Below are 72089 nucleotides of genomic sequence, written 5' to 3'. Positions count from 1 at the left end.
TCTGCAATACTGCCTCCGCTGGCCATTCAGTATAATCTGCAGATGGAAAAGTCCACTGTTAGTCCATTATTAGAACTTGAATATTGCCAAGTTAATGTAACACTATGAAAAAAATGTTTTATCAAGCGATAATAATGCTTTCTATGGCTTGTGTAATATTGTGAAAATCCAAAGCTCACTAAAAATTCAAATCTGAATATTAATCTCAACCTGGCATTCGTCTCCCTATCCTATGCCTCATTTGCTACCGCTCTCTACACAACTCTAGCACCTATAGGAGGACGTAGATAGAAAGATCTGTTTGGCAGCCAAGTGACAGTGCACCCTTCTTACTGGAATTCTTGAGGATTATGGTACACCAATAGCAATTCAGTGGTCAGATAAATTAAGGGAGGAAGGTTTATGCTACAGCTATTGGGAATCATAAAAACTAGCACTAACAGAATCTAACATCTTCATTTTAGCACATCCCTATCAGTAAACCTATGGAGAACTCCAGAATGTTATGATTAACCCCACACCTTCAAACAAATATGTAAGTCTCAAATGTGTGACTTACCATATCAATTGAAAGAGGCTTGCAAAGCTGATGATTGGATTTTCTTTTTTTTCTCAGCAACGCAGAGATATTCTCCTCTGCAATACTGCCTCCGCTGGCCATTCAGTATAATCTGCAGATGGAAAAGTCCACTGTTAGTCCATTATTAGAACTTGAATATTGCCAAGTTAATGCAACACTATGAAGAAAATGTTTTATCAAGCGATAATAATGCTTTCTATGGCTTGTGTAATATTGTGAAAATCCAAAGCTCACTAAAAATTCAAATCTGAATATTAATCTCAACCTGGCATTCGTCTCCCTATCGTATGCCTCATTTGCTACCGCTCTCTACACAACTCTAGCACCTATAGGAGGACGTAGGTAGAAAGATCTGTTTGGCAGCCAAGTGACAGTGCACCCTTCTTACTGGAATTCTTGTGGATTATGGTACACCAATAGCAATTCAGTGGTCAGATAAATTAAGGGAGGAAGGTTTATGCTACAGCTATTGGGAATCATAAAAACTAGCACTAACAGAATCTAACATCTTCATTTTAGCACATCCCTATCAGTAAACCTATGGAGAACTCCAGAATGTTATGATTAACCCCACACCTTCAAACAAATATGTAAGTCTCAAATGTGTGACTTACCATATCAATTGAAAGAGGCTTGCAAAGCTGATGATTGGATTCTTTTTTTTTCCCAGCAATGCAGAGAGTTTCTCCTCTGCAATACTGCCTCCGCTGGCCATTCAGTATAATCTGCAGATGCGAAAGTCCACTGTTAGTCCATTATTAGAACTTGAATATTGCCAAGTTAATGCAACACTATGAGAAAAATGTTTTATCAAGCGATAATAATGCTTTCTATGGCTTGTGTAATATTGTCAAAATCCAAAGCTCACTAAAAATTCAAATCTGAACATTAATCTCAACCTGGCATTCGTCTCCCAATCCTATGCCTCATTTGCTACCGCTCTCTACACAACTCTAGCACCTATAGGAGGACGTAGATAGAAAGATCTGTTTGGCAGCCAAGTGACAGTGCACCCTTCTTACTGGAATTCTTGTGGATTATGGTACACCAATAGCAATTCAGTGGTCAGATAAATTAAGGGAGGAAGGTTTATGCTACAGCTATTGGGAATCATAAAAACTAGGACTAACAGAATCTAACATCTTCATTTTAGCACATCCCTATCAGTTAACCTATGGAGAACTCCAGAATGTTATGATTAACCCCACACCTTCAAACAAATATATAAGTCTCAAATGTGTGACTTACCATATAAATTGAAAGAGGCTTGCAAAGCTGATGATTGGATTTTCTTTTTTTTCTCAGCAACGCAGAGAGATTCTCCTCTGCAATACTGCCTCCGCTGGCCATTCAGTATAATCTGCAGATGGAAAAGTCCACTGTTAGTCCATTATTAGAACTTGAATATTGCCAAGTTAATGTAACACTATGAAAAAAATGTTTTATCAAACGATAATAATGCTTTCTATGGCTTGTGTAATATTGTGAAAATCCAAAGCTCACTAAAAATTCAAATCTGAATATTAATCTCAACCTGGCATTCGTCTCCCTATCCTATGCCTCATTTGCTACCGCTCTCTACACAACTCTAGCACCTATAGGAGGACGTAGATAGAAAGATCTGTTTGGCAGCCAAGTGACAGTGCACCCTTCTTACTGGAATTCTTGAGGATTATGGTACACCAATAGCAATTCAGTGGTCAGATAAATTAAGGGAGGAAGGTTTATGCTACAGCTATTGGGAATCATAAAAACTAGCACTAACAGAAACTAACATCTTCATTTTAGCACATCCCTATCAGTAAACCTATGGAGAACTCCAGAATGTTATGATTAACCCCACACCTTCAAACAAATATGTAAGTCTCAAATGTGTGACTTACCATATCAATTGAAAGAGGCTTGCAAAGCTGATGATTGGATTTTCTTTTTTTTCTCAGCAACGCAGAGATATTCTCCTCTGCAATACTGCCTCCGCTGGCCATTCAGTATAATCTGCAGATGGAAAAGTCCACTGTTAGTCCATTATTAGAACTTGAATATTGCCAAGTTAATGCAACACTATGAAGAAAATGTTTTATCAAGCGATAATAATGCTTTCTATGGCTTGTGTAATATTGTGAAAATCCAAAGCTCACTAAAAATTCAAATCTGAATATTAATCTCAACCTGGCATTCGTCTCCCTATCGTATGCCTCATTTGCTACCGCTCTCTACACAACTCTAGCACCTATAGGAGGACGTAGGTAGAAAGATCTGTTTGGCAGCCAAGTGACAGTGCACCCTTCTTACTGGAATTCTTGTGGATTATGGTACACCAATAGCAATTCAGTGGTCAGATAAATTAAGGGAGGAAGGTTTATGCTACAGCTATTGGGAATCATAAAATCTAGGACTAACAGAATCTAACATCTTCATTTTAGCACATCCCTATCAGTTAACCTATGGAGAACTCCAGAATGTTATGATTAACCCCACACCTTCAAACAAATATATAAGTCTCAAATGTGTGACTTACCATATAAATTGAAAGAGGCTTGCAAAGCTGATGATTGGATTTTCTTTTTTTTCTCAGCAACGCAGAGAGATTCTCCTCTGCAATACTGCCTCCGCTGGCCATTCAGTATAATCTGCAGATGCGAAAGTCCACTGTTAGTCCATTATTAGAACTTGAATATTGCCAAGTTAATGCAACACTATGAGAAAAATGTTTTATCAAGCGATAATAATGCTTTCTATGGCTTGTGTAATATTGTCAAAATCCAAAGCTCACTAAAAATTCAAATCTGAACATTAATCTCAACCTGGCATTCGTCTCCCAATCCTATGCCTCATTTGCTACCGCTCTCTACACAACTCTAGCACCTATAGGAGGACGTAGATAGAAAGATCTGTTTGGCAGCCAAGTGACAGTGCACCCTTCTTACTGGAATTCTTGTGGATTATGGTACACCAATAGCAATTCAGTGGTCAGATAAATTAAGGGAGGAAGGTTTATGCTACATTTATTGGGAATCATAAAAACTAGGACTAACAGATTCTAACATCTTCATTTTAGCACATCACTATCAGTTAACCTATGGAGAACTCCAGAATGTTATGATCAACCCCACACATTCAAACAAATGTATAAGTCTCAAATGTGTGACTTACCATATAAATTGAAAGAGGCTTGCAAAGCTGATGATTGGATTCTTTTTTTTTCCCAGCAATGCAGAGAGTTTCTCCTCTGCAATACTGCCTCCGCTGGCCATTCAGTATAATCTGCAGATGCGAAAGTCCACTGTTAGTCCATTATTAGAACTTGAATATTGCCAAGTTAATGCAACACTATGAGAAAAATGTTTTATCAAGCGATAATAATGCTTTCTATGGCTTGTGTAATATTGTCAAAATCCAAAGCTCACTAAAAATTCAAATCTGAACATTAATCTCAACCTGGCATTCGTCTCCCAATCCTATGCCTCATTTGCTACCGCTCTCTACACAACTCTAGCACCTATAGGAGGACGTAGATAGAAAGATCTGTTTGGCAGCCAAGTGACAGTGCACCCTTCTTACTGGAATTCTTGTGGATTATGGTACACCAATAGCAATTCAGTGGTCAGATAAATTAAGGGAGGAAGGTTTATGCTACAGCTATTGGGAATCATAAAAACTAGGACTAACAGAATCTAACATCTTCATTTTAGCACATCCCTATCAGTTAACCTATGGAGAACTCCAGAATGTTATGATTAACCCCACACCTTCAAACAAATATATAAGTCTCAAATGTGTGACTTACCATATAAATTGAAAGAGGCTTGCAAAGCTGATGATTGGATTTTCTTTTTTTTCTCAGCAACGCAGAGAGATTCTCCTCTGCAATACTGCCTCCGCTGGCCATTCAGTATAATCTGCAGATGGAAAAGTCCACTGTTAGTCCATTATTAGAACTTGAATATTGCCAAGTTAATGTAACACTATGAAAAAAATGTTTTATCAAGCGATAATAATGCTTTCTATGGCTTGTGTAATATTGTGAAAATCCAAAGCTCACTAAAAATTCAAATCTGAATATTAATCTCAACCTGGCATTCGTCTCCCTATCCTATGCCTCATTTGCTACCGCTCTCTACACAACTCTAGCACCTATAGGAGGACGTAGATAGAAAGATCTGTTTGGCAGCCAAGTGACAGTGCACCCTTCTTACTGGAATTCTTGAGGATTATGGTACACCAATAGCAATTCAGTGGTCAGATAAATTAAGGGAGGAAGGTTTATGCTACAGCTATTGGGAATCATAAAAACTAGCACTAACAGAATCTAACATCTTCATTTTAGCACATCCCTATCAGTTAACCTATGGAGAACTCCAGAATGTTATGATTAACCCCACACCTTCAAACAAGTATGTAAGTCTCAAATGTGTGACTTACCATATCAATTGAAAGAGGCTTGCAAAGCTGATGATTGGATTTTCTTTTTTTTCTCAGCAACGCAGAGATATTCTCCTCTGCAATACTGCCTCCGCTGGCCATTCAGTATAATCTACAGATGGGAGAGTCCACTGTTAGTCCATTATTAGAACTTGAATATTGCCAAGTTAATGCAACACTATGAAGAAAATGTTTTATCAAGCGATAATAATGCTTTCTATGGCTTGTGTAATATTGTGAAAATCCAAAGCTCACTAAAAATTCAAATCTGAATATTAATCTCAACCTGGCATTCGTCTCCCTATCGTATTCCTCATTTGCTACCGCTCTCTACACAACTCTAGCACCTATATGAGGACGTAGATAGAAAGATCTGTTTGGCAGCCAAGTGACAGTGCACCCTTCTTACTGGAATTCTTGTGGGTTATGGTACACCAATAGCAATTCAGTGGTCTGATAAATTAAGGGAGGAAGGTTTATGCTACATTTATTGGGAATCATAAAAACTAGGACTAACAGATTCTAACATCTTCATTTTAGCACATCCCTATCAGTTAACCTATGGAGAAGTCCAGAATGTTATGATCAACCCCACACATTCAAACAAATGTATAAGTCTCAAATGTGTGACTTACCATATAAATTGAAAGAGGCTTGCAAAGCTGATGATTGGATTTTCTTTTTTTTCTCAGCAACGCAGAGAGATTCTCCTCTGCAATACTGCCTCCGCTGGCCATTCAGTATAATCTGTAGATGGAAAAGTCCACTGTTAGTCCATTATTAGAACTTGAATATTGCTAAGTTAATGTAACACTATGAAAAAAATGTTTTATCAAGCGATAATAATGCTTTCTATGGCTTGTGTAATATTGTGAAAATCCAAAGCTCACTAAAAATTTAAATCTGAATATTAATCTCAACCTGGCATTCGTCTCCCTATCCTATGCCTCATCTGCTACCGCTCTCTACACAACTCTAGCACCTATATGAGGACGTAGATAGAAAGATCTGTTTGGCAGCCAAGTGACAGTGCACCCTTCTTACTGGAATTCTTGTAGATTATGGTACACCAATAGCAATTCAGTGGTCAGATAAATTAAGGGAGGAAGGTTTATGCTACATTTATTGGGAATCATAAAAACTAGGACTAACAGATTCTAACATCTTCATTTTAGCACATCACTATCAGTTAACCTATGGAGAACTCCAGAATGTTATGATCAACCCCACACATTCAAACAAATGTATAAGTCTCAAATGTGTGACTTACCATATAAATTGAAAGAGGCTTGCAAAGCTGATGATTGGATTCTTTTTTTTTCCCAGCAATGCAGAGAGTTTCTCCTCTGCAATACTGCCTCCGCTGGCCATTCAGTATAATCTGCAGATGCGAAAGTCCACTGTTAGTCCATTATTAGAACTTGAATATTGCCAAGTTAATGCAACACTATGAGAAAAATGTTTTATCAAGCGATAATAATGCTTTCTATGGCTTGTGTAATATTGTCAAAATCCAAAGCTCACTAAAAATTCAAATCTGAACATTAATCTCAACCTGGCATTCGTCTCCCAATCCTATGCCTCATTTGCTACCGCTCTCTACACAACTCTAGCACCTATAGGAGGACGTAGATAGAAAGATCTGTTTGGCAGCCAAGTGACAGTGCACCCTTCTTACTGGAATTCTTGTGGATTATGGTACACCAATAGCAATTCAGTGGTCAGATAAATTAAGGGAGGAAGGTTTATGCTACAGCTATTGGGAATCATAAAAACTAGGACTAACAGAATCTAACATCTTCATTTTAGCACATCCCTATCAGTTAACCTATGGAGAACTCCAGAATGTTATGATTAACCCCACACCTTCAAACAAATATATAAGTCTCAAATGTGTGACTTACCATATAAATTGAAAGAGGCTTGCAAAGCTGATGATTGGATTTTCTTTTTTTTCTCAGCAACGCAGAGAGATTCTCCTCTGCAATACTGCCTCCGCTGGCCATTCAGTATAATCTGCAGATGGAAAAGTCCACTGTTAGTCCATTATTAGAACTTGAATATTGCCAAGTTAATGTAACACTATGAAAAAAATGTTTTATCAAGCGATAATAATGCTTTCTATGGCTTGTGTAATATTGTGAAAATCCAAAGCTCACTAAAAATTCAAATCTGAATATTAATCTCAACCTGGCATTCGTCTCCCTATCCTATGCCTCATTTGCTACCGCTCTCTACACAACTCTAGCACCTATAGGAGGACGTGGATAGAAAGATCTGTTTGGCAGCCAAGTGACAGTGCACCCTTCTTACTGGAATTCTTGAGGATTATGGTACACCAATAGCAATTCAGTGGTCAGATAAATTAAGGGAGGAAGGTTTATGCTACAGCTATTGGGAATCATAAAAACTAGCACTAACAGAATCTAACATCTTCATTTTAGCACATCCCTATCAGTAAACCTATGGAGAACTCCAGAATGTTATGATTAACCCCACACCTTCAAACAAATATGTAAGTCTCAAATGTGTGACTTACCATATCAATTGAAAGAGGCTTGCAAAGCTGATGATTGGATTTTCTTTTTTTTCTCAGCAACGCAGAGATATTCTCCTCTGCAATACTGCCTCCGCTGGCCATTCAGTATAATCTGCAGATGGAAAAGTCCACTGTTAGTCCATTATTAGAACTTGAATATTGCCAAGTTAATGCAACACTATGAAGAAAATGTTTTATCAAGCGATAATAATGCTTTCTATGGCTTGTGTAATATTGTGAAAATCCAAAGCTCACTAAAAATTCAAATCTGAATATTAATCTCAACCTGGCATTCGTCTCCCTATCGTATGCCTCATTTGCTACCGCTCTCTACACAACTCTAGCACCTATAGGAGGACGTAGGTAGAAAGATCTGTTTGGCAGCCAAGTGACAGTGCACCCTTCTTACTGGAATTCTTGTGGATTATGGTACACCAATAGCAATTCAGTGGTCAGATAAATTAAGGGAGGAAGGTTTATGCTACATTTATTGGGAATCATAAAAACTAGGACTAACAGATTCTAACATCTTCATTTTAGCACATCACTATCAGTTAACCTATGGAGAACTCCAGAATGTTATGATCAACCCCACACATTCAAACAAATGTATAAGTCTCAAATGTGTGACTTACCATATAAATTGAAAGAGGCTTGCAAAGCTGATGATTGGATTCTTTTTTTTTCCCAGCAATGCAGAGAGTTTCTCCTCTGCAATACTGCCTCCGCTGGCCATTCAGTATAATCTGCAGATGCGAAAGTCCACTGTTAGTCCATTATTAGAACTTGAATATTGCCAAGTTAATGCAACACTATGAGAAAAATGTTTTATCAAGCGATAATAATGCTTTCTATGGCTTGTGTAATATTGTCAAAATCCAAAGCTCACTAAAAATTCAAATCTGAACATTAATCTCAACCTGGCATTCGTCTCCCAATCCTATGCCTCATTTGCTACCGCTCTCTACACAACTCTAGCACCTATAGGAGGACGTAGATAGAAAGATCTGTTTGGCAGCCAAGTGACAGTGCACCCTTCTTACTGGAATTCTTGTGGATTATGGTACACCAATAGCAATTCAGTGGTCAGATAAATTAAGGGAGGAAGGTTTATGCTACAGCTATTGGGAATCATAAAAACTAGGACTAACAGAATCTAACATCTTCATTTTAGCACATCCCTATCAGTTAACCTATGGAGAACTCCAGAATGTTATGATTAACCCCACACCTTCAAACAAATATATAAGTCTCAAATGTGTGACTTACCATATAAATTGAAAGAGGCTTGCAAAGCTGATGATTGGATTTTCTTTTTTTTCTCAGCAACGCAGAGAGATTCTCCTCTGCAATACTGCCTCCGCTGGCCATTCAGTATAATCTGCAGATGGAAAAGTCCACTGTTAGTCCATTATTAGAACTTGAATATTGCCAAGTTAATGTAACACTATGAAAAAAATGTTTTATCAAGCGATAATAATGCTTTCTATGGCTTGTGTAATATTGTGAAAATCCAAAGCTCACTAAAAATTCAAATCTGAATATTAATCTCAACCTGGCATTCGTCTCCCTATCCTATGCCTCATTTGCTACCGCTCTCTACACAACTCTAGCACCTATAGGAGGACGTGGATAGAAAGATCTGTTTGGCAGCCAAGTGACAGTGCACCCTTCTTACTGGAATTCTTGAGGATTATGGTACACCAATAGCAATTCAGTGGTCAGATAAATTAAGGGAGGAAGGTTTATGCTACAGCTATTGGGAATCATAAAAACTAGCACTAACAGAATCTAACATCTTCATTTTAGCACATCCCTATCAGTAAACCTATGGAGAACTCCAGAATGTTATGATTAACCCCACACCTTCAAACAAATATGTAAGTCTCAAATGTGTGACTTACCATATCAATTGAAAGAGGCTTGCAAAGCTGATGATTGGATTTTCTTTTTTTTCTCAGCAACGCAGAGATATTCTCCTCTGCAATACTGCCTCCGCTGGCCATTCAGTATAATCTGCAGATGGAAAAGTCCACTGTTAGTCCATTATTAGAACTTGAATATTGCCAAGTTAATGCAACACTATGAAGAAAATGTTTTATCAAGCGATAATAATGCTTTCTATGGCTTGTGTAATATTGTGAAAATCCAAAGCTCACTAAAAATTCAAATCTGAATATTAATCTCAACCTGGCATTCGTCTCCCTATCGTATGCCTCATTTGCTACCGCTCTCTACACAACTCTAGCACCTATAGGAGGACGTAGGTAGAAAGATCTGTTTGGCAGCCAAGTGACAGTGCACCCTTCTTACTGGAATTCTTGTGGATTATGGTACACCAATAGCAATTCAGTGGTCAGATAAATTAAGGGAGGAAGGTTTATGCTACAGCTATTGGGAATCATAAAAACTAGCACTAACAGAATCTAACATCTTCATTTTAGCACATCCCTATCAGTAAACCTATGGAGAACTCCAGAATGTTATGATTAACCCCACACCTTCAAACAAATATGTAAGTCTCAAATGTGTGACTTACCATATCAATTGAAAGAGGCTTGCAAAGCTGATGATTGGATTCTTTTTTTTTCCCAGCAATGCAGAGAGTTTCTCCTCTGCAATACTGCCTCCGCTGGCCATTCAGTATAATCTGCAGATGCGAAAGTCCACTGTTAGTCCATTATTAGAACTTGAATATTGCCAAGTTAATGCAACACTATGAGAAAAATGTTTTATCAAGCGATAATAATGCTTTCTATGGCTTGTGTAATATTGTCAAAATCCAAAGCTCACTAAAAATTCAAATCTGAACATTAATCTCAACCTGGCATTCGTCTCCCAATCCTATGCCTCATTTGCTACCGCTCTCTACACAACTCTAGCACCTATAGGAGGACGTAGATAGAAAGATCTGTTTGGCAGCCAAGTGACAGTGCACCCTTCTTACTGGAATTCTTGTGGATTATGGTACACCAATAGCAATTCAGTGGTCAGATAAATTAAGGGAGGAAGGTTTATGCTACAGCTATTGGGAATCATAAAAACTAGGACTAACAGAATCTAACATCTTCATTTTAGCACATCCCTATCAGTTAACCTATGGAGAACTCCAGAATGTTATGATTAACCCCACACCTTCAAACAAATATATAAGTCTCAAATGTGTGACTTACCATATAAATTGAAAGAGGCTTGCAAAGCTGATGATTGGATTTTCTTTTTTTTCTCAGCAACGCAGAGAGATTCTCCTCTGCAATACTGCCTCCGCTGGCCATTCAGTATAATCTGCAGATGGAAAAGTCCACTGTTAGTCCATTATTAGAACTTGAATATTGCCAAGTTAATGTAACACTATGAAAAAAATGTTTTATCAAACGATAATAATGCTTTCTATGGCTTGTGTAATATTGTGAAAATCCAAAGCTCACTAAAAATTCAAATCTGAATATTAATCTCAACCTGGCATTCGTCTCCCTATCCTATGCCTCATTTGCTACCGCTCTCTACACAACTCTAGCACCTATAGGAGGACGTAGATAGAAAGATCTGTTTGGCAGCCAAGTGACAGTGCACCCTTCTTACTGGAATTCTTGAGGATTATGGTACACCAATAGCAATTCAGTGGTCAGATAAATTAAGGGAGGAAGGTTTATGCTACAGCTATTGGGAATCATAAAAACTAGCACTAACAGAAACTAACATCTTCATTTTAGCACATCCCTATCAGTAAACCTATGGAGAACTCCAGAATGTTATGATTAACCCCACACCTTCAAACAAATATGTAAGTCTCAAATGTGTGACTTACCATATCAATTGAAAGAGGCTTGCAAAGCTGATGATTGGATTTTCTTTTTTTTCTCAGCAACGCAGAGATATTCTCCTCTGCAATACTGCCTCCGCTGGCCATTCAGTATAATCTGCAGATGGAAAAGTCCACTGTTAGTCCATTATTAGAACTTGAATATTGCCAAGTTAATGCAACACTATGAAGAAAATGTTTTATCAAGCGATAATAATGCTTTCTATGGCTTGTGTAATATTGTGAAAATCCAAAGCTCACTAAAAATTCAAATCTGAATATTAATCTCAACCTGGCATTCGTCTCCCTATCGTATGCCTCATTTGCTACCGCTCTCTACACAACTCTAGCACCTATAGGAGGACGTAGGTAGAAAGATCTGTTTGGCAGCCAAGTGACAGTGCACCCTTCTTACTGGAATTCTTGTGGATTATGGTACACCAATAGCAATTCAGTGGTCAGATAAATTAAGGGAGGAAGGTTTATGCTACAGCTATTGGGAATCATAAAATCTAGGACTAACAGAATCTAACATCTTCATTTTAGCACATCCCTATCAGTTAACCTATGGAGAACTCCAGAATGTTATGATTAACCCCACACCTTCAAACAAATATATAAGTCTCAAATGTGTGACTTACCATATAAATTGAAAGAGGCTTGCAAAGCTGATGATTGGATTTTCTTTTTTTTCTCAGCAACGCAGAGAGATTCTCCTCTGCAATACTGCCTCCGCTGGCCATTCAGTATAATCTGCAGATGCGAAAGTCCACTGTTAGTCCATTATTAGAACTTGAATATTGCCAAGTTAATGCAACACTATGAGAAAAATGTTTTATCAAGCGATAATAATGCTTTCTATGGCTTGTGTAATATTGTCAAAATCCAAAGCTCACTAAAAATTCAAATCTGAACATTAATCTCAACCTGGCATTCGTCTCCCAATCCTATGCCTCATTTGCTACCGCTCTCTACACAACTCTAGCACCTATAGGAGGACGTAGATAGAAAGATCTGTTTGGCAGCCAAGTGACAGTGCACCCTTCTTACTGGAATTCTTGTGGATTATGGTACACCAATAGCAATTCAGTGGTCAGATAAATTAAGGGAGGAAGGTTTATGCTACAGCTATTGGGAATCATAAAAACTAGCACTAACAGAATCTAACATCTTCATTTTAGCACATCACTATCAGTTAACCTATGGAGAACTCCAGAATGTTATGATCAACCCCACACATTCAAACAAATGTATAAGTCTCAAATGTGTGACTTACCATATAAATTGAAAGAGGCTTGCAAAGCTGATGATTGGATTCTTTTTTTTTCCCAGCAATGCAGAGAGTTTCTCCTCTGCAATACTGCCTCCGCTGGCCATTCAGTATAATCTGCAGATGCGAAAGTCCACTGTTAGTCCATTATTAGAACTTGAATATTGCCAAGTTAATGCAACACTATGAGAAAAATGTTTTATCAAGCGATAATAATGCTTTCTATGGCTTGTGTAATATTGTCAAAATCCAAAACTCACTAAAAATTCACATCTGAACATTAATCTCAACCTGGCATTCGTCTCCCAATCCTATGCCTCATTTGCTACCGCTCTCTACACAACTCTAGCACCTATAGGAGGACGTAGATAGAAAGATCTGTTTGGCAGCCAAGTGACAGTGCACCCTTCTTACTGGAATTCTTGAGGATTATGGTACACCAATAGCAATTCAGTGGTCAGATAAATTAAGGGAGGAAGGTTTATGCTACAGCTATTGGGAATCATAAAAACTAGCACTAACAGAATCTAACATCTTCATTTTAGCACATCCCTATCAGTAAACCTATGGAGAACTCCAGAATGTTATGATTAACCCCACACCTTCAAACAAATATGTAAGTCTCAAATGTGTGACTTACCATATCAATTGAAAGAGGCTTGCAAAGCTGATGATTGGATTTTCTTTTTTTTCTCAGCAACGCAGAGATATTCTCCTCTGCAATACTGCCTCCGCTGGCCATTCAGTATAATCTGCAGATGGAAAAGTCCACTGTTAGTCCATTATTAGAACTTGAATATTGCCAAGTTAATGCAACACTATGAAGAAAATGTTTTATCAAGCGATAATAATGCTTTCTATGGCTTGTGTAATATTGTGAAAATCCAAAGCTCACTAAAAATTCAAATCTGAATATTAATCTCAACCTGGCATTCGTCTCCCTATCGTATGCCTCATTTGCTACCGCTCTCTACACAACTCTAGCACCTATAGGAGGACGTAGGTAGAAAGATCTGTTTGGCAGCCAAGTGACAGTGCACCCTTCTTACTGGAATTCTTGTGGATTATGGTACACCAATAGCAATTCAGTGGTCAGATAAATTAAGGGAGGAAGGTTTATGCTACAGCTATTGGGAATCATAAAATCTAGGACTAACAGAATCTAACATCTTCATTTTAGCACATCCCTATCAGTTAACCTATGGAGAACTCCAGAATGTTATGATTAACCCCACACCTTCAAACAAATATATAAGTCTCAAATGTGTGACTTACCATATAAATTGAAAGAGGCTTGCAAAGCTGATGATTGGATTTTCTTTTTTTTCTCAGCAACGCAGAGAGATTCTCCTCTGCAATACTGCCTCCGCTGGCCATTCAGTATAATCTGCAGATGGAAAAGTCCACTGTTAGTCCATTATTAGAACTTGAATATTGCCAAGTTAATGTAACACTATGAAAAAAATGTTTTATCAAGCGATAATAATGCTTTCTATCGCTTGTGTAATATTGTGAAAATCCAAAGCTCACTAAAAATTCAAATCTGAATATTAATCTCAACCTGGCATTCGTCTCCCTATCCTAAGCCTCATCTGCTACCGCTCTCTACACAACTCTAGCACCTATATGAGGACGTAGATAGAAAGATCTGTTTGGCAGCCAAGTGACAGTGCACCCTTCTTACTGGAATTCTTGTAGATTATGGTACACCAATAGCAATTCAGTGGTCAGATAAATTAAGGGAGGAAGGTTTATGCTACATTTATTGGGAATCATAAAAACTAGGACTAACAGATTCTAACATCTTCATTTTAGCACATCCCTATCAGTTAACCTATGGAGAAGTCCAGAATGTTATGATCAACCCCACACATTCAAACAAATGTATAAGTCTCAAATGTGTGACTTACCATATAAATTGAAAGAGGCTTGCAAAGCTGATGATTGGATTTTCTTTTTTTTCTCAGCAACGCAGAGAGATTCTCCTCTGCAATACTGCCTCCGCTGGCCATTCAGTATAATCTGCAGATGGAAAAGTCCACTGTTAGTCCATTATTAGAACTTGAATATTGCCAAGTTAATGCAACACTATGAGAAAAATGTTTTATCAAGCGATAATAATGCTTTCTATGGCTTGTGTAATATTGTCAAAATCCAAAGCTCACTAAAAATTCAAATCTGAACATTAATCTCAACCTGGCATTCGTCTCCCAATCCTATGCCTCATTTGCTACCACTCTCTACACAACTCTAGCACCTATAGGAGGACGTAGATAGAAAGATCTGTTTGGCAGCCAAGTGACAGTGCACCCTTCTTACTGGAATTCTTGTGGATTATGGTACACCAATAGCAATTCAGTGGTCAGATAAATTAAGGGAGGAAGGTTTATGCTACATTTATTGGGAATCATAAAAACTAGGACTAACAGATTCTAACATCTTCATTTTAGCACATCCCTATCAGTTAACCTATGGAGAAGTCCAGAATGTTATGATCAACCCCACACATTCAAACAAATGTATAAGTCTCAAATGTGTGACTTACCATATAAATTGAAAGAGGCTTGCAAAGCTGATGATTGGATTTTCTTTTTTTTCTCAGCAACGCAGAGAGATTCTCCTCTGCAATACTGCCTCCGCTGGCCATTCAGTATAATCTGCAGATGGAAAAGTCCACTGTTAGTCCATTATTAGAACTTGAATATTGCCAAGTTAATGCAACACTATGAGAAAAATGTTTTATCAAGCGATAATAATGCTTTCTATGGCTTGTGTAATATTGTCAAAATCCAAAGCTCACTAAAAATTCAAATCTGAACATTAATCTCAACCTGGCATTCGTCTCCCAATCCTATGCCTCATTTGCTACCACTCTCTACACAACTCTAGCACCTATAGGAGGACGTAGATAGAAAGATCTGTTTGGCAGCCAAGTGACAGTGCACCCTTCTTACTGGAATTCTTGTGGATTATGGTACACCAATAGCAATTCAGTGGTCAGATAAATTAAGGGAGGAAGGTTTATGCTACAGCTATTGGGAATCATAAAAACTAGCACTAACAGAATCTAACATCTTCATTTTAGCACATCCCTATCAGTTAACCTATGGAGAACTCCAGAATGTTATGATTAACCCCACACCTTCAAACAAGTATGTAAGTCTCAAATGTGTGACTTACCATATCAATTGAAAGAGGCTTGCAAAGCTGATGATTGGATTTTCTTTTTTTTCTCAGCAACGCAGAGATATTCTCCTCTGCAATACTGCCTCCGCTGGCCATTCAGTATAATCTACAGATGGGAGAGTCCACTGTTAGTCCATTATTAGAACTTGAATATTGCCAAGTTAATGCAACACTATGAAGAAAATGTTTTATCAAGCGATAATAATGCTTTCTATGGCTTGTGTAATATTGTGAAAATCCAAAGCTCACTAAAAATTCAAATCTGAATATTAATCTCAACCTGGCATTCGTCTCCCTATCGTATTCCTCATTTGCTACCGCTCTCTACACAACTCTAGCACCTATATGAGGACGTAGATAGAAAGATCTGTTTGGCAGCCAGGTGACAGTGCACCATTCTCACTGGAATTCTAGTGGATTATGGTACACCAATAGCAATTCAGTGGTCAGATAAATTAAGGGAGGAAGGTTTATGCTACATTTATTGGGAATCATAAAAACTAGGACTAACAGATTCTAACATCTTCATTTTAGCACATCCCTATCAGTTAACCTATGGAGAAGTCCAGAATGTTATGATCAACCCCACACATTCAAACAAATGTATAAGTCTCAAATGTGTGACTTACCATATAAATTGAAAGAGGCTTGCAAAGCTGATGATTGGATTTTCTTTTTTTTCTCAGCAACGCAGAGAGATTCTCCTCTGCAATACTGCCTCTGCTGGCCATTCAGTATAATCTGCAGATGGAAAAGTCCACTGTTAGTCCATTATTAGAACTTGAATATTGCCAAGTTAATGTAACACTATGAAAAAAATGTTTTATCAAGCGATAATAATGCTTTCTATGGCTTGTGTAATATTGTGAAAATCCAAAGCTCACTAAAAATTCAAATCTGAACATTAATCTCAACCTGGCATTCGTCTCCCAATCCTATGCCTCATTTGCTACCACTCTCTACACAACTCTAGCACCTATAGGAGGACGTAGATAGAAAGATCTGTTTGGCAGCCAAGTGACAGTGCACCCTTCTTACTGGAATTCTTGTGGATTATGGTACACCAATAGCAATTCAGTGGTCAGATAAATTAAGGGAGGAAGGTTTATGCTACAGCTATTGGGAATCATAAAAACTAGCACTAACAGAATCTAACATCTTCATTTTAGCACATCCCTATCAGTTAACCTATGGAGAACTCCAGAATGTTATGATTAACCCCACACCTTCAAACAAGTATGTAAGTCTCAAATGTGTGACTTACCATATCAATTGAAAGAGGCTTGCAAAGCTGATGATTGGATTTTCTTTTTTTTCTCAGCAACGCAGAGATATTCTCCTCTGCAATACTGCCTCCGCTGGCCATTCAGTATAATCTACAGATGGGAGAGTCCACTGTTAGTCCATTATTAGAACTTGAATATTGCCAAGTTAATACAACACTATGAAGAAAATGTTTTATCAAGCGATAATAATGCTTTCTATGGCTTGTGTAATATTGTGAAAATCCAAAGCTCACTAAAAATTCAAATCTGAATATTAATCTCAACCTGGCATTCGTCTCCCTATCGTATTCCTCATTTGCTACCGCTCTCTACACAACTCTAGCACCTATATGAGGACGTAGATAGAAAGATCTGTTTGGCAGCCAGGTGACAGTGCACCATTCTCACTGGAATTCTAGTGGATTATGGTACACCAATAGCAATTCAGTGGTCAGATAAATTAAGGGAGGAAGGTTTATGCTACATTTATTGGGAATCATAAAAACTAGGACTAACAGATTCTAACATCTTCATTTTAGCACATCCCTATCAGTTAACCTATGGAGAAGTCCAGAATGTTATGATCAACCCCACACATTCAAACAAATGTATAAGTCTCAAATGTGTGACTTACCATATAAATTGAAAGAGGCTTGCAAAGCTGATGATTGGATTTTCTTTTTTTTCTCAGCAACGCAGAGAGATTCTCCTCTGCAATACTGCCTCTGCTGGCCATTCAGTATAATCTGCAGATGGAAAAGTCCACTGTTAGTCCATTATTAGAACTTGAATATTGCCAAGTTAATGTAACACTATGAAAAAAATGTTTTATCAAGCGATAATAATGCTTTCTATGGCTTGTGTAATATTGTGAAAATCCAAAGCTCACTAAAAATTCAAATCTGAATATTAATCTCAACCTGGCATTCGTCTCCCTATCGTATGCCTCATTTGCTACCGCTCTCTACACAACTCTAGCACCTATAGGAGGACGTAGGTAGAAAGATCTGTTTGGCAGCCAAGTGACAGTGCACCCTTCTTACTGGAATTCTTGTGGATTATGGTACACCAATAGCAATTCAGTGGTCAGATAAATTAAGGGAGGAAGGTTTATGCTACAGCTATTGGGAATCATAAAATCTAGGACTAACAGAATCTAACATCTTCATTTTAGCACATCCCTATCAGTTAACCTATGGAGAACTCCAGAATGTTATGATTAACCCCACACCTTCAAACAAATATATAAGTCTCAAATGTGTGACTTACCATATAAATTGAAAGAGGCTTGCAAAGCTGATGATTGGATTTTCTTTTTTTTCTCAGCAACGCAGAGAGATTCTCCTCTGCAATACTGCCTCCGCTGGCCATTCAGTATAATCTGCAGATGGAAAAGTCCACTGTTAGTCCATTATTAGAACTTGAATATTGCCAAGTTAATGTAACACTATGAAAAAAATGTTTTATCAAGCGATAATAATGCTTTCTATCGCTTGTGTAATATTGTGAAAATCCAAAGCTCACTAAAAATTCAAATCTGAATATTAATCTCAACCTGGCATTCGTCTCCCTATCCTAAGCCTCATCTGCTACCGCTCTCTACACAACTCTAGCACCTATATGAGGACGTAGATAGAAAGATCTGTTTGGCAGCCAAGTGACAGTGCACCCTTCTTACTGGAATTCTTGTAGATTATGGTACACCAATAGCAATTCAGTGGTCAGATAAATTAAGGGAGGAAGGTTTATGCTACATTTATTGGGAATCATAAAAACTAGGACTAACAGATTCTAACATCTTCATTTTAGCACATCCCTATCAGTTAACCTATGGAGAAGTCCAGAATGTTATGATCAACCCCACACATTCAAACAAATGTATAAGTCTCAAATGTGTGACTTACCATATAAATTGAAAGAGGCTTGCAAAGCTGATGATTGGATTTTCTTTTTTTTCTCAGCAACGCAGAGAGATTCTCCTCTGCAATACTGCCTCCGCTGGCCATTCAGTATAATCTGCAGATGGAAAAGTCCACTGTTAGTCCATTATTAGAACTTGAATATTGCCAAGTTAATGCAACACTATGAGAAAAATGTTTTATCAAGCGATAATAATGCTTTCTATGGCTTGTGTAATATTGTCAAAATCCAAAGCTCACTAAAAATTCAAATCTGAACATTAATCTCAACCTGGCATTCGTCTCCCAATCCTATGCCTCATTTGCTACCACTCTCTACACAACTCTAGCACCTATAGGAGGACGTAGATAGAAAGATCTGTTTGGCAGCCAAGTGACAGTGCACCCTTCTTACTGGAATTCTTGTGGATTATGGTACACCAATAGCAATTCAGTGGTCAGATAAATTAAGGGAGGAAGGTTTATGCTACAGCTATTGGGAATCATAAAAACTAGCACTAACAGAATCTAACATCTTCATTTTAGCACATCCCTATCAGTTAACCTATGGAGAACTCCAGAATGTTATGATTAACCCCACACCTTCAAACAAGTATGTAAGTCTCAAATGTGTGACTTACCATATCAATTGAAAGAGGCTTGCAAAGCTGATGATTGGATTTTCTTTTTTTTCTCAGCAACGCAGAGATATTCTCCTCTGCAATACTGCCTCCGCTGGCCATTCAGTATAATCTACAGATGGGAGAGTCCACTGTTAGTCCATTATTAGAACTTGAATATTGCCAAGTTAATGCAACACTATGAAGAAAATGTTTTATCAAGCGATAATAATGCTTTCTATGGCTTGTGTAATATTGTGAAAATCCAAAGCTCACTAAAAATTCAAATCTGAATATTAATCTCAACTTGGCATTCGTCTCCCTATCGTATTCCTCATTTGCTACCGCTCTCTACACAACTCTAGCACCTATATGAGGACGTAGATAGAAAGATCTGTTTGGCAGCCAAGTGACAGTGCACCCTTCTTACTGGAATTCTTGTGGGTTATGGTACACCAATAGCAATTCAGTGGTCTGATAAATTAAGGGAGGAAGGTTTATGCTACATTTATTGGGAATCATAAAAACTAGGACTAACAGATTCTAACATCTTCATTTTAGCACATCCCTATCAGTTAACCTATGGAGAAGTCCAGAATGTTATGATCAACCCCACACATTCAAACAAATGTATAAGTCTCAAATGTGTGACTTACCATATAAATTGAAAGAGGCTTGCAAAGCTGATGATTGGATTTTCTTTTTTTTCTCAGCAACGCAGAGAGATTCTCCTCTGCAATACTGCCTCTGCTGGCCATTCAGTATAATCTGCAGATGGAAAAGTCCACTGTTAGTCCATTATTAGAACTTGAATATTGCCAAGTTAATGTAACACTATGAAAAAAATGTTTTATCAAGCGATAATAATGCTTTCTATGGCTTGTGTAATATTGTGAAAATCCAAAGCTCACTAAAAATTTAAATCTGAATATTAATCTCAACCTGGCATTCGTCTCCCTATCCTATGCCTCATCTGCTACCGCTCTCTACACAACTCTAGCACCTATATGAGGACGTAGATAGAAAGATCTGTTTGGCAGCCAAGTGACAGTGCACCCTTCTTACTGGAATTCTTGTAGATTATGGTACACCAATAGCAATTCAGTGGTCAGATAAATTAAGGGAGGAAGGTTTATGCTACATTTATTGGGAATCATAAAAACTAGGACTAACAGATTCTAACATCTTCATTTTAGCACATCACTATCAGTTAACCTATGGAGAACTCCAGAATGTTATGATCAACCCCACACATTCAAACAAATGTATAAGTCTCAAATGTGTGACTTACCATATAAATTGAAAGAGGCTTGCAAAGCTGATGATTGGATTCTTTTTTTTTCCCAGCAATGCAGAGAGTTTCTCCTCTGCAATACTGCCTCCGCTGGCCATTCAGTATAATCTGCAGATGCGAAAGTCCACTGTTAGTCCATTATTAGAACTTGAATATTGCCAAGTTAATGCAACACTATGAGAAAAATGTTTTATCAAGCGATAATAATGCTTTCTATGGCTTGTGTAATATTGTCAAAATCCAAAGCTCACTAAAAATTCAAATCTGAACATTAATCTCAACCTGGCATTCGTCTCCCAATCCTATGCCTCATTTGCTACCGCTCTCTACACAACTCTAGCACCTATAGGAGGACGTAGATAGAAAGATCTGTTTGGCAGCCAAGTGACAGTGCACCCTTCTTACTGGAATTCTTGTGGATTATGGTACACCAATAGCAATTCAGTGGTCAGATAAATTAAGGGAGGAAGGTTTATGCTACAGCTATTGGGAATCATAAAAACTAGCACTAACAGAATCTAACATCTTCATTTTAGCACATCCCTATCAGTAAACCTATGGAGAACTCCAGAATGTTATGATTAACCCCACACCTTCAAACAAATATGTAAGTCTCAAATGTGTGACTTACCATATCAATTGAAAGAGGCTTGCAAAGCTGATGATTGGATTTTCTTTTTTTTCTCAGCAACGCAGAGATATTCTCCTCTGCAATACTGCCTCCGCTGGCCATTCAGTATAATCTGCAGATGGAAAAGTCCACTGTTAGTCCATTATTAGAACTTGAATATTGCCAAGTTAATGCAACACTATGAAGAAAATGTTTTATCAAGCGATAATAATGCTTTCTATGGCTTGTGTAATATTGTGAAAATCCAAAGCTCACTAAAAATTCAAATCTGAATATTAATCTCAACCTGGCATTCGTCTCCCTATCGTATGCCTCATTTGCTACCGCTCTCTACACAACTCTAGCACCTATAGGAGGACGTAGGTAGAAAGATCTGTTTGGCAGCCAAGTGACAGTGCACCCTTCTTACTGGAATTCTTGTGGATTATGGTACACCAATAGCAATTCAGTGGTCAGATAAATTAAGGGAGGAAGGTTTATGCTACAGCTATTGGGAATCATAAAATCTAGGACTAACAGAATCTAACATCTTCATTTTAGCACATCCCTATCAGTTAACCTATGGAGAACTCCAGAATGTTATGATTAACCCCACACCTTCAAACAAATATATAAGTCTCAAATGTGTGACTTGCCATATAAATTGAAAGAGGCTTGCAAAGCTGATGATTGGATTTTCTTTTTTTTCTCAGCAACGCAGAGAGATTCTCCTCTGCAATACTGCCTCCGCTGGCCATTCAGTATAATCTGCAGATGCGAAAGTCCACTGTTAGTCCATTATTAGAACTTGAATATTGCCAAGTTAATGCAACACTATGAGAAAAATGTTTTATCAAGCGATAATAATGCTTTCTATGGCTTGTGTAATATTGTCAAAATCCAAAGCTCACTAAAAATTCAAATCTGAACATTAATCTCAACCTGGCATTCGTCTCCCAATCCTATGCCTCATTTGCTACCGCTCTCTACACAACTCTAGCACCTATAGGAGGACGTAGATAGAAAGATCTGTTTGGCAGCCAAGTGACAGTGCACCCTTCTTACTGGAATTCTTGTGGATTATGGTACACCAATAGCAATTCAGTGGTCAGATAAATTAAGGGAGGAAGGTTTATGCTACATTTATTGGGAATCATAAAAACTAGGACTAACAGATTCTAACATCTTCATTTTAGCACATCACTATCAGTTAACCTATGGAGAACTCCAGAATGTTATGATCAACCCCACACATTCAAACAAATGTATAAGTCTCAAATGTGTGACTTACCATATAAATTGAAAGAGGCTTGCAAAGCTGATGATTGGATTCTTTTTTTTTCCCAGCAATGCAGAGAGTTTCTCCTCTGCAATACTGCCTCCGCTGGCCATTCAGTATAATCTGCAGATGCGAAAGTCCACTGTTAGTCCATTATTAGAACTTGAATATTGCCAAGTTAATGCAACACTATGAGAAAAATGTTTTATCAAGCGATAATAATGCTTTCTATGGCTTGTGTAATATTGTCAAAATCCAAAGCTCACTAAAAATTCAAATCTGAACATTAATCTCAACCTGGCATTCGTCTCCCAATCCTATGCCTCATTTGCTACCGCTCTCTACACAACTCTAGCACCTATAGGAGGACGTAGATAGAAAGATCTGTTTGGCAGCCAAGTGACAGTGCACCCTTCTTACTGGAATTCTTGTGGATTATGGTACACCAATAGCAATTCAGTGGTCAGATAAATTAAGGGAGGAAGGTTTATGCTACAGCTATTGGGAATCATAAAAACTAGCACTAACAGAATCTAACATCTTCATTTTAGCACATCCCTATCAGTAAACCTATGGAGAACTCCAGAATGTTATGATTAACCCCACACCTTCAAACAAATATGTAAGTCTCAAATGTGTGACTTACCATATCAATTGAAAGAGGCTTGCAAAGCTGATGATTGGATTTTCTTTTTTTTCTCAGCAACGCAGAGATATTCTCCTCTGCAATACTGCCTCCGCTGGCCATTCAGTATAATCTGCAGATGGAAAAGTCCACTGTTAGTCCATTATTAGAACTTGAATATTGCCAAGTTAATGCAACACTATGAAGAAAATGTTTTATCAAGCGATAATAATGCTTTCTATGGCTTGTGTAATATTGTGAAAATCCAAAGCTCACTAAAAATTCAAATCTGAATATTAATCTCAACCTGGCATTCGTCTCCCTATCGTATGCCTCATTTGCTACCGCTCTCTACACAACTCTAGCACCTATAGGAGGACGTAGGTAGAAAGATCTGTTTGGCAGCCAAGTGACAGTGCACCCTTCTTACTGGAATTCTTGTGGATTATGGTACACCAATAGCAATTCAGTGGTCAGATAAATTAAGGGAGGAAGGTTTATGCTACAGCTATTGGGAATCATAAAATCTAGGACTAACAGAATCTAACATCTTCATTTTAGCACATCCCTATCAGTTAACCTATGGAGAACTCCAGAATGTTATGATTAACCCCACACCTTCAAACAAATATATAAGTCTCAAATGTGTGACTTGCCATATAAATTGAAAGAGGCTTGCAAAGCTGATGATTGGATTTTCTTTTTTTTCTCAGCAACGCAGAGAGATTCTCCTCTGCAATACTGCCTCCGCTGGCCATTCAGTATAATCTGCAGATGCGAAAGTCCACTGTTAGTCCATTATTAGAACTTGAATATTGCCAAGTTAATGCAACACTATGAGAAAAATGTTTTATCAAGCGATAATAATGCTTTCTATGGCTTGTGTAATATTGTCAAAATCCAAAGCTCACTAAAAATTCAAATCTGAACATTAATCTCAACCTGGCATTCGTCTCCCAATCCTATGCCTCATTTGCTACCGCTCTCTACACAACTCTAGCACCTATAGGAGGACGTAGATAGAAAGATCTGTTTGGCAGCCAAGTGACAGTGCACCCTTCTTACTGGAATTCTTGTGGATTATGGTACACCAATAGCAATTCAGTGGTCAGATAAATTAAGGGAGGAAGGTTTATGCTACAGCTATTGGGAATCATAAAAACTAGCACTAACAGAATCTAACATCTTCATTTTAGCACATCACTATCAGTTAACCTATGGAGAACTCCAGAATGTTATGATCAACCCCACACATTCAAACAAATGTATAAGTCTCAAATGTGTGACTTACCATATAAATTGAAAGAGGCTTGCAAAGCTGATGATTGGATTCTTTTTTTTTCCCAGCAATGCAGAGAGTTTCTCCTCTGCAATACTGCCTCCGCTGGCCATTCAGTATAATCTGCAGATGCGAAAGTCCACTGTTAGTCCATTATTAGAACTTGAATATTGCCAAGTTAATGCAACACTATGAGAAAAATGTTTTATCAAGCGATAATAATGCTTTCTATGGCTTGTGTAATATTGTCAAAATCCAAAACTCACTAAAAATTCACATCTGAACATTAATCTCAACCTGGCATTCGTCTCCCAATCCTATGCCTCATTTGCTACCGCTCTCTACACAACTCTAGCACCTATAGGAGGACGTAGATAGAAAGATCTGTTTGGCAGCCAAGTGACAGTGCACCCTTCTTACTGGAATTCTTGAGGATTATGGTACACCAATAGCAATTCAGTGGTCAGATAAATTAAGGGAGGAAGGTTTATGCTACAGCTATTGGGAATCATAAAAACTAGCACTAACAGAATCTAACATCTTCATTTTAGCACATCCCTATCAGTAAACCTATGGAGAACTCCAGAATGTTATGATTAACCCCACACCTTCAAACAAATATGTAAGTCTCAAATGTGTGACTTACCATATCAATTGAAAGAGGCTTGCAAAGCTGATGATTGGATTTTCTTTTTTTTCTCAGCAACGCAGAGATATTCTCCTCTGCAATACTGCCTCCACTGGCCATTCAGTATAATCTGCAGATGGAAAAGTCCACTGTTAGTCCATTATTAGAACTTGAATATTGCCAAGTTAATGCAACACTATGAAGAAAATGTTTTATCAAGCGATAATAATGCTTTCTATGGCTTGTGTAATATTGTGAAAATCCAAAGCTCACTAAAAATTCAAATCTGAATATTAATCTCAACCTGGCATTCGTCTCCCTATCGTATGCCTCATTTGCTACCGCTCTCTACACAACTCTAGCACCTATAGGAGGACGTAGGTAGAAAGATCTGTTTGGCAGCCAAGTGACAGTGCACCCTTCTTACTGGAATTCTTGTGGATTATGGTACACCAATAGCAATTCAGTGGTCAGATAAATTAAGGGAGGAAGGTTTATGCTACAGCTATTGGGAATCATAAAAACTAGCACTAACAGAATCTAACATCTTCATTTTAGCACATCCCTATCAGTTAACCTATGGAGAACTCCAGAATGTTATGATTAACCCCACACCTTCAAACAAGTATGTAAGTCTCAAATGTGTGACTTACCATATCAATTGAAAGAGGCTTGCAAAGCTGATGATTGGATTTTCTTTTTTTTCTCAGCAACGCAGAGATATTCTCCTCTGCAATACTGCCTCCGCTGGCCATTCAGTATAATCTACAGATGGGAGAGTCCACTGTTAGTCCATTATTAGAACTTGAATATTGCCAAGTTAATGCAACACTATGAAGAAAATGTTTTATCAAGCGATAATAATGCTTTCTATGGCTTGTGTAATATTGTGAAAATCCAAAGCTCACTAAAAATTCAAATCTGAATATTAATCTCAACTTGGCATTCGTCTCCCTATCGTATTCCTCATTTGCTACCGCTCTCTACACAACTCTAGCACCTATATGAGGACGTAGATAGAAAGATCTGTTTGGCAGCCAAGTGACAGTGCACCCTTCTTACTGGAATTCTTGTGGGTTATGGTACACCAATAGCAATTCAGTGGTCTGATAAATTAAGGGAGGAAGGTTTATGCTACATTTATTGGGAATCATAAAAACTAGGACTAACAGATTCTAACATCTTCATTTTAGCACATCCCTATCAGTTAACCTATGGAGAAGTCCAGAATGTTATGATCAACCCCACACATTCAAACAAATGTATAAGTCTCAAATGTGTGACTTACCATATAAATTGAAAGAGGCTTGCAAAGCTGATGATTGGATTTTCTTTTTTTTCTCAGCAACGCAGAGAGATTCTCCTCTGCAATACTGCCTCTGCTGGCCATTCAGTATAATCTGCAGATGGAAAAGTCCACTGTTAGTCCATTATTAGAACTTGAATATTGCCAAGTTAATGTAACACTATGAAAAAAATGTTTTATCAAGCGATAATAATGCTTTCTATGGCTTGTGTAATATTGTGAAAATCCAAAGCTCACTAAAAATTTAAATCTGAATATTAATCTCAACCTGGCATTCGTCTCCCTATCCTATGCCTCATCTGCTACCGCTCTCTACACAACTCTAGCACCTATATGAGGACGTAGATAGAAAGATCTGTTTGGCAGCCAAGTGACAGTGCACCCTTCTTACTGGAATTCTTGTAGATTATGGTACACCAATAGCAATTCAGTGGTCAGATAAATTAAGGGAGGAAGGTTTATGCTACATTTATTGGGAATCATAAAAACTAGGACTAACAGATTCTAACATCTTCATTTTAGCACATCACTATCAGTTAACCTATGGAGAACTCCAGAATGTTATGATCAACCCCACACATTCAAACAAATGTATAAGTCTCAAATGTGTGACTTACCATATAAATTGAAAGAGGCTTGCAAAGCTGATGATTGGATTCTTTTTTTTTCCCAGCAATGCAGAGAGTTTCTCCTCTGCAATACTGCCTCCGCTGGCCATTCAGTATAATCTGCAGATGCGAAAGTCCACTGTTAGTCCATTATTAGAACTTGAATATTGCCAAGTTAATGCAACACTATGAGAAAAATGTTTTATCAAGCGATAATAATGCTTTCTATGGCTTGTGTAATATTGTCAAAATCCAAAGCTCACTAAAAATTCAAATCTGAACATTAATCTCAACCTGGCATTCGTCTCCCAATCCTATGCCTCATTTGCTACCGCTCTCTACACAACTCTAGCACCTATAGGAGGACGTAGATAGAAAGATCTGTTTGGCAGCCAAGTGACAGTGCACCCTTCTTACTGGAATTCTTGTGGATTATGGTACACCAATAGCAATTCAGTGGTCAGATAAATTAAGGGAGGAAGGTTTATGCTACAGCTATTGGGAATCATAAAAACTAGCACTAACAGAATCTAACATCTTCATTTTAGCACATCCCTATCAGTAAACCTATGGAGAACTCCAGAATGTTATGATTAACCCCACACCTTCAAACAAATATGTAAGTCTCAAATGTGTGACTTACCATATCAATTGAAAGAGGCTTGCAAAGCTGATGATTGGATTTTCTTTTTTTTCTCAGCAACGCAGAGATATTCTCCTCTGCAATACTGCCTCCGCTGGCCATTCAGTATAATCTGCAGATGGAAAAGTCCACTGTTAGTCCATTATTAGAACTTGAATATTGCCAAGTTAATGCAACACTATGAAGAAAATGTTTTATCAAGCGATAATAATGCTTTCTATGGCTTGTGTAATATTGTGAAAATCCAAAGCTCACTAAAAATTCAAATCTGAATATTAATCTCAACCTGGCATTCGTCTCCCTATCGTATGCCTCATTTGCTACCGCTCTCTACACAACTCTAGCACCTATAGGAGGACGTAGGTAGAAAGATCTGTTTGGCAGCCAAGTGACAGTGCACCCTTCTTACTGGAATTCTTGTGGATTATGGTACACCAATAGCAATTCAGTGGTCAGATAAATTAAGGGAGGAAGGTTTATGCTACAGCTATTGGGAATCATAAAATCTAGGACTAACAGAATCTAACATCTTCATTTTAGCACATCCCTATCAGTTAACCTATGGAGAACTCCAGAATGTTATGATTAACCCCACACCTTCAAACAAATATATAAGTCTCAAATGTGTGACTTGCCATATAAATTGAAAGAGGCTTGCAAAGCTGATGATTGGATTTTCTTTTTTTTCTCAGCAACGCAGAGAGATTCTCCTCTGCAATACTGCCTCCGCTGGCCATTCAGTATAATCTGCAGATGCGAAAGTCCACTGTTAGTCCATTATTAGAACTTGAATATTGCCAAGTTAATGCAACACTATGAGAAAAATGTTTTATCAAGCGATAATAATGCTTTCTATGGCTTGTGTAATATTGTCAAAATCCAAAGCTCACTAAAAATTCAAATCTGAACATTAATCTCAACCTGGCATTCGTCTCCCAATCCTATGCCTCATTTGCTACCGCTCTCTACACAACTCTAGCACCTATAGGAGGACGTAGATAGAAAGATCTGTTTGGCAGCCAAGTGACAGTGCACCCTTCTTACTGGAATTCTTGTGGATTATGGTACACCAATAGCAATTCAGTGGTCAGATAAATTAAGGGAGGAAGGTTTATGCTACAGCTATTGGGAATCATAAAAACTAGCACTAACAGAATCTAACATCTTCATTTTAGCACATCACTATCAGTTAACCTATGGAGAACTCCAGAATGTTATGATCAACCCCACACATTCAAACAAATGTATAAGTCTCAAATGTGTGACTTACCATATAAATTGAAAGAGGCTTGCAAAGCTGATGATTGGATTCTTTTTTTTTCCCAGCAATGCAGAGAGTTTCTCCTCTGCAATACTGCCTCCGCTGGCCATTCAGTATAATCTGCAGATGCGAAAGTCCACTGTTAGTCCATTATTAGAACTTGAATATTGCCAAGTTAATGCAACACTATGAGAAAAATGTTTTATCAAGCGATAATAATGCTTTCTATGGCTTGTGTAATATTGTCAAAATCCAAAACTCACTAAAAATTCACATCTGAACATTAATCTCAACCTGGCATTCGTCTCCCAATCCTATGCCTCATTTGCTACCGCTCTCTACACAACTCTAGCACCTATAGGAGGACGTAGATAGAAAGATCTGTTTGGCAGCCAAGTGACAGTGCACCCTTCTTACTGGAATTCTTGAGGATTATGGTACACCAATAGCAATTCAGTGGTCAGATAAATTAAGGGAGGAAGGTTTATGCTACAGCTATTGGGAATCATAAAAACTAGCACTAACAGAATCTAACATCTTCATTTTAGCACATCCCTATCAGTAAACCTATGGAGAACTCCAGAATGTTATGATTAACCCCACACCTTCAAACAAATATGTAAGTCTCAAATGTGTGACTTACCATATCAATTGAAAGAGGCTTGCAAAGCTGATGATTGGATTTTCTTTTTTTTCTCAGCAACGCAGAGATATTCTCCTCTGCAATACTGCCTCCACTGGCCATTCAGTATAATCTGCAGATGGAAAAGTCCACTGTTAGTCCATTATTAGAACTTGAATATTGCCAAGTTAATGCAACACTATGAAGAAAATGTTTTATCAAGCGATAATAATGCTTTCTATGGCTTGTGTAATATTGTGAAAATCCAAAGCTCACTAAAAATTCAAATCTGAATATTAATCTCAACCTGGCATTCGTCTCCCTATCGTATGCCTCATTTGCTACCGCTCTCTACACAACTCTAGCACCTATAGGAGGACGTAGGTAGAAAGATCTGTTTGGCAGCCAAGTGACAGTGCACCCTTCTTACTGGAATTCTTGTGGATTATGGTACACCAATAGCAATTCAGTGGTCAGATAAATTAAGGGAGGAAGGTTTATGCTACAGCTATTGGGAATCATAAAATCTAGGACTAACAGAATCTAACATCTTCATTTTAGCACATCCCTATCAGTTAACCTATGGAGAACTCCAGAATGTTATGATTAACCCCACACCTTCAAACAAATATATAAGTCTCAAATGTGTGACTTGCCATATAAATTGAAAGAGGCTTGCAAAGCTGATGATTGGATTTTCTTTTTTTTCTCAGCAACGCAGAGAGATTCTCCTCTGCAATACTGCCTCCGCTGGCCATTCAGTATAATCTGCAGATGCGAAAGTCCACTGTTAGTCCATTATTAGAACTTGAATATTGCCAAGTTAATGCAACACTATGAGAAAAATGTTTTATCAAGCGATAATAATGCTTTCTATGGCTTGTGTAATATTGTCAAAATCCAAAGCTCACTAAAAATTCAAATCTGAACATTAATCTCAACCTGGCATTCGTCTCCCAATCCTATGCCTCATTTGCTACCGCTCTCTACACAACTCTAGCACCTATAGGAGGACGTAGATAGAAAGATCTGTTTGGCAGCCAAGTGACAGTGCACCCTTCTTACTGGAATTCTTGTGGATTATGGTACACCAATAGCAATTCAGTGGTCAGATAAATTAAGGGAGGAAGGTTTATGCTACAGCTATTGGGAATCATAAAAACTAGCACTAACAGAATCTAACATCTTCATTTTAGCACATCACTATCAGTTAACCTATGGAGAACTCCAGAATGTTATGATCAACCCCACACATTCAAACAAATGTATAAGTCTCAAATGTGTGACTTACCATATAAATTGAAAGAGGCTTGCAAAGCTGATGATTGGATTCTTTTTTTTTCCCAGCAATGCAGAGAGTTTCTCCTCTGCAATACTGCCTCCGCTGGCCATTCAGTATAATCTGCAGATGCGAAAGTCCACTGTTAGTCCATTATTAGAACTTGAATATTGCCAAGTTAATGCAACACTATGAGAAAAATGTTTTATCAAGCGATAATAATGCTTTCTATGGCTTGTGTAATATTGTCAAAATCCAAAACTCACTAAAAATTCACATCTGAACATTAATCTCAACCTGGCATTCGTCTCCCAATCCTATGCCTCATTTGCTACCGCTCTCTACACAACTCTAGCACCTATAGGAGGACGTAGATAGAAAGATCTGTTTGGCAGCCAAGTGACAGTGCACCCTTCTTACTGGAATTCTTGAGGATTATGGTACACCAATAGCAATTCAGTGGTCAGATAAATTAAGGGAGGAAGGTTTATGCTACAGCTATTGGGAATCATAAAAACTAGCACTAACAGAATCTAACATCTTCATTTTAGCACATCCCTATCAGTAAACCTATGGAGAACTCCAGAATGTTATGATTAACCCCACACCTTCAAACAAATATGTAAGTCTCAAATGTGTGACTTACCATATCAATTGAAAGAGGCTTGCAAAGCTGATGATTGGATTTTCTTTTTTTTCTCAGCAACGCAGAGATATTCTCCTCTGCAATACTGCCTCCGCTGGCCATTCAGTATAATCTGCAGATGGAAAAGTCCACTGTTAGTCCATTATTAGAACTTGAATATTGCCAAGTTAATGCAACACTATGAAGAAAATGTTTTATCAAGCGATAATAATGCTTTCTATGGCTTGTGTAATATTGTGAAAATCCAAAGCTCACTAAAAATTCAAATCTGAATATTAATCTCAACCTGGCATTCGTCTCCCTATCGTATGCCTCATTTGCTACCGCTCTCTACACAACTCTAGCACCTATAGGAGGACGTAGGTAGAAAGATCTGTTTGGCAGCCAAGTGACAGTGCACCCTTCTTACTGGAATTCTTGTGGATTATGGTACACCAATAGCAATTCAGTGGTCAGATAAATTAAGGGAGGAAGGTTTATGCTACAGCTATTGGGAATCATAAAATCTAGGACTAACAGAATCTAACATCTTCATTTTAGCACATCCCTATCAGTTAACCTATGGAGAACTCCAGAATGTTATGATTAACCCCACACCTTCAAACAAATATATAAGTCTCAAATGTGTGACTTACCATATAAATTGAAAGAGGCTTGCAAAGCTGATGATTGGATTTTCTTTTTTTTCTCAGCAACGCAGAGAGATTCTCCTCTGCAATACTGCCTCCGCTGGCCATTCAGTATAATCTGCAGATGGAAAAGTCCACTGTTAGTCCATTATTAGAACTTGAATATTGCCAAGTTAATGTAACACTATGAAAAAAATGTTTTATCAAGCGATAATAATGCTTTCTATCGCTTGTGTAATATTGTGAAAATCCAAAGCTCACTAAAAATTCAAATCTGAATATTAATCTCAACCTGGCATTCGTCTCCCTATCCTAAGCCTCATCTGCTACCGCTCTCTACACAACTCTAGCACCTATATGAGGACGTAGATAGAAAGATCTGTTTGGCAGCCAAGTGACAGTGCACCCTTCTTACTGGAATTCTTGTAGATTATGGTACACCAATAGCAATTCAGTGGTCAGATAAATTAAGGGAGGAAGGTTTATGCTACATTTATTGGGAATCATAAAAACTAGGACTAACAGATTCTAACATCTTCATTTTAGCACATCCCTATCAGTTAACCTATGGAGAAGTCCAGAATGTTATGATCAACCCCACACATTCAAACAAATGTATAAGTCTCAAATGTGTGACTTACCATATAAATTGAAAGAGGCTTGCAAAGCTGATGATTGGATTTTCTTTTTTTTCTCAGCAACGCAGAGAGATTCTCCTCTGCAATACTGCCTCCGCTGGCCATTCAGTATAATCTGCAGATGGAAAAGTCCACTGTTAGTCCATTATTAGAACTTGAATATTGCCAAGTTAATGCAACACTATGAGAAAAATGTTTTATCAAGCGATAATAATGCTTTCTATGGCTTGTGTAATATTGTCAAAATCCAAAGCTCACTAAAAATTCAAATCTGAACATTAATCTCAACCTGGCATTCGTCTCCCAATCCTATGCCTCATTTGCTACCGCTCTCTACACAACTCTAGCACCTATAGGAGGACGTAGATAGAAAGATCTGTTTGGCAGCCAAGTGACAGTGCACCCTTCTTACTGGAATTCTTGTGGATTATGGTACACCAATAGCAATTCAGTGGTCAGATAAATTAAGGGAGGAAGGTTTATGCTACAGCTATTGGGAATCATAAAAACTAGCACTAACAGAATCTAACATCTTCATTTTAGCACATCCCTATCAGTTAACCTATGGAGAACTCCAGAATGTTATGATTAACCCCACACCTTCAAACAAGTATGTAAGTCTCAAATGTGTGACTTACCATATCAATTGAAAGAGGCTTGCAAAGCTGATGATTGGATTTTCTTTTTTTTCTCAGCAACGCAGAGATATTCTCCTCTGCAATACTGCCTCCGCTGGCCATTCAGTATAATCTACAGATGGGAGAGTCCACTGTTAGTCCATTATTAGAACTTGAATATTGCCAAGTTAATGCAACACTATGAAGAAAATGTTTTATCAAGCGATAATAATGCTTTCTATGGCTTGTGTAATATTGTGAAAATCCAAAGCTCACTAAAAATTCAAATCTGAATATTAATCTCAACCTGGCATTCGTCTCCCTATCGTATTCCTCATTTGCTACCGCTCTCTACACAACTCTAGCACCTATATGAGGACGTAGATAGAAAGATCTGTTTGGCAGCCAAGTGACAGTGCACCCTTCTTACTGGAATTCTTGTGGGTTATGGTACACCAATAGCAATTCAGTGGTCTGATAAATTAAGGGAGGAAGGTTTATGCTACATTTATTGGGAATCATAAAAACTAGGACTAACAGATTCTAACATCTTCATTTTAGCACATCCCTATCAGTTAACCTATGGAGAAGTCCAGAATGTTATGATCAACCCCACACATTCAAACAAATGTATAAGTCTCAAATGTGTGACTTACCATATAAATTGAAAGAGGCTTGCAAAGCTGATGATTGGATTTTCTTTTTTTTCTCAGCAACGCAGAGAGATTCTCCTCTGCAATACTGCCTCCGCTGGCCATTCAGTATAATCTGTAGATGGAAAAGTCCACTGTTAGTCCATTATTAGAACTTGAATATTGCCAAGTTAATGTAACACTATGAAAAAAATGTTTTATCAAGCGATAATAATGCTTTCTATGGCTTGTGTAATATTGTGAAAATCCAAAGCTCACTAAAAATTCAAATCTGAATATTAATCTCAACCTGGCATTCGTCTCCCTATCCTAAGCCTCATCTGCTACCGCTCTCTACACAACTCTAGCACCTATATGAGGACGTAGATAGAAAGATCTGTTTGGCAGCCAAGTGACAGTGCACCCTTCTTACTGGAATTCTTGTAGATTATGGTACACCAATAGCAATTCAGTGGTCAGATAAATTAAGGGAGGAAGGTTTATGCTACATTTATTGGGAATCATAAAAACTAGGACTAACAGATTCTAACATCTTCATTTTAGCACATCCCTATCAGTTAACCTATGGAGAAGTCCAGAATGTTATGATCAACCCCACACATTCAAACAAATGTATAAGTCTCAAATGTGTGACTTACCATATAAATTGAAAGAGGCTTGCAAAGCTGATGATTGGATTTTCTTTTTTTTCTCAGCAACGCAGAGAGATTCTCCTCTGCAATACTGCCTCCGCTGGCCATTCAGTATAATCTGCAGATGGAAAAGTCCACTGTTAGTCCATTATTAGAACTTGAATATTGCCAAGTTAATGCAACACTATGAGAAAAATGTTTTATCAAGCGATAATAATGCTTTCTATGGCTTGTGTAATATTGTCAAAATCCAAAGCTCACTAAAAATTCAAATCTGAACATTAATCTCAACCTGGCATTCGTCTCCCAATCCTATGCCTCATTTGCTACCGCTCTCTACACAACTCTAGCACCTATAGGAGGACGTAGATAGAAAGATCTGTTTGGCAGCCAAGTGACAGTGCACCCTTCTTACTGGAATTCTTGTGGATTATGGTACACCAATAGCAATTCAGTGGTCAGATAAATTAAGGGAGGAAGGTTTATGCTACAGCTATTGGGAATCATAAAAACTAGCACTAACAGAATCTAACATCTTCATTTTAGCACATCCCTATCAGTTAACCTATGGAGAACTCCAGAATGTTATGATTAACCCCACACCTTCAAACAAGTATGTAAGTCTCAAATGTGTGACTTACCATATCAATTGAAAGAGGCTTGCAAAGCTGATGATTGGATTTTCTTTTTTTTCTCAGCAACGCAGAGATATTCTCCTCTGCAATACTGCCTCCGCTGGCCATTCAGTATAATCTACAGATGGGAGAGTCCACTGTTAGTCCATTATTAGAACTTGAATATTGCCAAGTTAATGCAACACTATGAAGAAAATGTTTTATCAAGCGATAATAATGCTTTCTATGGCTTGTGTAATATTGTGAAAATCCAAAGCTCACTAAAAATTCAAATCTGAATATTAATCTCAACCTGGCATTCGTCTCCCTATCGTATTCCTCATTTGCTACCGCTCTCTACACAACTCTAGCACCTATATGAGGACGTAGATAGAAAGATCTGTTTGGCAGCCAAGTGACAGTGCACCCTTCTTACTGGAATTCTTGTGGGTTATGGTACACCAATAGCAATTCAGTGGTCTGATAAATTAAGGGAGGAAGGTTTATGCTACATTTATTGGGAATCATAAAAACTAGGACTAACAGATTCTAACATCTTCATTTTAGCACATCCCTATCAGTTAACCTATGGAGAAGTCCAGAATGTTATGATCAACCCCACACATTCAAACAAATGTATAAGTCTCAAATGTGTGACTTACCATATAAATTGAAAGAGGCTTGCAAAGCTGATGATTGGATTTTCTTTTTTTTCTCAGCAACGCAGAGAGATTCTCCTCTGCAATACTGCCTCCGCTGGCCATTCAGTATAATCTGTAGATGGAAAAGTCCACTGTTAGTCCATTATTAGAACTTGAATATTGCCAAGTTAATGTAACACTATGAAAAAAATGTTTTATCAAGCGATAATAATGCTTTCTATGGCTTGTGTAATATTGTGAAAATCCAAAGCTCACTAAAAATTTAAATCTGAATATTAATCTCAACCTGGCATTCGTCTCCCTATCCTATGCCTCATCTGCTACCGCTCTCTACACAACTCTAGCACCTATATGAGGACGTAGATAGAAAGATCTGTTTGGCAGCCAAGTGACAGTGCACCCTTCTTACTGGAATTCTTGTAGATTATGGTACACCAATAGCAATTCAGTGGTCAGATAAATTAAGGGAGGAAGGTTTATGCTACATTTATTGGGAATCATAAAAACTAGGACTAACAGATTCTAACATCTTCATTTTAGCACATCACTATCAGTTAACCTATGGAGAACTCCAGAATGTTATGATCAACCCCACACATTCAAACAAATGTATAAGTCTCAAATGTGTGACTTACCATATCAATTGAAAGAGGCTTGCAAAGCTGATGATTGGATTTTCTTTTTTTTCTCAGCAACGCAGAGAGATTCTCCTCTGCAATACTGCCTCCGCTGGCCATTCAGTATAATCTGCAGATGCGAAAGTCCACTGTTAGTCCATTATTAGAACTTGAATATTGCCAAGTTAATGCAACACTATGAGAAAAATGTTTTATCAAGCGATAATAATGCTTTCTATGGCTTGTGTAATATTGTCAAAATCCAAAGCTCACTAAAAATTCAAATCTGAACATTAATCTCAACCTGGCATTCGTCTCCCAATCCTATGCCTCATTTGCTACCGCTCTCTACACAACTCTAGCACCTATAGGAGGACGTAGATAGAAAGATCTGTTTGGCAGCCAAGTGACAGTGCACCCTTCTTACTGGAATTCTTGTGGATTATGGTACACCAATAGCAATTCAGTGGTCAGATAAATTAAGGGAGGAAGGTTTATGCTACAGCTATTGGGAATCATAAAAACTAGCACTAACAGAATCTAACATCTTCATTTTAGCACATCACTATCAGTTAACCTATGGAGAAATCCAGAATGTTATGATCAACCCCACACATTCAAACAAATGTATAAGTCTCAAATGTGTGACTTACCATATAAATTGAAAGAGGCTTGCAAAGCTGATGATTGGATTCTTTTTTTTTCCCAGCAATGCAGAGAGTTTCTCCTCTGCAATACTGCCTCCGCTGGCCATTCAGTATAATCTGCAGATGCGAAAGTCCACTGTTAGTCCATTATTAGAACTTGAATATTGCCAAGTTAATGCAACACTATGAGAAAAATGTTTTATCAAGCGATAATAATGCTTTCTATGGCTTGTGTAATATTGTCAAAATCCAAAACTCACTAAAAATTCACATCTGAACATTAATCTCAACCTGGCATTCGTCTCCCAATCCTATGCCTCATTTGCTACCGCTCTCTACACAACTCTAGCACCTATAGGAGGACGTAGATAGAAAGATCTGTTTGGCAGCCAAGTGACAGTGCACCCTTCTTACTGGAATTCTTGAGGATTATGGTACACCAATAGCAATTCAGTGGTCAGATAAATTAAGGGAGGAAGGTTTATGCTACAGCTATTGGGAATCATAAAAACTAGCACTAACAGAATCTAACATCTTCATTTTAGCACATCCCTATCAGTAAACCTATGGAGAACTCCAGAATGTTATGATTAACCCCACACCTTCAAACAAATATGTAAGTCTCAAATGTGTGACTTACCATATCAATTGAAAGAGGCTTGCAAAGCTGATGATTGGATTTTCTTTTTTTTCTCAGCAACGCAGAGATATTCTCCTCTGCAATACTGCCTCCGCTGGCCATTCAGTATAATCTGCAGATGGAAAAGTCCACTGTTAGTCCATTATTAGAACTTGAATATTGCCAAGTTAATGCAACACTATGAAGAAAATGTTTTATCAAGCGATAATAATGCTTTCTATGGCTTGTGTAATATTGTGAAAATCCAAAGCTCACTAAAAATTCAAATCTGAATATTAATCTCAACCTGGCATTCGTCTCCCTATCGTATGCCTCATTTGCTACCGCTCTCTACACAACTCTAGCACCTATAGGAGGACGTAGGTAGAAAGATCTGTTTGGCAGCCAAGTGACAGTGCACCCTTCTTACTGGAATTCTTGTGGATTATGGTACACCAATAGCAATTCAGTGGTCAGATAAATTAAGGGAGGAAGGTTTATGCTACAGCTATTGGGAATCATAAAATCTAGGACTAACAGAATCTAACATCTTCATTTTAGCACATCCCTATCAGTTAACCTATGGAGAACTCCAGAATGTTATGATTAACCCCACACCTTCAAACAAATATATAAGTCTCAAATGTGTGACTTACCATATAAATTGAAAGAGGCTTGCAAAGCTGATGATTGGATTTTCTTTTTTTTCTCAGCAACGCAGAGAGATTCTCCTCTGCAATACTGCCTCCGCTGGCCATTCAGTATAATCTGCAGATGGAAAAGTCCACTGTTAGTCCATTATTAGAACTTGAATATTGCCAAGTTAATGTAACACTATGAAAAAAATGTTTTATCAAGCGATAATAATGCTTTCTATCGCTTGTGTAATATTGTGAAAATCCAAAGCTCACTAAAAATTCAAATCTGAATATTAATCTCAACCTGGCATTCGTCTCCCTATCCTAAGCCTCATCTGCTACCGCTCTCTACACAACTCTAGCACCTATATGAGGACGTAGATAGAAAGATCTGTTTGGCAGCCAAGTGACAGTGCACCCTTCTTACTGGAATTCTTGTAGATTATGGTACACCAATAGCAATTCAGTGGTCAGATAAATTAAGGGAGGAAGGTTTATGCTACATTTATTGGGAATCATAAAAACTAGGACTAACAGATTCTAACATCTTCATTTTAGCACATCCCTATCAGTTAACCTATGGAGAAGTCCAGAATGTTATGATCAACCCCACACATTCAAACAAATGTATAAGTCTCAAATGTGTGACTTACCATATAAATTGAAAGAGGCTTGCAAAGCTGATGATTGGATTTTCTTTTTTTTCTCAGCAACGCAGAGAGATTCTCCTCTGCAATACTGCCTCCGCTGGCCATTCAGTATAATCTGCAGATGGAAAAGTCCACTGTTAGTCCATTATTAGAACTTGAATATTGCCAAGTTAATGCAACACTATGAGAAAAATGTTTTATCAAGCGATAATAATGCTTTCTATGGCTTGTGTAATATTGTCAAAATCCAAAGCTCACTAAAAATTCAAATCTGAACATTAATCTCAACCTGGCATTCGTCTCCCAATCCTATGCCTCATTTGCTACCGCTCTCTACACAACTCTAGCACCTATAGGAGGACGTAGATAGAAAGATCTGTTTGGCAGCCAAGTGACAGTGCACCCTTCTTACTGGAATTCTTGTGGATTATGGTACACCAATAGCAATTCAGTGGTCAGATAAATTAAGGGAGGAAGGTTTATGCTACAGCTATTGGGAATCATAAAAACTAGCACTAACAGAATCTAACATCTTCATTTTAGCACATCCCTATCAGTTAACCTATGGAGAACTCCAGAATGTTATGATTAACCCCACACCTTCAAACAAGTATGTAAGTCTCAAATGTGTGACTTACCATATCAATTGAAAGAGGCTTGCAAAGCTGATGATTGGATTTTCTTTTTTTTCTCAGCAACGCAGAGATATTCTCCTCTGCAATACTGCCTCCGCTGGCCATTCAGTATAATCTACAGATGGGAGAGTCCACTGTTAGTCCATTATTAGAACTTGAATATTGCCAAGTTAATGCAACACTATGAAGAAAATGTTTTATCAAGCGATAATAATGCTTTCTATGGCTTGTGTAATATTGTGAAAATCCAAAGCTCACTAAAAATTCAAATCTGAATATTAATCTCAACCTGGCATTCGTCTCCCTATCGTATTCCTCATTTGCTACCGCTCTCTACACAACTCTAGCACCTATATGAGGACGTAGATAGAAAGATCTGTTTGGCAGCCAAGTGACAGTGCACCCTTCTTACTGGAATTCTTGTGGGTTATGGTACACCAATAGCAATTCAGTGGTCTGATAAATTAAGGGAGGAAGGTTTATGCTACATTTATTGGGAATCATAAAAACTAGGACTAACAGATTCTAACATCTTCATTTTAGCACATCCCTATCAGTTAACCTATGGAGAAGTCCAGAATGTTATGATCAACCCCACACATTCAAACAAATGTATAAGTCTCAAATGTGTGACTTACCATATAAATTGAAAGAGGCTTGCAAAGCTGATGATTGGATTTTCTTTTTTTTCTCAGCAACGCAGAGAGATTCTCCTCTGCAATACTGCCTCCGCTGGCCATTCAGTATAATCTGTAGATGGAAAAGTCCACTGTTAGTCCATTATTAGAACTTGAATATTGCCAAGTTAATGTAACACTATGAAAAAAATGTTTTATCAAGCGATAATAATGCTTTCTATGGCTTGTGTAATATTGTGAAAATCCAAAGCTCACTAAAAATTTAAATCTGAATATTAATCTCAACCTGGCATTCGTCTCCCTATCCTATGCCTCATCTGCTACCGCTCTCTACACAACTCTAGCACCTATATGAGGACGTAGATAGAAAGATCTGTTTGGCAGCCAAGTGACAGTGCACCCTTCTTACTGGAATTCTTGTAGATTATGGTACACCAATAGCAATTCAGTGGTCAGATAAATTAAGGGAGGAAGGTTTATGCTACATTTATTGGGAATCATAAAAACTAGGACTAACAGATTCTAACATCTTCATTTTAGCACATCACTATCAGTTAACCTATGGAGAACTCCAGAATGTTATGATCAACCCCACACATTCAAACAAATGTATAAGTCTCAAATGTGTGACTTACCATATAAATTGAAAGAGGCTTGCAAAGCTGATGATTGGATTCTTTTTTTTTCCCAGCAATGCAGAGAGTTTCTCCTCTGCAATACTGCCTCCGCTGGCCATTCAGTATAATCTGCAGATGCGAAAGTCCACTGTTAGTCCATTATTAGAACTTGAATATTGCCAAGTTAATGCAACACTATGAGAAAAATGTTTTATCAAGCGATAATAATGCTTTCTATGGCTTGTGTAATATTGTCAAAATCCAAAGCTCACTAAAAATTCAAATCTGAACATTAATCTCAACCTGGCATTCGTCTCCCAATCCTATGCCTCATTTGCTACCGCTCTCTACACAACTCTAGCACCTATAGGAGGACGTAGATAGAAAGATCTGTTTGGCAGCCAAGTGACAGTGCACCCTTCTTACTGGAATTCTTGTGGATTATGGTACACCAATAGCAATTCAGTGGTCAGATAAATTAAGGGAGGAAGGTTTATGCTACAGCTATTGGGAATCATAAAAACTAGGACTAACAGAATCTAACATCTTCATTTTAGCACATCCCTATCAGTTAACCTATGGAGAACTCCAGAATGTTATGATTAACCCCACACCTTCAAACAAATATATAAGTCTCAAATGTGTGACTTACCATATAAATTGAAAGAGGCTTGCAAAGCTGATGATTGGATTTTCTTTTTTTTCTCAGCAACGCAGAGAGATTCTCCTCTGCAATACTGCCTCCGCTGGCCATTCAGTATAATCTGCAGATGGAAAAGTCCACTGTTAGTCCATTATTAGAACTTGAATATTGCCAAGTTAATGTAACACTATGAAAAAAATGTTTTATCAAGCGATAATAATGCTTTCTATGGCTTGTGTAATATTGTGAAAATCCAAAGCTCACTAAAAATTCAAATCTGAATATTAATCTCAACCTGGCATTCGTCTCCCTATCCTATGCCTCATTTGCTACCGCTCTCTACACAACTCTAGCACCTATAGGAGGACGTAGATAGAAAGATCTGTTTGGCAGCCAAGTGACAGTGCACCCTTCTTACTGGAATTCTTGAGGATTATGGTACACCAATAGCAATTCAGTGGTCAGATAAATTAAGGGAGGAAGGTTTATGCTACAGCTATTGGGAATCATAAAAACTAGCACTAACAGAATCTAACATCTTCATTTTAGCACATCCCTATCAGTAAACCTATGGAGAACTCCAGAATGTTATGATTAACCCCACACCTTCAAACAAATATGTAAGTCTCAAATGTGTGACTTACCATATCAATTGAAAGAGGCTTGCAAAGCTGATGATTGGATTTTCTTTTTTTTCTCAGCAACGCAGAGATATTCTCCTCTGCAATACTGCCTCCGCTGGCCATTCAGTATAATCTGCAGATGGAAAAGTCCACTGTTAGTCCATTATTAGAACTTGAATATTGCCAAGTTAATGCAACACTATGAAGAAAAATATTTTATCAAGCGATAATAATGCTTTCTATGGCTTGTGTAATATTGTGAAAATCCAAAGCTCACTAAAAATTCAAATCTGAATATTAATCTCAACCTGGCATTCGTCTCCCTATCGTATGCCTCATTTGCTACCGCTCTCTACACAACTCTAGCACCTATAGGAGGACGTAGGTAGAAAGATCTGTTTGGCAGCCAAGTGACAGTGCACCCTTCTTACTGGAATTCTTGTGGATTATGGTACACCAATAGCAATTCAGTGGTCAGATAAATTAAGGGAGGAAGGTTTATGCTACATTTATTGGGAATCATAAAAACTAGGACTAACAGATTCTAACATCTTCATTTTAGCACATCACTATCAGTTAACCTATGGAGAACTCCAGAATGTTATGATCAACCCCACACATTCAAACAAATGTATAAGTCTCAAATGTGTGACTTACCATATAAATTGAAAGAGGCTTGCAAAGCTGATGATTGGATTCTTTTTTTTTCCCAGCAATGCAGAGAGTTTCTCCTCTGCAATACTGCCTCCGCTGGCCATTCAGTATAATCTGCAGATGCGAAAGTCCACTGTTAGTCCATTATTAGAACTTGAATATTGACAAGTTAATGCAACACTATGAGAAAAATGTTTTATCAAGCGATAATAATGCTTTCTATGGCTTGTGTAATATTGTCAAAATCCAAAGCTCACTAAAAATTCAAATCTGAACATTAATCTCAACCTGGCATTCGTCTCCCAATCCTATGCCTCATTTGCTACCGCTCTCTACACAACTCTAGCACCTATAGGAGGACGTAGATAGAAAGATCTGTTTGGCAGCCAAGTGACAGTGCACCCTTCTTACTGGAATTCTTGTGGATTATGGTACACCAATAGCAATTCAGTGGTCAGATAAATTAAGGGAGGAAGGTTTATGCTACAGCTATTGGGAATCATAAAAACTAGGACTAACAGAATCTAACATCTTCATTTTAGCACATCCCTATCAGTTAACCTATGGAGAACTCCAGAATGTTATGATTAACCCCACACCTTCAAACAAATATATAAGTCTCAAATGTGTGACTTACCATATAAATTGAAAGAGGCTTGCAAAGCTGATGATTGGATTTTCTTTTTTTTCTCAGCAACGCAGAGAGATTCTCCTCTGCAATACTGCCTCCGCTGGCCATTCAGTATAATCTGCAGATGGAAAAGTCCACTGTTAGTCCATTATTAGAACTTGAATATTGCCAAGTTAATGTAACACTATGAAAAAAATGTTTTATCAAGCGATAATAATGCTTTCTATGGCTTGTGTAATATTGTGAAAATCCAAAGCTCACTAAAAATTCAAATCTGAATATTAATCTCAACCTGGCATTCGTCTCCCTATCCTATGCCTCATTTGCTACCGCTCTCTACACAACTCTAGCACCTATAGGAGGACGTAGATAGAAAGATCTGTTTGGCAGCCAAGTGACAGTGCACCCTTCTTACTGGAATTCTTGAGGATTATGGTACACCAATAGCAATTCAGTGGTCAGATAAATTAAGGGAGGAAGGTTTATGCTACAGCTATTGGGAATCATAAAAACTAGCACTAACAGAATCTAACATCTTCATTTTAGCACATCCCTATCAGTAAACCTATGGAGAACTCCAGAATGTTATGATTAACCCCACACCTTCAAACAAATATGTAAGTCTCAAATGTGTGACTTACCATATCAATTGAAAGAGGCTTGCAAAGCTGATGATTGGATTTTCTTTTTTTTCTCAGCAACGCAGAGATATTCTCCTCTGCAATACTGCCTCCGCTGGCCATTCAGTATAATCTGCAGATGGAAAAGTCCACTGTTAGTCCATTATTAGAACTTGAATATTGCCAAGTTAATGCAACACTATGAAGAAAATGTTTTATCAAGCGATAATAATGCTTTCTATGGCTTGTGTAATATTGTGAAAATCCAAAGCTCACTAAAAATTCAAATCTGAATATTAATCTCAACCTGGCATTCGTCTCCCTATCGTATGCCTCATTTGCTACCGCTCTCTACACAACTCTAGCACCTATAGGAGGACGTAGGTAGAAAGATCTGTTTGGCAGCCAAGTGACAGTGCACCCTTCTTACTGGAATTCTTGTGGATTATGGTACACCAATAGCAATTCAGTGGTCAGATAAATTAAGGGAGGAAGGTTTATGCTACAGCTATTGGGAATCATAAAATCTAGGACTAACAGAATCTAACATCTTCATTTTAGCACATCCCTATCAGTTAACCTATGGAGAACTCCAGAATGTTATGATTAACCCCACACCTTCAAACAAATATATAAGTCTCAAATGTGTGACTTACCATATAAATTGAAAGAGGCTTGCAAAGCTGATGATTGGATTTTCTTTTTTTTCTCAGCAACGCAGAGAGATTCTCCTCTGCAATACTGCCTCCGCTGGCCATTCAGTATAATCTGCAGATGCGAAAGTCCACTGTTAGTCCATTATTAGAACTTGAATATTGCCAAGTTAATGCAACACTATGAGAAAAATGTTTTATCAAGCGATAATAATGCTTTCTATGGCTTGTGTAATATTGTCAAAATCCAAAGCTCAGTAAAAATTCAAATCTGAACATTAATCTCAACCTGGCATTCGTCTCCCAATCCTATGCCTCATTTGCTACCGCTCTCTACACAACTCTAGCACCTATAGGAGGACGTAGATAGAAAGATCTGTTTGGCAGCCAAGTGACAGTGCACCCTTCTTACTGGAATTCTTGTGGATTATGGTACACCAATAGCAATTCAGTGGTCAGATAAATTAAGGGAGGAAGGTTTATGCTACAGCTATTGGGAATCATAAAAACTAGCACTAACAGAATCTAACATCTTCATTTTAGCACATCACTATCAGTTAACCTATGGAGAACTCCAGAATGTTATGATCAACCCCACACATTCAAACAAATGTATAAGTCTCAAATGTGTGACTTACCATATAAATTGAAAGAGGCTTGCAAAGCTGATGATTGGATTCTTTTTTTTTCCCAGCAATGCAGAGAGTTTCTCCTCTGCAATACTGCCTCCGCTGGCCATTCAGTATAATCTGCAGATGCGAAAGTCCACTGTTAGTCCATTATTAGAACTTGAATATTGCCAAGTTAATGCAACACTATGAGAAAAATGTTTTATCAAGCGATAATAATGCTTTCTATGGCTTGTGTAATATTGTCAAAATCCAAAACTCACTAAAAATTCACATCTGAACATTAATCTCAACCTGGCATTCGTCTCCCAATCCTATGCCTCATTTGCTACCGCTCTCTACACAACTCTAGCACCTATAGGAGGACGTAGATAGAAAGATCTGTTTGGCAGCCAAGTGACAGTGCACCCTTCTTACTGGAATTCTTGAGGATTATGGTACACCAATAGCAATTCAGTGGTCAGATAAATTAAGGGAGGAAGGTTTATGCTACAGCTATTGGGAATCATAAAAACTAGCACTAACAGAATCTAACATCTTCATTTTAGCACATCCCTATCAGTAAACCTATGGAGAACTCCAGAATGTTATGATTAACCCCACACCTTCAAACAAATATGTAAGTCTCAAATGTGTGACTTACCATATCAATTGAAAGAGGCTTGCAAAGCTGATGATTGGATTCTTTTTTTTTCCCAGCAATGCAGAGAGTTTCTCCTCTGCAATACTGCCTCCGCTGGCCATTCAGTATAATCTGCAGATGCGAAAGTCCACTGTTAGTCCATTATTAGAACTTGAATATTGCCAAGTTAATGCAACACTATGAGAAAAATGTTTTATCAAGCGATAATAATGCTTTCTATGGCTTGTGTAATATTGTCAAAATCCAAAGCTCACTAAAAATTCAAATCTGAACATTAATCTCAACCTGGCATTCGTCTCCCAATCCTATGCCTCATTTGCTACCGCTCTCTACACAACTCTAGCACCTATAGGAGGACGTAGATAGAAAGATCTGTTTGGCAGCCAAGTGACAGTGCACCCTTCTTACTGGAATTCTTGTGGATTATGGTACACCAATAGCAATTCAGTGGTCAGATAAATTAAGGGAGGAAGGTTTATGCTACAGCTATTGGGAATCATAAAAACTAGGACTAACAGAATCTAACATCTTCATTTTAGCACATCCCTATCAGTTAACCTATGGAGAACTCCAGAATGTTATGATTAACCCCACACCTTCAAACAAATATATAAGTCTCAAATGTGTGACTTACCATATAAATTGAAAGAGGCTTGCAAAGCTGATGATTGGATTTTCTTTTTTTTCTCAGCAACGCAGAGAGATTCTCCTCTGCAATACTGCCTCCGCTGGCCATTCAGTATAATCTGCAGATGGAAAAGTCCACTGTTAGTCCATTATTAGAACTTGAATATTGCCAAGTTAATGTAACACTATGAAAAAAATGTTTTATCAAGCGATAATAATGCTTTCTATGGCTTGTGTAATATTGTGAAAATCCAAAGCTCACTAAAAATTCAAATCTGAATATTAATCTCAACCTGGCATTCGTCTCCCTATCCTATGCCTCATTTGCTACCGCTCTCTACACAACTCTAGCACCTATAGGAGGACGTAGATAGAAAGATCTGTTTGGCAGCCAAGTGACAGTGCACCCTTCTTACTGGAATTCTTGAGGATTATGGTACACCAATAGCAATTCAGTGGTCAGATAAATTAAGGGAGGAAGGTTTATGCTACAGCTATTGGGAATCATAAAAACTAGCACTAACAGAAACTAACATCTTCATTTTAGCACATCCCTATCAGTAAACCTATGGAGAACTCCAGAATGTTATGATTAACCCCACACCTTCAAACAAATATGTAAGTCTCAAATGTGTGACTTACCATATCAATTGAAAGAGGCTTGCAAAGCTGATGATTGGATTTTCTTTTTTTTCTCAGCAACGCAGAGATATTCTCCTCTGCAATACTGCCTCCGCTGGCCATTCAGTATAATCTGCAGATGGAAAAGTCCACTGTTAGTCCATTATTAGAACTTGAATATTGCCAAGTTAATGCAACACTATGAAGAAAATGTTTTATCAAGCGATAATAATGCTTTCTATGGCTTGTGTAATATTGTGAAAATCCAAAGCTCACTAAAAATTCAAATCTGAATATTAATCTCAACCTGGCATTCGTCTCCCTATCGTATGCCTCATTTGCTACCGCTCTCTACACAACTCTAGCACCTATAGGAGGACGTAGGTAGAAAGATCTGTTTGGCAGCCAAGTGACAGTGCACCCTTCTTACTGGAATTCTTGTGGATTATGGTACACCAATAGCAATTCAGTGGTCAGATAAATTAAGGGAGGAAGGTTTATGCTACAGCTATTGGGAATCATAAAATCTAGGACTAACAGAATCTAACATCTTCATTTTAGCACATCCCTATCAGTTAACCTATGGAGAACTCCAGAATGTTATGATTAACCCCACACCTTCAAACAAATATATAAGTCTCAAATGTGTGACTTACCATATAAATTGAAAGAGGCTTGCAAAGCTGATGATTGGATTTTCTTTTTTTTCTCAGCAACGCAGAGAGATTCTCCTCTGCAATACTGCCTCCGCTGGCCATTCAGTATAATCTGCAGATGCGAAAGTCCACTGTTAGTCCATTATTAGAACTTGAATATTGCCAAGTTAATGCAACACTATGAGAAAAATGTTTTATCAAGCGATAATAATGCTTTCTATGGCTTGTGTAATATTGTCAAAATCCAAAGCTCACTAAAAATTCAAATCTGAACATTAATCTCAACCTGGCATTCGTCTCCCAATCCTATGCCTCATTTGCTACCGCTCTCTACACAACTCTAGCACCTATAGGAGGACGTAGATAGAAAGATCTGTTTGGCAGCCAAGTGACAGTGCACCCTTCTTACTGGAATTCTTGTGGATTATGGTACACCAATAGCAATTCAGTGGTCAGATAAATTAAGGGAGGAAGGTTTATGCTACAGCTATTGGGAATCATAAAAACTAGCACTAACAGAATCTAACATCTTCATTTTAGCACATCACTATCAGTTAACCTATGGAGAACTCCAGAATGTTATGATCAACCCCACACATTCAAACAAATGTATAAGTCTCAAATGTGTGACTTACCATATAAATTGAAAGAGGCTTGCAAAGCTGATGATTGGATTCTTTTTTTTTCCCAGCAATGCAGAGAGTTTCTCCTCTGCAATACTGCCTCCGCTGGCCATTCAGTATAATCTGCAGATGCGAAAGTCCACTGTTAGTCCATTATTAGAACTTGAATATTGCCAAGTTAATGCAACACTATGAGAAAAATGTTTTATCAAGCGATAATAATGCTTTCTATGGCTTGTGTAATATTGTCAAAATCCAAAACTCACTAAAAATTCACATCTGAACATTAATCTCAACCTGGCATTCGTCTCCCAATCCTATGCCTCATTTGCTACCGCTCTCTACACAACTCTAGCACCTATAGGAGGACGTAGATAGAAAGATCTGTTTGGCAGCCAAGTGACAGTGCACCCTTCTTACTGGAATTCTTGAGGATTATGGTACACCAATAGCAATTCAGTGGTCAGATAAATTAAGGGAGGAAGGTTTATGCTACAGCTATTGGGAATCATAAAAACTAGCACTAACAGAATCTAACATCTTCATTTTAGCACATCCCTATCAGTAAACCTATGGAGAACTCCAGAATGTTATGATTAACCCCACACCTTCAAACAAATATGTAAGTCTCAAATGTGTGACTTACCATATCAATTGAAAGAGGCTTGCAAAGCTGATGATTGGATTTTCTTTTTTTTCTCAGCAACGCAGAGATATTCTCCTCTGCAATACTGCCTCCGCTGGCCATTCAGTATAATCTGCAGATGGAAAAGTCCACTGTTAGTCCATTATTAGAACTTGAATATTGCCAAGTTAATGCAACACTATGAAGAAAATGTTTTATCAAGCGATAATAATGCTTTCTATGGCTTGTGTAATATTGTGAAAATCCAAAGCTCACTAAAAATTCAAATCTGAATATTAATCTCAACCTGGCATTCGTCTCCCTATCGTATGCCTCATTTGCTACCGCTCTCTACACAACTCTAGCACCTATAGGAGGACGTAGGTAGAAAGATCTGTTTGGCAGCCAAGTGACAGTGCACCCTTCTTACTGGAATTCTTGTGGATTATGGTACACCAATAGCAATTCAGTGGTCAGATAAATTAAGGGAGGAAGGTTTATGCTACAGCTATTGGGAATCATAAAATCTAGGACTAACAGAATCTAACATCTTCATTTTAGCACATCCCTATCAGTTAACCTATGGAGAACTCCAGAATGTTATGATTAACCCCACACCTTCAAACAAATATATAAGTCTCAAATGTGTGACTTACCATATAAATTGAAAGAGGCTTGCAAAGCTGATGATTGGATTTTCTTTTTTTTCTCAGCAACGCAGAGAGATTCTCCTCTGCAATACTGCCTCCGCTGGCCATTCAGTATAATCTGCAGATGGAAAAGTCCACTGTTAGTCCATTATTAGAACTTGAATATTGCCAAGTTAATGTAACACTATGAAAAAAATGTTTTATCAAGCGATAATAATGCTTTCTATCGCTTGTGTAATATTGTGAAAATCCAAAGCTCACTAAAAATTCAAATCTGAATATTAATCTCAACCTGGCATTCGTCTCCCTATCCTAAGCCTCATCTGCTACCGCTCTCTACACAACTCTAGCACCTATATGAGGACGTAGATAGAAAGATCTGTTTGGCAGCCAAGTGACAGTGCACCCTTCTTACTGGAATTCTTGTAGATTATGGTACACCAATAGCAATTCAGTGGTCAGATAAATTAAGGGAGGAAGGTTTATGCTACATTTATTGGGAATCATAAAAACTAGGACTAACAGATTCTAACATCTTCATTTTAGCACATCCCTATCAGTTAACCTATGGAGAAGTCCAGAATGTTATGATCAACCCCACACATTCAAACAAATGTATAAGTCTCAAATGTGTGACTTACCATATAAATTGAAAGAGGCTTGCAAAGCTGATGATTGGATTTTCTTTTTTTTCTCAGCAACGCAGAGAGATTCTCCTCTGCAATACTGCCTCCGCTGGCCATTCAGTATAATCTGCAGATGGAAAAGTCCACTGTTAGTCCATTATTAGAACTTGAATATTGCCAAGTTAATGCAACACTATGAGAAAAATGTTTTATCAAGCGATAATAATGCTTTCTATGGCTTGTGTAATATTGTCAAAATCCAAAGCTCACTAAAAATTCAAATCTGAACATTAATCTCAACCTGGCATTCGTCTCCCAATCCTATGCCTCATTTGCTACCACTCTCTACACAACTCTAGCACCTATAGGAGGACGTAGATAGAAAGATCTGTTTGGCAGCCAAGTGACAGTGCACCCTTCTTACTGGAATTCTTGTGGATTATGGTACACCAATAGCAATTCAGTGGTCAGATAAATTAAGGGAGGAAGGTTTATGCTACAGCTATTGGGAATCATAAAAACTAGCACTAACAGAATCTAACATCTTCATTTTAGCACATCCCTATCAGTTAACCTATGGAGAACTCCAGAATGTTATGATTAACCCCACACCTTCAAACAAGTATGTAAGTCTCAAATGTGTGACTTACCATATCAATTGAAAGAGGCTTGCAAAGCTGATGATTGGATTTTCTTTTTTTTCTCAGCAACGCAGAGATATTCTCCTCTGCAATACTGCCTCCGCTGGCCATTCAGTATAATCTACAGATGGGAGAGTCCACTGTTAGTCCATTATTAGAACTTGAATATTGCCAAGTTAATGCAACACTATGAAGAAAATGTTTTATCAAGCGATAATAATGCTTTCTATGGCTTGTGTAATATTGTGAAAATCCAAAGCTCACTAAAAATTCAAATCTGAATATTAATCTCAACCTGGCATTCGTCTCCCTATCGTATTCCTCATTTGCTACCGCTCTCTACACAACTCTAGCACCTATATGAGGACGTAGATAGAAAGATCTGTTTGGCAGCCAAGTGACAGTGCACCCTTCTTACTGGAATTCTTGTGGGTTATGGTACACCAATAGCAATTCAGTGGTCTGATAAATTAAGGGAGGAAGGTTTATTCTACATTGATTGGGAATCATAAAAACTAGGACTAACAGATTCTAACATCTTCATTTTAGCACATCCCTATCAGTTAACCTATGGAGAAGTCCAGAATGTTATGATCAACCCCACACATTCAAACAAATGTATAAGTCTCAAATGTGTGACTTACCATATAAATTGAAAGAGGCTTGCAAAGCTGATGATTGGATTTTCTTTTTTTTCTCAGCAACGCAGAGAGATTCTCCTCTGCAATACTGCCTCTGCTGGCCATTCAGTATAATCTGCAGATGGAAAAGTCCACTGTTAGTCCATTATTAGAACTTGAATATTGCCAAGTTAATGTAACACTATGAAAAAAATGTTTTATCAAGCGATAATAATGCTTTCTATGGCTTGTGTAATATTGTGAAAATCCAAAGCTCACTAAAAATTCAAATCTGAATATTAATCTCAACCTGGCATTCGTCTCCCTATCGTATGCCTCATTTGCTACCGCTCTCTACACAACTCTAGCACCTATAGGAGGACGTAAGTAGAAAGATCTGTTTGGCAGCCAAGTGACAGTGCACCCTTCTTACTGGAATTCTTGTGGATTATGGTACACCAATAGCAATTCAGTGGTCAGATAAATTAAGGGATGAAGGTTTATGCTACAGCTATTGGGAATCATAAAATCTAGGACTAACAGAATCTAACATCTTCATTTTAGCACATCCCTATCAGTTAACCTATGGAGAACTCCAGAATGTTATGATTAACCCCACACCTTCAAACAAATATATAAGTCTCAAATGTGTGACTTACCATATAAATTGAAAGAGGCTTGCAAAGCTGATGATTGGATTTTCTTTTTTTTCTCAGCAACGCAGAGAGATTCTCCTCTGCAATACTGCCTCCGCTGGCCATTCAGTATAATCTGCAGATGGAAAAGTCCACTGTTAGTCCATTATTAGAACTTGAATATTGCCAAGTTAATGTAACACTATGAAAAAAATGTTTTATCAAGCGATAATAATGCTTTCTATCGCTTGTGTAATATTGTGAAAATCCAAAGCTCACTAAAAATTCAAATCTGAATATTAATCTCAACCTGGCATTCGTCTCCCTATCCTAAGCCTCATCTGCTACCGCTCTCTACACAACTCTAGCACCTATATGAGGACGTAGATAGAAAGATCTGTTTGGCAGCCAAGTGACAGTGCACCCTTCTTACTGGAATTCTTGTAGATTATGGTACACCAATAGCAATTCAGTGGTCAGATAAATTAAGGGAGGAAGGTTTATGCTACATTTATTGGGAATCATAAAAACTAGGACTAACAGATTCTAACATCTTCATTTTAGCACATCCCTATCAGTTAACCTATGGAGAAGTCCAGAATGTTATGATCAACCCCACACATTCAAACAAATGTATAAGTCTAAAATGTGTGACTTACCATATAAATTGAAAGAGGCTTGCAAAGCTGATGATTGGATTTTCTTTTTTTTCTCAGCAACGCAGAGAGATTCTCCTCTGCAATACTGCCTCCGCTGGCCATTCAGTATAATCTGCAGATGGAAAAGTCCACTGTTAGTCCATTATTAGAACTTGAATATTGCCAAGTTAATGCAACACTATGAGAAAAATGTTTTATCAAGCGATAATAATGCTTTCTATGGCTTGTGTAATATTGTCAAAATCCAAAGCTCACTAAAAATTCAAATCTGAACATTAATCTCAACCTGGCATTCGTCTCCCAATCCTATGCCTCATTTGCTACCACTCTCTACACAACTCTAGCACCTATAGGAGGACGTAGATAGAAAGATCTGTTTGGCAGCCAAGTGACAGTGCACCCTTCTTACTGGAATTCTTGTGGATTATGGTACACCAATAGCAATTCAGTGGTCAGATAAATTAAGGGAGGAAGGTTTATGCTACAGCTATTGGGAATCATAAAAACTAGCACTAACAGAATCTAACATCTTCATTTTAGCACATCCCTATCAGTTAACCTATGGAGAACTCCAGAATGTTATGATTAACCCCACACCTTCAAACAAGTATGTAAGTCTCAAATGTGTGACTTACCATATCAATTGAAAGAGGCTTGCAAAGCTGATGATTGGATTTTCTTTTTTTTCTCAGCAACGCAGAGATATTCTCCTCTGCAATACTGCCTCCGCTGGCCATTCAGTATAATCTACAGATGGGAGAGTCCACTGTTAGTCCATTATTAGAACTTGAATATTGCCAAGTTAATGCAACACTATGAAGAAAATGTTTTATCAAGCGATAATAATGCTTTCTATGGCTTGTGTAATATTGTGAAAATCCAAAGCTCACTAAAAATTCAAATCTGAATATTAATCTCAACCTGGCATTCGTCTCCCTATCGTATTCCTCATTTGCTACCGCTCTCTACACAACTCTAGCACCTATATGAGGACGTAGATAGAAAGATCTGTTTGGCAGCCAAGTGACAGTGCACCCTTCTTACTGGAATTCTTGTGGGTTATGGTACACCAATAGCAATTCAGTGGTCTGATAAATTAAGGGAGGAAGGTTTATGCTACATTTATTGGGAATCATAAAAACTAGGACTAACAGATTCTAACATCTTCATTTTAGCACATCCCTATCAGTTAACCTATGGAGAAGTCCAGAATGTTATGATCAACCCCACACATTCAAACAAATGTATTAGTCTCAAATGTGTGACTTACCATATAAATTGAAAGAGGCTTGCAAAGCTGATGATTGGATTTTCTTTTTTTTCTCAGCAACGCAGAGAGATTCTCCTCTGCAATACTGCCTCTGCTGGCCATTCAGTATAATCTGCAGATGGAAAAGTCCACTGTTAGTCCATTATTAGAACTTGAATATTGCCAAGTTAATGTAACACTATGAAAAAAATGTTTTATCAAGCGATAATAATGCTTTCTATGGCTTGTGTAATATTGTGAAAATCCAAAGCTCACTAAAAATTTAAATCTGAATATTAATCTCAACCTGGCATTCGTCTCCCTATCCTATGCCTCATCTGCTACCGCTCTCTACACAACTCTAGCACCTATATGAGGACGTAGATAGAAAGATCTGTTTGGCAGCCAAGTGACAGTGCACCCTTCTTACTGGAATTCTTGTAGATTATGGTACACCAATAGCAATTCAGTGGTCAGATAAATTAAGGGAGGAAGGTTTATGCTACATTTATTGGGAATCATAAAAACTAGGACTAACAGATTCTAACATCTTCATTTTAGCACATCACTATCAGTTAACCTATGGAGAACTCCAGAATGTTATGATCAACCCCACACTTTCAAACAAATGTATAAGTCTCAAATGTGTGACTTACCATATAAATTGAAAGAGGCTTGCAAAGCTGATGATTGGATTCTTTTTTTTTCCCAGCAATGCAGAGAGTTTCTCCTCTGCAATACTGCCTCCGCTGGCCATTCAGTATAATCTGCAGATGCGAAAGTCCACTGTTAGTCCATTATTAGAACTTGAATATTGCCAAGTTAATGCAACACTATGAGAAAAATGTTTTATCAAGCGATAATAATGCTTTCTATGGCTTGTGTAATATTGTCAAAATCCAAAGCTCACTAAAAATTCAAATCTGAACATTAATCTCAACCTGGCATTCGTCTCCCAATCCTATGCCTCATTTGCTACCGCTCTCTACACAACTCTAGCACCTATAGGAGGACGTAGATAGAAAGATCTGTTTGGCAGCCAAGTGACAGTGCACCCTTCTTACTGGAATTCTTGTGGATTATGGTACACCAATAGCAATTCAGTGGTCAGATAAATTAAGGGAGGAAGGTTTATGCTACAGCTATTGGGAATCATAAAAACTAGCACTAACAGAATCTAACATCTTCATTTTAGCACATCCCTATCAGTTAACCTATGGAGAACTCCAGAATGTTATGATTAACCCCACACCTTCAAACAAGTATGTAAGTCTCAAATGTGTGACTTACCATATAAATTGAAAGAGGCTTGCAAAGCTGATGATTGGATTTTCTTTTTTTTCTCAGCAACGCAGAGAGATTCTCCTCTGCAATACTGCCTCCGCTGGCCATTCAGTATAATCTGTAGATGGAAAAGTCCACTGTTAGTCCATTATTAGAACTTGAATATTGCCAAGTTAATGCAACACTATGAAGAAAATGTTTTATCAAGCGATAATAATGCTTTCTATGGCTTGTGTAATATTGTGAAAATCCAAAGCTCACTAAAAATTCAAATCTGAATATTAATCTCAACCTGGCATTCGTCTCCCTATCGTATGCCTCATTTGCTACCGCTCTCTACACAACTCTAGCACCTATAGGAGGACGTAGGTAGAAAGATCTGTTTGGCAGCCAAGTGACAGTGCACCCTTCTTACTGGAATTCTTGTGGATTATGGTACACCAATAGCAATTCAGTGGTCAGATAAATTAAGGGAGGAAGGTTTATGCTACATTTATTGGAAATCATAAAAACTAGGACTAACAGATTCTAACATCTTCATTTTAGCACATCACTATCAGTTAACCTATGGAGAACTCCAGAATGTTATGATCAACCCCACACATTCAAACAAATGTATAAGTCTCAAATGTGTGACTTACCATATAAATTGAAAGAGGCTTGCAAAGCTGATGATTGGATTCTTTTTTTTTCCCAGCAATGCAGAGAGTTTCTCCTCTGCAATACTGCCTCCGCTGGCCATTCAGTATAATCTGCAGATGCGAAAGTCCACTGTTAGTCCATTATTAGAACTTGAATATTGCCAAGTTAATGCAACACTATGAGAAAAATGTTTTATCAAGCGATAATAATGCTTTCTATGGCTTGTGTAATATTGTCAAAATCCAAAGCTCACTAAAAATTCAAATCTGAACATTAATCTCAACCTGGCATTCGTCTCCCAATCCTATGCCTCATTTGCTACCGCTCTCTACACAACTCTAGCACCTATAGGAGGACGTAGATAGAAAGATCTGTTTGGCAGCCAAGTGACAGTGCACCCTTCTTACTGGAATTCTTGTGGATTATGGTACACCAATAGCAATTCAGTGGTCAGATAAATTAAGGGAGGAAGGTTTATGCTACAGCTATTGGGAATCATAAAAACTAGGACTAACAGAATCTAACATCTTCATTTTAGCACATCCCTATCAGTTAACCTATGGAGAACTCCAGAATGTTATGATTAACCCCACACCTTCAAACAAATATATAAGTCTCAAATGTGTGACTTACCATATAAATTGAAAGAGGCTTGCAAAGCTGATGATTGGATTTTCTTTTTTTTCTCAGCAACGCAGAGAGATTCTCCTCTGCAATACTGCCTCCGCTGGCCATTCAGTATAATCTGCAGATGGAAAAGTCCACTGTTAGTCCATTATTAGAACTTGAATATTGCCAAGTTAATGTAACACTATGAAAAAAATGTTTTATCAAGCGATAATAATGCTTTCTATGGCTTGTGTAATATTGTGAAAATCCAAAGCTCACTAAAAATTCAAATCTGAATATTAATCTCAACCTGGCATTCGTCTCCCTATCCTATGCCTCATTTGCTACCGCTCTCTACACAACTCTAGCACCTATAGGAGGACGTAGATAGAAAGATCTGTTTGGCAGCCAAGTGACAGTGCACCCTTCTTACTGGAATTCTTGAGGATTATGGTACACCAATAGCAATTCAGTGGTCAGATAAATTAAGGGAGGAAGGTTTATGCTACAGCTATTGGGAATCATAAAATCTAGGACTAACAGAATCTAACATCTTCATTTTAGCACATCCCTATCAGTTAACCTATGGAGAACTCCAGAATGTTATGATTAACCCCACACCTTCAAACAAATATATAAGTCTCAAATGTGTGACTTACCATATAAATTGAAAGAGGCTTGCAAAGCTGATGATTGGATTTTCTTTTTTTTCTCAGCAACGCAGAGAGATTCTCCTCTGCAATACTGCCTCCGCTGGCCATTCAGTATAATCTGCAGATGCGAAAGTCCACTGTTAGTCCATTATTAGAACTTGAATATTGCCAAGTTAATGCAACACTATGAGAAAAATGTTTTATCAAGCGATAATAATGCTTTCTATGGCTTGTGTAATATTGTCAAAATCCAAAGCTCACTAAAAATTCAAATCTGAACATTAATCTCAACCTGGCATTCGTCTCCCAATCCTATGCCTCATTTGCTACCGCTCTCTACACAACTCTAGCACCTATAGGAGGACGTAGATAGAAAGATCTGTTTGGCAGCCAAGTGACAGTGCACCCTTCTTACTGGAATTCTTGTGGATTATGGTACACCAATAGCAATTCAGTGGTCAGATAAATTAAGGGAGGAAGGTTTATGCTACAGCTATTGGGAATCATAAAAACTAGCACTAACAGAATCTAACATCTTCATTTTAGCACATCACTATCAGTTAACCTATGGAGAACTCCAGAATGTTATGATCAACCCCACACATTCAAACAAATGTATAAGTCTCAAATGTGTGACTTACCATATAAATTGAAAGAGGCTTGCAAAGCTGATGATTGGATTCTTTTTTTTTCCCAGCAATGCAGAGAGTTTCTCCTCTGCAATACTGCCTCCGCTGGCCATTCAGTATAATCTGCAGATGCGAAAGTCCACTGTTAGTCCATTATTAGAACTTGAATATTGCCAAGTTAATGCAACACTATGAGAAAAATGTTTTATCAAGCGATAATAATGCTTTCTATGGCTTGTGTAATATTGTCAAAATCCAAAACTCACTAAAAATTCACATCTGAACATTAATCTCAACCTGGCATTCGTCTCCCAATCCTATGCCTCATTTGCTACCGCTCTCTACACAACTCTAGCACCTATAGGAGGACGTAGATAGAAAGATCTGTTTGGCAGCCAAGTGACAGTGCACCCTTCTTACTGGAATTCTTGAGGATTATGGTACACCAATAGCAATTCAGTGGTCAGATAAATTAAGGGAGGAAGGTTTATGCTACAGCTATTGGGAATCATAAAAACTAGCACTAACAGAATCTAACATCTTCATTTTAGCACATCCCTATCAGTAAACCTATGGAGAACTCCAGAATGTTATGATTAACCCCACACCTTCAAACAAATATGTAAGTCTCAAATGTGTGACTTACCATATCAATTGAAAGAGGCTTGCAAAGCTGATGATTGGATTCTTTTTTTTTCCCAGCAATGCAGAGAGTTTCTCCTCTGCAATACTGCCTCCGCTGGCCATTCAGTATAATCTGCAGATGCGAAAGTCCACTGTTAGTCCATTATTAGAACTTGAATATTGCCAAGTTAATGCAACACTATGAGAAAAATGTTTTATCAAGCGATAATAATGCTTTCTATGGCTTGTGTAATATTGTCAAAATCCAAAGCTCACTAAAAATTCAAATCTGAACATTAATCTCAACCTGGCATTCGTCTCCCAATCCTATGCCTCATTTGCTACCGCTCTCTACACAACTCTAGCACCTATAGGAGGACGTAGATAGAAAGATCTGTTTGGCAGCCAAGTGACAGTGCACCCTTCTTACTGGAATTCTTGTGGATTATGGTACACCAATAGCAATTCAGTGGTCAGATAAATTAAGGGAGGAAGGTTTATGCTACAGCTATTGGGAATCATAAAAACTAGGACTAACAGAATCTAACATCTTCATTTTAGCACATCCCTATCAGTTAACCTATGGAGAACTCCAGAATGTTATGATTAACCCCACACCTTCAAACAAATATGTAAGTCTCAAATGTGTGACTTACCATATCAATTGAAAGAGGCTTGCAAAGCTGATGATTGGATTTTCTTTTTTTTCTCAGCAACGCAGAGATATTCTCCTCTGCAATACTGCCTCCGCTGGCCATTCAGTATAATCTGCAGATGGAAAAGTCCACTGTTAGTCCATTATTAGAACTTGAATATTGCCAAGTTAATGCAACACTATGAAGAAAATGTTTTATCAAGCGATAATAAAGCTTTCTATGGCTTGTGTAATATTGTGAAAATCCAAAGCTCACTAAAAATTCAAATCTGAATATTAATCTCAACCTGGCATTCGTCTCCCTATCGTATGCCTCATTTGCTACCGCTCTCTACACAACTCTAGCACCTATAGGAGGACGTAGGTAGAAAGATCTGTTTGGCAGCCAAGTGACAGTGCACCCTTCTTACTGGAATTCTTGTGGATTATGGTACACCAATAGCAATTCAGTGGTCAGATAAATTAAGGGAGGAAGGTTTATGCTACAGCTATTGGGAATCATAAAATCTAGGACTAACAGAATCTAACATCTTCATTTTAGCACATCCCTATCAGTTAACCTATGGAGAACTCCAGAATGTTATGATTAACCCCACACCTTCAAACAAATATATAAGTCTCAAATGTGTGACTTACCATATAAATTGAAAGAGGCTTGCAAAGCTGATGATTGGACTTTCTTTTTTTTCTCAGCAACGCAGAGAGATTCTCCTCTGCAATACTGCCTCCGCTGGCCATTCAGTATAATCTGCAGATGCGAAAGTCCACTGTTAGTCCATTATTAGAACTTGAATATTGCCAAGTTAATGCAACACTATGAGAAAAATGTTTTATCAAGCGATAATAATGCTTTCTATGGCTTGTGTAATATTGTCAAAATCCAAAGCTCACTAAAAATTCAAATCTGAACATTAATCTCAACCTGGCATTCGTCTCCCAATCCTATGCCTCATTTGCTACCGCTCTCTACACAACTCTAGCACCTATAGGAGGACGTAGATAGAAAGATCTGTTTGGCAGCCAAGTGACAGTGCACCCTTCTTACTGGAATTCTTGTGGATTATGGTACACCAATAGCAATTCAGTGGTCAGATAAATTAAGGGAGGAAGGTTTATGCTACAGCTATTGGGAATCATAAAAACTAGCACTAACAGAATCTAACATCTTCATTTTAGCACATCACTATCAGTTAACCTATGGAGAACTCCAGAATGTTATGATCAACCCCACACATTCAAACAAATGTATAAGTCTCAAATGTGTGACTTACCATATAAATTGAAAGAGGCTTGCAAAGCTGATGATTGGATTCTTTTTTTTTCCCAGCAATGCAGAGAGTTTCTCCTCTGCAATACTGCCTCCGCTGGCCATTCAGTATAATCTGCAGATGCGAAAGTCCACTGTTAGTCCATTATTAGAACTTGAATATTGCCAAGTTAATGCAACACTATGAGAAAAATGTTTTATCAAGCGATAATAATGCTTTCTATGGCTTGTGTAATATTGTCAAAATCCAAAACTCACTAAAAATTCACATCTGAACATTAATCTCAACCTGGCATTCGTCTCCCAATCCTATGCCTCATTTGCTACCGCTCTCTACACAACTCTAGCACCTATAGGAGGACGTAGATAGAAAGATCTGTTTGGCAGCCAAGTGACAGTGCACCCTTCTTACTGGAATTCTTGAGGATTATGGTACACCAATAGCAATTCAGTGGTCAGATAAATTAAGGGAGGAAGGTTTATGCTACAGCTATTGGGAATCATAAAAACTAGCACTAACAGAATCTAACATCTTCATTTTAGCACATCCCTATCAGTAAACCTATGGAGAACTCCAGAATGTTATGATTAACCCCACACCTTCAAACAAATATGTAAGTCTCAAATGTGTGACTTACCATATCAATTGAAAGAGGCTTGCAAAGCTGATGATTGGATTTTCTTTTTTTTCTCAGCAACGCAGAGATATTCTCCTCTGCAATACTGCCTCCGCTGGCCATTCAGTATAATCTGCAGATGGAAAAGTCCACTGTTAGTCCATTATTAGAACTTGAATATTGCCAAGTTAATGCAACACTATGAAGAAAATGTTTTATCAAGCGATAATAATGCTTTCTATGGCTTGTGTAATATTGTGAAAATCCAAAGCTCACTAAAAATTCAAATCTGAATATTAATCTCAACCTGGCATTCGTCTTCCTATCGTATGCCTCATTTGCTACCGCTCTCTACACAACTCTAGCACCTATAGGAGGACGTAGGTAGAAAGATCTGTTTGGCAGCCAAGTGACAGTGCACCCTTCTTACTGGAATTCTTGTGGATTATGGTACACCAATAGCAATTCAGTGGTCAGATAAATTAAGGGAGGAAGGTTTATGCTACAGCTATTGGGAATCATAAAATCTAGGACTAACAGAATCTAACATCTTCATTTTAGCACATCCCTATCAGTTAACCTATGGAGAACTCCAGAATGTTATGATTAACCCCACACCTTCAAACAAATATATAAGTCTCAAATGTGTGACTTACCATATAAATTGAAAGAGGCTTGCAAAGCTGATGATTGGATTTTCTTTTTTTTCTCAGCAACGCAGAGAGATTCTCCTCTGCAATACTGCCTCCGCTGGCCATTCAGTATAATCTGCAGATGGAAAAGTCCACTGTTAGTCCATTATTAGAACTTGAATATTGCCAAGTTAATGCAACACTATGAAAAAAATGTTTTATCAAGCGATAATAATGCTTTCTATCGCTTGTGTAATATTGTGAAAATCCAAAGCTCACTAAAAATTCAAATCTGAATATTAATCTCAACCTGGCATTCGTCTCCCTATCCTAAGCCTCATCTGCTACCGCTCTCTACACAACTCTAGCACCTATATGAGGACGTAGATAGAAAGATCTGTTTGGCAGCCAAGTGACAGTGCACCCTTCTTACTGGAATTCTTGTAGATTATGGTACACCAATAGCAATTCAGTGGTCAGATAAATTAAGGGAGGAAGGTTTATGCTACATTTATTGGGAATCATAAAAACTAGGACTAACAGATTCTAACATCTTCATTTTAGCACATCCCTATCAGTTAACCTATGGAGAAGTCCAGAATGTTATGATCAACCCCACACATTCAAACAAATGTATAAGTCTCAAATGTGTGACTTACCATATAAATTGAAAGAGGCTTGCAAAGCTGATGATTGGATTTTCTTTTTTTTCTCAGCAACGCAGAGAGATTCTCCTCTGCAATACTGCCTCCGCTGGCCATTCAGTATAATCTGCAGATGGAAAAGTCCACTGTTAGTCCATTATTAGAACTTGAATATTGCCAAGTTAATGCAACACTATGAGAAAAATGTTTTATCAAGCGATAATAATGCTTTCTATGGCTTGTGTAATATTGTCAAAATCCAAAGCTCACTAAAAATTCAAATCTGAACATTAATCTCAACCTGGCATTCGTCTCCCAATCCTATGCCTCATTTGCTACCACTCTCTACACAACTCTAGCACCTATAGGAGGACGTAGATAGAAAGATCTGTTTGGCAGCCAAGTGACAGTGCACCCTTCTTACTGGAATTCTTGTGGATTATGGTACACCAATAGCAATTCAGTGGTCAGATAAATTAAGGGAGGAAGGTTTATGCTACAGCTATTGGGAATCATAAAAACTAGCACTAACAGAATCTAACATCTTCATTTTAGCACATCCCTATCAGTTAACCTATGGAGAACTCCAGAATGTTATGATTAACCCCACACCTTCAAACAAGTATGTAAGTCTCAAATGTGTGACTTACCATATCAATTGAAAGAGGCTTGCAAAGCTGATGATTGGATTTTCTTTTTTTTCTCAGCAACGCAGAGATATTCTCCTCTGCAATACTGCCTCCGCTGGCCATTCAGTATAATCTACAGATGGGAGAGTCCACTGTTAGTCCATTATTAGAACTTGAATATTGCCAAGTTAATGCAACACTATGAAGAAAATGTTTTATCAAGCGATAATAATGCTTTCTATGGCTTGTGTAATATTGTGAAAATCCAAAGCTCACTAAAAATTCAAATCTGAATATTAATCTCAACCTGGCATTCGTCTCCCTATCGTATTCCTCATTTGCTACCGCTCTCTACACAACTCTAGCACCTATATGAGGACGTAGATAGAAAGATCTGTTTGGCAGCCAAGTGACAGTGCACCCTTCTTACTGGAATTCTTGTGGGTTATGGTACACCAATAGCAATTCAGTGGTCTGATAAATTAAGGGAGGAAGGTTTATTCTACATTGATTGGGAATCATAAAAACTAGGACTAACAGATTCTAACATCTTCATTTTAGCACATCCCTATCAGTTAACCTATGGAGAAGTCCAGAATGTTATGATCAACCCCACACATTCAAACAAATGTATAAGTCTCAAATGTGTGACTTACCATATAAATTGAAAGAGGCTTGCAAAGCTGATGATTGGATTTTCTTTTTTTTCTCAGCAACGCAGAGAGATTCTCCTCTGCAATACTGCCTCTGCTGGCCATTCAGTATAATCTGCAGATGGAAAAGTCCACTGTTAGTCCATTATTAGAACTTGAATATTGCCAAGTTAATGTAACACTATGAAAAAAATGTTTTATCAAGCGATAATAATGCTTTCTATGGCTTGTGTAATATTGTGAAAATCCAAAGCTCACTAAAAATTCAAATCTGAATATTAATCTCAACCTGGCATTCGTCTCCCTATCGTATGCCTCATTTGCTACCGCTCTCTACACAACTCTAGCACCTATAGGAGGACGTAAGTAGAAAGATCTGTTTGGCAGCCAAGTGACAGTGCACCCTTCTTACTGGAATTCTTGTGGATTATGGTACACCAATAGCAATTCAGTGGTCAGATAAATTAAGGGATGAAGGTTTATGCTACAGCTATTGGGAATCATAAAATCTAGGACTAACAGAATCTAACATCTTCATTTTAGCACATCCCTATCAGTTAACCTATGGAGAACTCCAGAATGTTATGATTAACCCCACACCTTCAAACAAATATATAAGTCTCAAATGTGTGACTTACCATATAAATTGAAAGAGGCTTGCAAAGCTGATGATTGGATTTTCTTTTTTTTCTCAGCAACGCAGAGAGATTCTCCTCTGCAATACTGCCTCCGCTGGCCATTCAGTATAATCTGCAGATGGAAAAGTCCACTGTTAGTCCATTATTAGAACTTGAATATTGCCAAGTTAATGTAACACTATGAAAAAAATGTTTTATCAAGCGATAATAATGCTTTCTATCGCTTGTGTAATATTGTGAAAATCCAAAGCTCACTAAAAATTCAAATCTGAATATTAATCTCAACCTGGCATTCGTCTCCCTATCCTAAGCCTCATCTGCTACCGCTCTCTACACAACTCTAGCACCTATATGAGGACGTAGATAGAAAGATCTGTTTGGCAGCCAAGTGACAGTGCACCCTTCTTACTGGAATTCTTGTAGATTATGGTACACCAATAGCAATTCAGTGGTCAGATAAATTAAGGGAGGAAGGTTTATGCTACATTTATTGGGAATCATAAAAACTAGGACTAACAGATTCTAACATCTTCATTTTAGCACATCCCTATCAGTTAACCTATGGAGAAGTCCAGAATGTTATGATCAACCCCACACATTCAAACAAATGTATAAGACTAAAATGTGTGACTTACCATATAAATTGAAAGAGGCTTGCAAAGCTGATGATTGGATTTTCTTTTTTTTCTCAGCAACGCAGAGAGATTCTCCTCTGCAATACTGCCTCCGCTGGCCATTCAGTATAATCTGCAGATGGAAAAGTCCACTGTTAGTCCATTATTAGAACTTGAATATTGCCAAGTTAATGCAACACTATGAGAAAAATGTTTTATCAAGCGATAATAATGCTTTCTATGGCTTGTGTAATATTGTCAAAATCCAAAGCTCACTAAAAATTCAAATCTGAACATTAATCTCAACCTGGCATTCGTCTCCCAATCCTATGCCTCATTTGCTACCACTCTCTACACAACTCTAGCACCTATAGGAGGACGTAGATAGAAAGATCTGTTTGGCAGCCAAGTGACAGTGCACCCTTCTTACTGGAATTCTTGTGGATTATGGTACACCAATAGCAATTCAGTGGTCAGATAAATTAAGGGAGGAAGGTTTATGCTACAGCTATTGGGAATCATAAAAACTAGCACTAACAGAATCTAACATCTTCATTTTAGCACATCCCTATCAGTTAACCTATGGAGAACTCCAGAATGTTATGATTAACCCCACACCTTCAAACAAGTATGTAAGTCTCAAATGTGTGACTTACCATATCAATTGAAAGAGGCTTGCAAAGCTGATGATTGGATTTTCTTTTTTTTCTCAGCAACGCAGAGATATTCTCCTCTGCAATACTGCCTCCGCTGGCCATTCAGTATAATCTACAGATGGGAGAGTCCACTGTTAGTCCATTATTAGAACTTGAATATTGCCAAGTTAATGCAACACTATGAAGAAAATGTTTTATCAAGCGATAATAATGCTTTCTATGGCTTGTGTAATATTGTGAAAATCCAAAGCTCACTAAAAATTCAAATCTGAATATTAATCTCAACCTGGCATTCGTCTCCCTATCGTATTCCTCATTTGCTACCGCTCTCTACACAACTCTAGCACCTATATGAGGACGTAGATAGAAAGATCTGTTTGGCAGCCAAGTGACAGTGCACCCTTCTTACTGGAATTCTTGTGGGTTATGGTACACCAATAGCAATTCAGTGGTCTGATAAATTAAGGGAGGAAGGTTTATGCTACATTTATTGGGAATCATAAAAACTAGGACTAACAGATTCTAACATCTTCATTTTAGCACATCCCTATCAGTTAACCTATGGAGAAGTCCAGAATGTTATGATCAACCCCACACATTCAAACAAATGTATAAGTCTCAAATGTGTGACTTACCATATAAATTGAAAGAGGCTTGCAAAGCTGATGATTGGATTTTCTTTTTTTTCTCAGCAACGCAGAGAGATTCTCCTCTGCAATACTGCCTCTGCTGGCCATTCAGTATAATCTGCAGATGGAAAAGTCCACTGTTAGTCCATTATTAGAACTTGAATATTGCCAAGTTAATGTAACACTATGAAAAAAATGTTTTATCAAGCGATAATAATGCTTTCTATGGCTTGTGTAATATTGTGAAAATCCAAAGCTCACTAAAAATTTAAATCTGAATATTAATCTCAACCTGGCATTCGTCTCCCTATCCTATGCCTCATCTGCTACCGCTCTCTACACAACTCTAGCACCTATATGAGGACGTAGATAGAAAGATCTGTTTGGCAGCCAAGTGACAGTGCACCCTTCTTACTGGAATTCTTGTAGATTATGGTACACCAATAGCAATTCAGTGGTCAGATAAATTAAGGGAGGAAGGTTTATGCTACATTTATTGGGAATCATAAAAACTAGGACTAACAGATTCTAACATCTTCATTTTAGCACATCACTATCAGTTAACCTATGGAGAACTCCAGAATGTTATGATCAACCCCACACTTTCAAACAAATGTATAAGTCTCAAATGTGTGACTTACCATATAAATTGAAAGAGGCTTGCAAAGCTGATGATTGGATTCTTTTTTTTTCCCAGCAATGCAGAGAGTTTCTCCTCTGCAATACTGCCTCCGCTGGCCATTCAGTATAATCTGCAGATGCGAAAGTCCACTGTTAGTCCATTATTAGAACTTGAATATTGCCAAGTTAATGCAACACTATGAGAAAAATGTTTTATCAAGCGATAATAATGCTTTCTATGGCTTGTGTAATATTGTCAAAATCCAAAGCTCACTAAAAATTCAAATCTGAACATTAATCTCAACCTGGCATTCGTCTCCCAATCCTATGCCTCATTTGCTACCGCTCTCTACACAACTCTAGCACCTATAGGAGGACGTAGATAGAAAGATCTGTTTGGCAGCCAAGTGACAGTGCACCCTTCTTACTGGAATTCTTGTGGATTATGGTACACCAATAGCAATTCAGTGGTCAGATAAATTAAGGGAGGAAGGTTTATGCTACAGCTATTGGGAATCATAAAAACTAGCACTAACAGAATCTAACATCTTCATTTTAGCACATCCCTATCAGTTAACCTATGGAGAACTCCAGAATGTTATGATTAACCCCACACCTTCAAACAAGTATGTAAGTCTCAAATGTGTGACTTACCATATAAATTGAAAGAGGCTTGCAAAGCTGATGATTGGATTTTCTTTTTTTTCTCAGCAACGCAGAGAGATTCTCCTCTGCAATACTGCCTCCGCTGGCCATTCAGTATAATCTGTAGATGGAAAAGTCCACTGTTAGTCCATTATTAGAACTTGAATATTGCCAAGTTAATGCAACACTATGAAGAAAATGTTTTATCAAGCGATAATAATGCTTTCTATGGCTTGTGTAATATTGTGAAAATCCAAAGCTCACTAAAAATTCAAATCTGAATATTAATCTCAACCTGGCATTCGTCTCCCTATCGTATGCCTCATTTGCTACCGCTCTCTACACAACTCTAGCACCTATAGGAGGACGTAGGTAGAAAGATCTGTTTGGCAGCCAAGTGACAGTGCACCCTTCTTACTGGAATTCTTGTGGATTATGGTACACCAATAGCAATTCAGTGGTCAGATAAATTAAGGGAGGAAGGTTTATGCTACATTTATTGGAAATCATAAAAACTAGGACTAACAGATTCTAACATCTTCATTTTAGCACATCACTATCAGTTAACCTATGGAGAACTCCAGAATGTTATGATCAACCCCACACATTCAAACAAATGTATAAGTCTCAAATGTGTGACTTACCATATAAATTGAAAGAGGCTTGCAAAGCTGATGATTGGATTCTTTTTTTTTCCCAGCAATGCAGAGAGTTTCTCCTCTGCAATACTGCCTCCGCTGGCCATTCAGTATAATCTGCAGATGCGAAAGTCCACTGTTAGTCCATTATTAGAACTTGAATATTGCCAAGTTAATGCAACACTATGAGAAAAATGTTTTATCAAGCGATAATAATGCTTTCTATGGCTTGTGTAATATTGTCAAAATCCAAAGCTCACTAAAAATTCAAATCTGAACATTAATCTCAACCTGGCATTCGTCTCCCAATCCTATGCCTCATTTGCTACCGCTCTCTACACAACTCTAGCACCTATAGGAGGACGTAGATAGAAAGATCTGTTTGGCAGCCAAGTGACAGTGCACCCTTCTTACTGGAATTCTTGTGGATTATGGTACACCAATAGCAATTCAGTGGTCAGATAAATTAAGGGAGGAAGGTTTATGCTACAGCTATTGGGAATCATAAAAACTAGGACTAACAGAATCTAACATCTTCATTTTAGCACATCCCTATCAGTTAACCTATGGAGAACTCCAGAATGTTATGATTAACCCCACACCTTCAAACAAATATATAAGTCTCAAATGTGTGACTTACCATATAAATTGAAAGAGGCTTGCAAAGCTGATGATTGGATTTTCTTTTTTTTCTCAGCAACGCAGAGAGATTCTCCTCTGCAATACTGCCTCCGCTGGCCATTCAGTATAATCTGCAGATGGAAAAGTCCACTGTTAGTCCATTATTAGAACTTGAATATTGCCAAGTTAATGTAACACTATGAAAAAAATGTTTTATCAAGCGATAATAATGCTTTCTATGGCTTGTGTAATATTGTGAAAATCCAAAGCTCACTAAAAATTCAAATCTGAATATTAATCTCAACCTGGCATTCGTCTCCCTATCCTATGCCTCATTTGCTACCGCTCTCTACACAACTCTAGCACCTATAGGAGGACGTAGATAGAAAGATCTGTTTGGCAGCCAAGTGACAGTGCACCCTTCTTACTGGAATTCTTGAGGATTATGGTACACCAATAGCAATTCAGTGGTCAGATAAATTAAGGGAGGAAGGTTTATGCTACAGCTATTGGGAATCATAAAATCTAGGACTAACAGAATCTAACATCTTCATTTTAGCACATCCCTATCAGTTAACCTATGGAGAACTCCAGAATGTTATGATTAACCCCACACCTTCAAACAAATATATAAGTCTCAAATGTGTGACTTACCATATAAATTGAAAGAGGCTTGCAAAGCTGATGATTGGATTTTCTTTTTTTTCTCAGCAACGCAGAGAGATTCTCCTCTGCAATACTGCCTCCGCTGGCCATTCAGTATAATCTGCAGATGCGAAAGTCCACTGTTAGTCCATTATTAGAACTTGAATATTGCCAAGTTAATGCAACACTATGAGAAAAATGTTTTATCAAGCGATAATAATGCTTTCTATGGCTTGTGTAATATTGTCAAAATCCAAAGCTCACTAAAAATTCAAATCTGAACATTAATCTCAACCTGGCATTCGTCTCCCAATCCTATGCCTCATTTGCTACCGCTCTCTACACAACTCTAGCACCTATAGGAGGACGTAGATAGAAAGATCTGTTTGGCAGCCAAGTGACAGTGCACCCTTCTTACTGGAATTCTTGTGGATTATGGTACACCAATAGCAATTCAGTGGTCAGATAAATTAAGGGAGGAAGGTTTATGCTACAGCTATTGGGAATCATAAAAACTAGCACTAACAGAATCTAACATCTTCATTTTAGCACATCACTATCAGTTAACCTATGGAGAACTCCAGAATGTTATGATCAACCCCACACATTCAAACAAATGTATAAGTCTCAAATGTGTGACTTACCATATAAATTGAAAGAGGCTTGCAAAGCTGATGATTGGATTCTTTTTTTTTCCCAGCAATGCAGAGAGTTTCTCCTCTGCAATACTGCCTCCGCTGGCCATTCAGTATAATCTGCAGATGCGAAAGTCCACTGTTAGTCCATTATTAGAACTTGAATATTGCCAAGTTAATGCAACACTATGAGAAAAATGTTTTATCAAGCGATAATAATGCTTTCTATGGCTTGTGTAATATTGTCAAAATCCAAAACTCACTAAAAATTCACATCTGAACATTAATCTCAACCTGGCATTCGTCTCCCAATCCTATGCCTCATTTGCTACCGCTCTCTACACAACTCTAGCACCTATAGGAGGACGTAGATAGAAAGATCTGTTTGGCAGCCAAGTGACAGTGCACCCTTCTTACTGGAATTCTTGAGGATTATGGTACACCAATAGCAATTCAGTGGTCAGATAAATTAAGGGAGGAAGGTTTATGCTACAGCTATTGGGAATCATAAAAACTAGCACTAACAGAATCTAACATCTTCATTTTAGCACATCCCTATCAGTAAACCTATGGAGAACTCCAGAATGTTATGATTAACCCCACACCTTCAAACAAATATGTAAGTCTCAAATGTGTGACTTACCATATCAATTGAAAGAGGCTTGCAAAGCTGATGATTGGATTCTTTTTTTTTCCCAGCAATGCAGAGAGTTTCTCCTCTGCAATACTGCCTCCGCTGGCCATTCAGTATAATCTGCAGATGCGAAAGTCCACTGTTAGTCCATTATTAGAACTTGAATATTGCCAAGTTAATGCAACACTATGAGAAAAATGTTTTATCAAGCGATAATAATGCTTTCTATGGCTTGTGTAATATTGTCAAAATCCAAAGCTCACTAAAAATTCAAATCTGAACATTAATCTCAACCTGGCATTCGTCTCCCAATCCTATGCCTCATTTGCTACCGCTCTCTACACAACTCTAGCACCTATAGGAGGACGTAGATAGAAAGATCTGTTTGGCAGCCAAGTGACAGTGCACCCTTCTTACTGGAATTCTTGTGGATTATGGTACACCAATAGCAATTCAGTGGTCAGATAAATTAAGGGAGGAAGGTTTATGCTACAGCTATTGGGAATCATAAAAACTAGGACTAACAGAATCTAACATCTTCATTTTAGCACATCCCTATCAGTTAACCTATGGAGAACTCCAGAATGTTATGATTAACCCCACACCTTCAAACAAATATGTAAGTCTCAAATGTGTGACTTACCATATCAATTGAAAGAGGCTTGCAAAGCTGATGATTGGATTTTCTTTTTTTTCTCAGCAACGCAGAGATATTCTCCTCTGCAATACTGCCTCCGCTGGCCATTCAGTATAATCTGCAGATGGAAAAGTCCACTGTTAGTCCATTATTAGAACTTGAATATTGCCAAGTTAATGCAACACTATGAAGAAAATGTTTTATCAAGCGATAATAAAGCTTTCTATGGCTTGTGTAATATTGTGAAAATCCAAAGCTCACTAAAAATTCAAATCTGAATATTAATCTCAACCTGGCATTCGTCTCCCTATCGTATGCCTCATTTGCTACCGCTCTCTACACAACTCTAGCACCTATAGGAGGACGTAGGTAGAAAGATCTGTTTGGCAGCCAAGTGACAGTGCACCCTTCTTACTGGAATTCTTGTGGATTATGGTACACC

Source organism: Lissotriton vulgaris, chromosome 10, assembly GCF_964263255.1.
Source record: "Lissotriton vulgaris chromosome 10, aLisVul1.2, whole genome shotgun sequence".
NCBI lineage: Eukaryota > Metazoa > Chordata > Amphibia > Caudata > Salamandridae > Lissotriton > Lissotriton vulgaris.
The sequence above is the reverse complement of the archived record's forward strand: the minus strand, read 5'-3'. Positions refer to the sequence as shown.